Here is a 72,089-nt window from a genome sequence, read left to right on the forward strand (position 1 = left end):
TGTCTGGTGCAATTATAATTTCACCAGTAGCATTATTAGACCTACAGTAGCCTATATTAGCATGCTGATAGCAGCTATTTTTGATATTTATTTGAACCACATTAGTAGTGACTAGTGAACCTCTGTTGATAACTGCTTACAGTTACAGTATATAGGCCAACTTGTGGCTTGTGGCTGTTCGGAAATAGCCTACCCACAAGCACATCTTATATAGATGTCACATGTGCTCTTTTTGAACAATATGTAGACTGTAGAGGAGGGGCAATTTTCATTTTAAACTGTGGAAAGGTTTTTGTAAAATATGTTTGGCGACTGTGTTGCAACAGGGATAGGCCTAGCCCAAGATTTAGACTGTAGAGTTTTTTCGATTCTGACGCGTAGAGAGCAGACATCAGAATCGAAAAATACCTCTACGAGAGTCTAAATCTTAGGCTAGGATGGATAGGCCTATGTCACACAAACTAGGGTGAATCTGGTTGAAGCTATAATGAATGTAATGGGAATCGTCGTAGCAACAAAATAACCTACCTGGCCCCGACTGAGTCCACTTTGTTTGTTTTGAATTGTCGGAGAATCAGAGATAGTATCAGCTTAACTGTCACTATATGAACTGTAACTGCCAGCTCCTCCCCTAGAGACGAGCATGACAGGTGCTACAGTTACAGTAGTAGATATCTGAACGAAGGAGCAGGGAGTGGGACGCCAGCTGACATACTCGCTAAGTCCTCGAACAATTACAAGCAATAGGAGGTTCACTCACTAATACTGACGTGTAGTTTCAATTAATAATTATCGTTATTATTATTATTATATTGCCACGGTGTCGACTTTTACAGTCATACTTCATTAAAATGCACTGTCTAAAAACTTTACGGTCGACCCACGCGGGGATTCGCCAGCTGGTGCAGAACACAGTGAAGTCCAGCGGCCGGACGCAGCAACCTGTTGCATCGACGCTGCTCTGCCAACACAGAGGCTTACATCAAATGGATGACGACAAGTAGGTTACCTGGAGGCTGGGGATACTTTTCACTTAGGTCTGCAGTTTGATATAGTTGCTATCGGGTGTAGAAATCTATATCCATTTAAGTTTTTTGTGTTCTTAACTTCTTCCATAAATTAACCCCCTATTTGATCATACTACAGCGACAGGCAGCGTACACTCACAAAAGTGTCAAAAGTAGGCGATCTACAAGCTCGTGGATCTTCTACTTTTGTTGTTAAAAATTAAAAGCTTTTTTTTTTATTGTGATGATTTTAGAGCTAGGGTGAATTTGCGTGGGACAGTCCCTCGTTTCCAAGACTTTTCAGGCGTCCCACAAATTGAGACCCTGTCCCACATTGTGACTGGCAGGCATCAGTGTTCAAATGCCCTAATAGTTAGTAAAGCTCTCATTGTCTCTTCCTGCAAGATGTGTTTTTACTTTTTAAGGCTGTTAAAATAGCATAAAAATAAAGCATTTAAAACTAAATGTGAGACACCAGAGGAGTTTATAAATGATAGCCAATAGGCCTATGGTCGAATATGACATCAAGGCATTAATAGCAACTCAAGTAGTAAGTTGCTAGTCCGGTACTCCAGTATCGCTTGTGTGGGACAAGTGGGATGTCCCACACAAGCCATATATACTTCTGTCCCTCAAATGAACAGTTTGGATCTGGTCTATTTAGAGCAGAGCTATAGGCCTATTCTTCAACATTTTTCAGGCCAAGGAGTGAAATAGTGTTGCATTTAAAATTTGTTTTAAAGATTCTCCGCAACTTGAAGAGGGCCAAGCATAGTTTAGGGTCATATTTTACGGGGGCCAGTTTCGAGCAGCCGTCCGTAGGTGCCCTTTGGGCGCGGTTTTGAAGGAGTCAAGGGATTCGCATGTCTTAATGGGGCGGCGGCGGCTCAGGGGTAGAGTGCCTGGATGGTAACCGTTAAGGTTGCCAGTTCGAACCCGGGCTCCCCCAGAGTTACTGTCGAAGTGTCCTTGAGCAAGACACTGAACCCCTAATTGCTCCCGATGTGCTGGTTGGTGCCTTGCATGGTTTCCGCTGCCATCGGTGTATGAATGGGTGAATGTAATGCACAATCTCTGTAAAGCGCCTTGGATAAAGGCGCTATATAAATGCACCATTTACCATTTACCATTTTAATGACTGTTGGTAGGGCGTTCCACATTTTGGTGGCATAGGAGCGAAAATAATGTAGTCCCTTGTTTGTGCCGAATCAGGGTTGCACATGGTTTGTTGCACTCCCTCTGGTGTTGTGGGTGTGGACTTTGTTGACATAAAGGAAGCATTTAGACAGGTACATGGGTATCTTGTGCATCGAATCTTGTGGACTCTGTCGTCGACCCTAAGCCATTCCAGCCTCTCAAAGTGGGCAGGGGTGAGGTGGGTTCGGGGGGTGAGGCCAAGTAGGAGCTTGACCAGTTTGTTTTGGGAAGTCTGGAGCCTTGTTTTAAGGGCCTTTGAGGTGCTGTGGTACCAAGAGGTGGATGCATAGTCAAAGAAACCTTGTACGAGGGCTCTTGTTAGGGTCTTCAAGGTGTTTTTGTTGATCAGTGAGGAGATCCTGTAAAGGAATCTTGTTGTTTGGTTGACTTTTTGATTACATTGGTGGCCATTTTACCACCGGAAAGATTAGCCTCCAGGATGGAACCTATAGCTAATTTCATCTTTTCGTGTGATAATATTGTCACCCACTCTAACCAAGAAGCCATCTGCCTTGCTGAGATTACTATTTGATCCAAAGAGATTAATGGATTCAGTTTTTTCCCAGGTGTAAAGATAGTTTGTTATCAGCGAGCCAGCCAGGTGCAGATTCTACCGAGTGTAGAGCTGAAGGCCTGTTCTCATTCCAATGTTGTCTGCATGCTCATCATTTCTTTGTGTCATCACTTGTTTATTGTGTAGGGCAGCAGGCTACTGTGTCCTTCTGTGTGAGTTAATCTCTCTCCTGACTGGATGCAATTCTTATCCTGACCCGAAAATGTATATTCTCTTTACTTTACTAAAGAGCTGGATCGACAAGGAGACTCCTGATACTGAACAAACGCTACTATAGCCTACACTATATACACACACACACACACACACACACACACACACACACACACACACACACACACACACACACACACACACACACACCCCCCCTCAGTGACCATCGACTCCCAGGCTCTGCGTAAAAGGTCATCCCAGAGAGGGATGCTGAAAAGCACTTCTCGGTTGTTTGGATCTGCATCCTGAAAAGTAACAGTTTTGGACTGTGTATGAGATACATTTTGGATACATTACTGTGTATGAGATACATTTTGGATACATTACTGTGTATGAGATACATTTTTGATACATTACTGTGTATGAGATACATTTTTGACATGAGATACATTTTTCTTTTATAGAAAACAAAAAAGGGAAAGAAAAAAAAATACAAAGACAAAAAAGAGAAAGAAAACCCTCAACCCTCCCACCCATACTGCTCAGTGACACTGCATACTATAGAATAAAATAGTAAGATGAAATGCTCTGAAAAGAAAATGGCGTACAGTCAACCATATCAGTAGTATCCTGTCTATTAATCGTTTCTACTCAAGTAATGGACAAGGGGCAGCCAAACCTTATCAAATTGTCTCTCCCTTTTTCTCAGGAAATACCTTATTCTCTCAAGAGGAAGTGTACTAAGTAATTTCATTTAGCCAATTAATGCAGGAGCCTCCTCCTTTTTCCAGTGCATCAAAATTAGTTTTTTCTTGCTGTAATCAGACCATATGACCATATGAGAAGAGTTGTTTCTGTGCTCTCGTCAACATAGGCATGGAGTCTGACAAACCCAGAATAATTAGTACAGGATCGGGGTCAATATGAATATTCAAAATATCAGAGAGTGTGGATATATGAGGTTTCGATATACTCCTAGATAGGCCTACTATGTTTTATAATATCCATATGGTACAGACTGCTGCTAGTAGTATAATATAATCTCTTTGAATAGTGTATTTTATACCTTAGCACCATCACCTCCTCTGAATATTAGATGTTGGTATCTACTAGTGAGTATCTCGCGAGCAGCTTTAAGCATTAACACATTACTGATTGAAGCTGGGCGCTGACTCTTAGTGCTGACTTATGGCACATCCACTCACACATGTGCTCTTTTCGTTTGCATTCCTGGCACCAGCAAACAAATCAATCTGCGGTTTAATTAACCATGAGCACTGAGGAAACACACCCTTTACATGAGTCCCGCGTGAGGCAAATCAATCAATGAAAGGACATTACTGAGTGATTTCATTATACCGCTGGGCATGGCACCTAACGACTCTCAGTGTTGTGGGCATTCTGTTTTCTTTATGGTTTCAATTAGAGATGTCCCGATACTGTATTGGTATCGGAAAAGTATCGGATCGGCCCTTATTTGGTCATATCGGTATCTGCGAATATGCCAGTCTAACCAGTGTAACCACCGATCTGACACAGCTAGGGGTAAGGGGTTGACACTATGGCAGGTAAATAAAATGTCGGGGCATGTATGTGGAGTTTGCTTTCAGGTTGCCCAAACTGAAAGTGCACATTTGAGTGAGGAGTCTGCTATAAACACAACACCAGATATATAGCTAGATAGCTACAAACACCCGGTCGGTGGACTTCAAAATAAGATTGAAAAAATATTAAAATAATAATAATTATTATATATATATTATTCTCTGGTATCTGTATTCGGTATCGGTTAACCCATTCTGACCTGAGATCAGATTCATACGAGGTTTCCACTGGACACACACTGGTCTGATTATAACCCATTCTGACCTGAGATCAGATTCTAAAAAATGTAAGTTGCTCTTCGATTTTTCAAAAAATAGCAGACCTACAAGCTCATAGCGCGCCACTTGGTGGCGCGCTATGAGCTTGTAGATCTGCTATTTTTCAATAGCTAAAGCACGACATGATGCTAACACCAAAATGGGTTCACGCACAGAATGGTTTAACACAGAAATTGTGGTATCGGATACGAAAAAAGTCGGGATTGTTTGGGATCTTGTTTTAACCGTATTCTAATTAACTAAACAACACAATCAGTCTAATTAACTTATATCCGAGTTATGAGACAGCGTTTATGAGAGGTTCACGGTTCGCGCGCACACACACACACACACACACACACACACACACACACACACACACACACACACAGACACGCACACACACACACACACACAAACACACACACACAGACACGCATGCCGTGGCTTGACGTTTGTTCTATTTGTGTTGTGCCTTTACAGAAATACGCTGATATGTGGCGTTGAGGACCTGCTCTTCTACACCATCACGGAAGGAAAGGAGATGATCCCTCTGTCCCAGTTCATCACAGTGAGTCACCTCCATGTTCCCTCCATGTTCCCTCCACCTCCATGATCCCTCTGTCCCATTTCATCACACTGAGTCACCTCCATGTTCCCTCCACCTCCATGATCCCTCTGTCCCATTTCATCACACTGAGTCACCTCCATGTTCCCTCCACCTCCATGATCCCTCTGTCCCATTTCATCACACTGAGTCACCTCCATGCCTGCTGGAGTCACCTCCTGAGTCACCTCCATGCCGCACCCTGACATACTCACTGTACATACTACTCACTGTCCCAGTTCATCACAGTGATTCACCTCCATGCCTGCTGGAGCACCCTGACACCCTCACTGTACCCAAACACTATCTTACATCCTGCTGTAGCACCCTAGTGGCTCTGTAGACACACACTGTCACTCACTGTACCCTAAACACTAGCTTACATCTAGGGGGGGTGGACGACCTGTTTTCCAATTTGTCTCTGTCGGGCAGAAATATTTTTGTTTTTCCTTAAATTAACACCCTACTTGATCGTACTACATTTGTGTGACACATGTTTGCTACTTTTGTGTGACACTGTGTATAGTATGGCAGCCATACATTTATGAAATAGCATAACAAGTTGAAATATATAATGTATAATTGTATATACAAGGTTTCTGCCTAACACACAGATATATATATAAAAAAAAACATACAATGTTCCGCATTGCTGGTTCCTGCTGGTTGAAAGTTTAAACACAAGCGCCTAGTGTTGTAGGCATGACACCTCATGGGATCTGTGGCATCACCACCAGCACCGCACACATTAGGGTCATTCATGTAACTGCACTAATATAGTGAAGTAAGTAGCCTTGCCGAGCCATGACCATGAGGCCCATAGGGCAGGAGCCTATCTCCTGTTTCTGTAGCGTGAGGCAGCTTGATGTACAAGTACACCCCCTTGACATGACGCTAGTATGTCGCAGGGACTTACCCCCAATCCAACCCTTGATGCTGAGTGTCAAGCAGGGAGGCACTGGGTCCCATTTTTAGAGTCTTTGGTATGACCCGGCCGGGGATCGAACCCCGACCTCCCAGTCTCAGGGCGGACACTCTAACCACAAGGCTACTGAGCTGGTTAGTATGGTAGAGTAGCCTATGTTAATACAATATATTGAGGTGGTTGTATTTCGTCTCGCTGATCCCTAGACACAGGATCTGACACAGGCCTGCTCTATTAGCTTAATGGTAAACATTTCAGCACTACCGGGTTCAAATCTGGGGCAGAAGGAGAGTTTTGTGTCCCATTTCTTTACACAAAAGGTCTATTTATAGACCTGAGTAGCACCTGAACATCCCTCCTCCTCTTCTGCCCACCAAAACACAATATTAACCCATTGAGAGCTGAGGCCCATTCTACAAATGCCTTCTAAACAGTTTTCTCAAAATGTCAGTGATTCTCAAACCTTTTCAAGTCAAGGAGCCCCAAAATTATATGTATTTGGCTGCAGACCCCTATCTCAAAAATAATATTAATATGAATAAAATACTATTATTTTTAAAGATGTGCGCACATTTTCACGATCTTCAAAAATAGCAGATCTAAAAGTGTGCTACTGTGTGAGCTTGTATATGTGCTATTTTTGAATAGCCAAAGCATACAATAATGGTTAACAGTATATTGGTTATGATCTAAAATGACACTGATGCTTTCCCCGGTTTTAACGAGTTAAACCTATTATTACCTAACTACATTGCATTCATTCATTCATGAGTATCATTTCATAAAGACAGCTGGTCTGTTAATATACTGCAATGAATACATAAGTGAGTTGTGGTCCAGCAGTGTAAGACTTCAGGTGACTCAAGGGCAAGCAGTCGTTTCCCAGGGAGCAGAGCTGACAGGTGGGGGAGGAGGTTTATATTAAAAATAAATATATTTCAGGTATATTTGTTATGTACTTATCATGGTGCAGGAGGATGCTAAACGCACAGCAGTCTTGGTAGTGGTGCCAGCTCACGGCAGAAACATCTAAAGAGTTTAAGTCTTAAAAAGACAAAAGAGTGGCCGCACACACTGATAGCCAAAGTGACGATTATTTATTTGGATGCAGAGTAGAATAGAAACCAACAGGTACAACTGCCTTCTTCAGGGTATATGATATGTCAGGGTATATGATCATATACCCTGAAGAAGGCAGTTGTACCTGCCGAAACCGAAACGTTGGTTTCTATTCTACTCTGCATCCAAATAAAGAATCTGCACTTTGGCTATCACTCTTTTGTCTTTTTAAGACTTAAATGTTTAGATGTACTTATCATGGACCATAGAGTTATACTGAAGTCAGAGAAAGGCCGTTGCAGACAGCGTTTCTCCTTCAAAAAAGGTGGTTAGTTCATACTAAAAACGATCTACAAGCGCGACACCATCGTGTTTGGAATCCCCATGGATGACGACATTGGTAGCAATGGTAGGCACTATGTAGGTTTCTAAACTGTCCACCACAGCCCACCAAAGAGAGGCACAGGGTGAGTAGAGACAGACAGGAGCCTACAGTATCTCCTGTTTCTGTAGCGTGAGGCGGCTTGATGTATGTACCAGGACACCTCCTACTGTACTGTGCTGTATGTCACAGGGACTTACTAATCTATAACCTTTGATAACAAGCACTTAGCAGCACAGAGGCTTTGGGTCTCGTTTTTATAGCCTTTGGTATGGCCCGACCCGACCTCCCGCAGTCTCCGGGGCGTACACAATATGTTTGCATACTAGGGCTGCAACGATTCATCGATTAATCGTAATCGAATCGATTATTCAATTAGTTGTCAACTAATTTAGTACTCGATTAATCGAATCGGCAACTAATCACTAGAGTTTTTTGCAATTTATCATAGGTGATTTCCATGCACTTAACCATAGGTTTCCAGTGTTAAGTGTAACTAAACTAAAGAGGAGTGATCCAACCCTCTTCCCTTACAATCTGATGATAGTTGCACAGTAGCGACTGCAAAGCAAAATATGACATAACGATTATAGTATCAAGAACAAAACATATGGCTTGAATATTAATTTTTTAATTACCTAATTAATTAATTTTAATTTAGTTTGTCTTATTTGAATAGCAGCCTAATCAGCAGCTAATCAAATGGAAATTTGAATGAATTATATTTTTTGTTAGTTAGAACCTGTCTAAAATAACCTAAAATATATATTTTAAGGTGATAAATAAAAAAATAAGTGTCATAATCCGATTAATCGTTTAAATAATTGGCAGATGAATCAATTATGAAAATAATCGTTAGTTGCAGCCCTATTGCATACAAACAACACATCTGTCAGGTGGAAACCTCATATGTCCAAAACTGTTACTTTTCAAGATTCAAATAAAATGAAATAAAACAGGCCAACACGCATCACGTTTTGAGCTTGCAGATCTGCTACTTTTGATGCTTCCGTGTGATCGTATGATCAAGTTGGGTTAATCCAGGGCCATCTAATAGAAGAGTTAGGATATTGAGGGGGCAGAAACCCAGAGCCATCTAATAGAAGAGTTACGATATTGAGGGGGCAGAAACCCAGAGCCATCTAATAGAAGAGTTACGATATTGAGGGGGCAGAAACCGAGCGCTCGAGTGCTGTTCATGCAGCCTGGACTGAGACCAGCTGGAGTTGGAAATACATTGTTTTCAACGAGGGCGGCGCAAACAAGAGCTATTTTAGGCATGTGTGCAACATGACAACTTCCGGTCCAAGACTTGTCCCAGTTGGTTGTCCCCATTCTCAATAGAAGTCTGTGTAGGAGAGCCGCCATTGGACTGAAGCCCCATGAAGTGAACGCAGTTTGTGTAACTCTGTCTATATCTAAGGCTCTGGGTTAAATTAACCAATTTACGGGAAAAACACCAAAAGTTGAAATATGGAAAATAAGAGGTTTCTGCCCGACAGCAACGATATACCCAAAACACGGATGCCAGGGTTTAAGCGTGTTGAAACACAGATGCCAGGGTTTAGCGTGTTGAAACACGGATGCCAGGGTTTAAGCGTGTTGAAACACAGATGCCAGGGTTTAAGCGTGTTGAAACACAGATGCCAGGGTTTAAGCGTGTTGAAACACGGATGCCAGGATTTAGCGTGTTGAATGCCAGGGTTTAAGCGTGTTGAATGGGCACGTGTCTTTCTCTCAGCAGCACGTTCAGCCAAGGCCAACAGAACCCATAGTCTAAAGGTTCATTCAGCTACTGTGCCACGGCTGCTTCGCTTAAGCCATAGATAGATAGATAGATAGATAGATAGATAGATAGATAGATAGATAGATAGATAGATAGATAGATAGATAGATAGATAGATAGATAGATAGATAGATAGATAGATAGATAGATAGATAGATAGATAGATAGATAGATACTGTATTGATCCTGTGGGGGAAATTCAGGCACCAGAGATAGCAGTAAAAGTTAAGTTGGGGGACACATGCACTTTTAGATCCAGGGTGGTTAGATCCAGAGTTTTTATTTGTATTAATTTTACACATAACACTCAGATAATACTTTATTTAAACCGTTACTTATATAAAGCAAAAAACTAATCCTCAACTCGCACGTACATTAGATGTGAGTCTGGAGGAATCAAGCAGGCTGGACTGTCCGACTGAGAGCCTCGTTCCAATTCCTCACATTCCTGCCTGCTCTCTCACTCACTCCTCCTGCATGTCATGTCATGTCGCATATTAGATGCTGTATTTCTCATAATATGAGAGAGAACACGCCCACAGTGTCCCCAGCGGGACGCTGTGGGCGCGAACCCAGGACCTTCTAGCTGTGAGGCGACAGCGCTATACCAACATCTTAACCACTAAGCCAAAGGGAATTCCATATGGCTCAGGGGAGATATTAGTCCTTTTACGTCATCGGGCTATTGTAGCTCTGCTACAACAAGACCGAGAGACCCTTGAACACCCTTGCTTGCAATGTGTCTGCAATCTGCCTGCTGTGCCATAATTAACACCTTTTACATGCACACTCAAATTAACACAGCAGCACAGCAGGGCTATTAAGAGACTGAGTGCTATTTAAACATACTGAGATACTTAACAGGCCTACTGCAGTAAAGTAACTTGAACTAGAACAACCGGGGGTCCCTGGGTTAGGGAAGTTCCAACTTCCAGGGGGTCCCTGAGGCAGTTCCAGGGGGTCCTCTAGCTAAATTAATTAGTTATAGCAGAGAAAGCACACCTGTGTGAAGTGAGGGGCGCTCTTATCATCTTAAATCTATTAATCTAACTCTAATATATTAAAGTCTAACTCATGTTGCTATGATTACAGTAGGTACAGTATTATCAATGGTGTTTTTAAAACAAACATTGAACTAAAAAGAAACATTTAATCTGTATACATACTTAGCTAGCCCCTCAAAAATCTGTTTTAACACCCTATTTGATCTGACATTTTCAAATATTTTGGGAGAATCTTTGGGAAACATTGTGCAAGAGATCTTCTCTTGTGGGGTCCATGGAACAACACCCTCCCATTCATGACAGGAAGGTCCCATGATTGAATTACACGGTGTTGTAAATTCACCAATATTGCACATATATTTGTCTGTTAAAACAGTTTGAAAACAATGTATCACTGTGATGTTATGAGCACCTTTCTGTCAAACTCAACTCAGTGACAGACTAGTCATGCGTTTGTTTGTGTTCAACATACGTCTGGAAGCATGCACTCATTGTTAATCACTCAACATCCTACCACCTGTTTTCTAAACGGCACATATGCAGCACATGGAGACGTGTTACGTGTTGGCAGACTTGAGCACAACAAATCATCACTGCCACTGATATACAGACAGCTCATAACATAACAGTGGCTGTTATTACTTAACAGAGTATGTAATCCATCCGAGCATTACGTACAGGTGCAACTTTCTTGAATGTATCCTAAAATATATGGGTAATAAAATGATTGTGATGCTATATTAACACATTTTGCTGTGGACCCCCACCATGGCTTCATACGATCAGACAAGACGATGACTGAGCTGTCAAAGAAGCTTGGGTGTTGCAACTTAAATGCAGATAGAATCTAAGTTTCTTGCAGCTAGCATGTGAACTAAAAAAGTGAGCACTTCTTGCACCATTCTTGTTGTGTTCCGACATGTCTGTCTCAGCGCTATAAGGGGCCTCATGTGGCTCAGATGCCCCTGGAGATACTACAGTCCCACTCCGGAGTGAATAATGACCATCTTGTGACTCTGGCAACTCAGCTATTTTCATAGGGAGGTATATATCTAGGCCACAGGGGTGTGTGTGTGTGTGTGTGTGTGTGTGTGTGTGTGTGTGTGTGTGTGTGTGTGTGTGTGTGTGTGTGTGAACCCTTTGATTTAGTTTGTCATATTTTAGTCTACTAAATCTACAGTTGATTTTGTTGACTAAAATCAAATGTATTTTGGCAGGCATTGATGGCAGATTTTACACTTGGTTGCATGCTGAAAATAGCATGTCTTGCAGTTGCAGCGCGACACGTTGTGAGCTTGTAGATTCGAATGTAGATCAACTATACACCCAAGAAAACATGAAATAGTCTCTTAGTTCTACTGGATCTCTTCTCCACTAGTAGCTCCTTAACATTTTAGTCTAATTTTATTTGTTGAAGAAATTGACAATATATTTAGTCTTAGATTTAGTCAGCATGGCTTAGTTTTAATTTAGTTTGTCACACAAAAAAAAGCTAGTTGCTGACTATTTTTCGTCAGTTTTGGTTGACGAAATGAACACTGTTGATGATAAATATCCTATTGTGTCTTATGTTACGGAAATGCAAGGAATCCTGCCTATAATAACAGAGGCAGTGCTTCATTGTGGAAGGAGCTGGTTTGACAAGAGCTCACTGGAACTTAGAATATCTGTGACCATGAGGTTAGGATTCATTCCATGCATGGCCGAGTCGAGGGGTCTGAGACATACCAGAGATTATAAAAATGATACCCAACGCCTCCTTGGCATTGGCACGCAGCATCGAGGGTTGTATTCGGGGACATAATACTAGTGTCATGTGGGCAGGGGGTTTACTTGTACATCATGTCCAGGCCGTGTAATCTAGTACTCTTGTAAAAAATAAGAATCAACTTTGTCATACACGGGTTCGAATTTCTTTTCTGTGCTCAGAAGAAAAAGAGAGGGAGGTGGGCGCCCGGTGGCCTAGTCTAGTGGTCCAGGTGCATGCCATAGGCCCTCTTGCCTGACAGTGCGTTGCGTGTTCGAGTCCTGTTCATGACGACCTTTGCTGCATATTGTCTCTCCCCTTCTCTCAATCAATCGATCTTCACTTGAAACTACCAATAAAAGCAGAAAAGCCAAAAACAAATCTTAAAAAAGGGGAGGGAGGGAAAGGAGAATATAGGAAAGAAAGTGTTAAAAAAAACACATCAAATATATAATAAATAATCAAATAACGATGAATGAATGAATGTCAGGTATACAACTACAAAGATATGTAAATGCCATGTATGTAAGATATTACTGTATGAGCAGTACATGTCAAAGACACACGACATACTAGCGTCATGTCCAGGGAGTGTACTTTGTACTACGAGCTGCCTCTCACGCTACAGAAACAAGAGACGCTACTGTATCTTCTGTCCAGGCCTATGGCTCTGTTACGTCGCTTCCTAAGGCTACTTACTTATTTAGTTACATAATAATGGAGTGTTTAGTGTTCTCAGTGTGTCCAGTGGCACAGTAACATACATATCACAGTACATTTCAGAAAGCAAACATTCATCACCACCACTGTGTTGAGCATGAGCTCACTCACTTATCGCTTATTAGAGTAAAGCCTTTGTAAAGAACCAACAGGCCAGTGTGGAGGCTCTCCTGGAATAGAAACCGTCTTGATAACTTACAGCAGTGGTTCCCAAAGTGGGGTCCGGGGACCCCCAGGGGTACTTGAGAGAGTTCCAGGGGGGACCCAGCTAAATGATAATTTACAACCAAATGGACTCTTATGGGTCTGTAACTCTGAGAGTGTACAAATGGTTCCATTTGTACACTCTGAGTTAAATTAACAGTGGTTTTACAATATAAATTGGGGTACCAGAGATAGAAATGCCATTAAATCATGGCTCCGTAGCATAATGCGTGTGAAACTGGGGGGTCCTTGAAATTAATATGTTTCTGAATCACTGCTGGAGCCGTAAAAATCCTCCCTTATCGGGGTCACTGGCATATGTTTTCAAATGGGGGGTCCGTGGCCTAATAAATGTTGATTTGGGGGTCCTTGACACAAAAAAGTTTGGGAACCACTGACTTACAGCATCAGCACAGCAGGCTGGCTTATACACTCCAGTTAACAGTAACTTACACTGACTATTGAATGAGGCATGTGCGACTGTGATTTGCAAAAAAACATTTTCAGTCTTTTTTTTGCTTTAAGCCCTGCTATCTATGAAATCTATGAAAAAAGTTTAATCTGCAACACAATTTGATTACAACATGTAGGCATAGGTTGGAGAAAACTGTACACACACATTTAAAGTGTTACATAATATTCCACACATTATCCACATAATAATACACAATGATAAATCAGATTACTCTAAACAAACCCTCATACTGTTGGTATGTTCCCCACACCCCACAGCTGATAGTTGCTCCCTACAATGGAGTATCAATCAAGCATCATCATCTCATTTACATACACATCCCAAAATAATATAATTCTCTGCAACATACACAATAAATAATAATTCAAACTTTAGCCGTTCAGTCTCAGTGGCAGGCTGAACTGACACAAACCTTAATCCAGTCATTTTCCGCATGTCGGACTATTGGCGGGACAGAAAAGCGCATGGACCCCATGGTGGGTCCCTGCTTCATCTCTCTCAATTCAAAGGGCTTTATTGGCATGAGAAAACATACGTTTACATTGCCAAAGCAGAAAGAACAATACAACAATACAGCAATACAATCAAAACAAAAATGATGTACATTTGAAGGTCAGAATCTTCAATAGATCAAATTCTATATGTACCAAGGTCACTCGATGCAGGTATAGTGCAGGAATATACACAATGATTAGTCTTTAGGGTGGTTGTGTTCCATTTGATATCCTTCTCCTATCACAGCAACGCACAAATGTTGCTGCTGTGTTTGCACATTGTTGTACTTCGCCCAGCAGAATGCCCAGCCGAATGCACTCATTCCTTCAGTGCATTGTGCTTACACATGTTGCGACCGGTCGCAACATGTGTAAGCACAATGCACTGAAGTCCTTCAGCGCCCCCCCTCCCCCCCATCTCAGCAGCCTGGGCCCCACTACCTCAAATACCTTCTAGTCATGTCTGACCTTGTTTGTTAACTGTGTGTGTGTGTGTGTGTGTGTGTGTGTGTGTGTGTGTGTGTGTGTGTGTGTGTGTGTGTGTGTGCGCTTGTGTGTGTGTGTGTGTGTGTGTGTGTGTGTGTGTGTGTGTAAACATGGCCTCGCTCTCACCCCTCCGCAGGCTTTGAAAAAGACGGGTCTGTCGCCCTCCGACCCCCGCCTGCGTCACACCATCACGCAGATGCGCGGGTCGACACGTGACAGCTCTGGACCAGTCATCATCGACCACGAGCTCTTCAGGAAGTGAGAACTTTACTTTGTTTTGTTGTTCAATCCACACACTGCTCTCTCACTCGACAGACAGACAGACAGACAGACAGACAGACAGTCACGTTCTGGTGATCAAACCCATGGTTGGGTGTTTTATTTTAATAAAGGTGAACAGAGACAGATAACTCCAAACTAACATGATGAACTGACACCAAACAATGACTCGACAAGGACTGACTGGGGAACAAGACTAATATACACATGAGGGCTGATTACTCATGAGAAACACCTGGGGAAGACAACAAGAACCAAAACAACTAGAACAAGAACATAGGAATACAACATCTAGATGGGCAAAGTCTGTGACCGTGACACAGACACACAGACAGACAGACAGACACACACACATTAACTAAATCCAGTTGATGGCACAATGGTGGCATCAACTGGACTGAAGCCCCCAGAGTTGGCTTCAGCGTTGCGTGAGCGCTGCTTCTTCCGAAAGCCCACGTACGTGAAACCTTCTGAAGGTTTCGCGTGTGTGAGTGAGCCGGGAGGTTAGGCAAGGTTAAGGGGTATGTTGTCGGTTGTGCACACTCAGCCAGAGTGTGTGTGTGTGTGTGTGTGTGTGTGTGTGTGTGTGTGTGTGTGCGTGCGTGACTTATTTCAGCCAGATGAGGATTGACAGAGGCAGCAGTTTTATGACAGCTGCTACAGCCAGAATGCATGTATGCACAGAAGGTTGGCTGCGTGTGGGCGCAGGGGACAGGTGGCACTCAGGTTGGACTTGTATTAAACCACTCGGCTTATCGACTTGCATCAACAAGTGGCTCCCTATAGTGGTAATGGTCAAACATGGGTTAATGAATACACTCTGGGTTACTGGGTTACTCCGCTGACCTCACGTCTCGTTACTAGGTGACATGGTCATTCTGTCCGCTCTGCCTTAGAACCTATGTAATGTTGCTGTAGTGTGTTTTTGGTTTTTTTGGGTAAATTAATGCACTACTACTTACGGCATCACACAAAAGCATCAAAAGTAACAGATCCACTACTCTTGTAGATCTGCTAATGTTATGCAAAATACCCACAGATACCATGGACCCAACAATGATTACATGGAGGGAATGTCCGCACACGATATGTTTGCTCCCCATCCTCTCTTCATTTTACATTGTTGTTTGGTTAAAATACATTTTGAGTCGTCCAAGTAACAGTTTAGGATAGAATGAGGTTTCCAACCCGACAATACGCCTAGATAATTCTATTGTACCCGTCTAAGACGAGACCTAAACCTAACTGTAACTTACATACAGTAAGTTAGAGTTCTGTCTAAGACGAGACCTAAACCTAACTCTAACTTACATACAGTAAGTTAGAGTTCTGTCTATGACGAGACCTAAACCTAACTCAACATCTCTTACATACAGTACAGTAACATCCAGCATTTTTACCATTGCTGTATAACTTTTCATATGTTTAGTGTAATTGTTTTTGCCTACTTTGATTATTATTTCATTACAATGTTTTGCACAATTTGCACAATGTCCCAGCAACATTTCACTGCTGCAAATCAAACCGTCTTGATTCTTGACTCTCCTCAGATCCCACACTTGTTTTCTCAGAATGGAAACCTTCAACCTTCTGTTGAAGTTAAAAGTGGATAGTTGAAAGAGGCAACTGGGTCAGGGCAACTGACATGCACATCAGCTACTATGGAACAATTTTGAATCCCAAAATAGTGATAGTGATAGTTAAAGCTGATCATCCAAAAACTCGGGCAAACCGATGTATCGGTCTGTCTCTACTCTGCATGCTCTTATAGTAGCTCACTTAGTCACTTGTGTTCTTAAATTCGTTCTTGTGTTCTTAAATTCGTTAGGTGAAACAGTTTTCCCTTTGCAAAGTAGAATGCTCAAGAGATCTCTATAAATATCTATGTACAGTACCTTAGAGAAAACTAACTCATTTTACTTGTTTTCTTTTGTTGAAAAAGAAAATGAATAAAACAACCTCTCTCCACAATTCCCAGAAGTCACACTCGCATCACCTTTGGTTAGTGAGTAGTTGTGAGCTATGCCCAGCTGGGTCAGAATGTGAAGTTGCCACAGCTATATTTAATACTTATAGGACATTGGAAAGGAATTCTTGAAGAGGTTGAGGCGAACAAATATCGGATTTGTCACGTATATATATACATATATATCGTTGTTGTCTGGCAGAAACCTAGTATTTCCACATACATTTATTTCCCTCCTCTGCCGTAGGCATAGAAGAATGTCACACAGAAGTAGCAGGAATAGCCACACTACGAGCTCACAATGCGTCGCTTTGTGGCACATTGTATGCTTGTAGACGAGCTATTTTCAATATTTCTGAAACATTGTGAAAGTGAAAGTATAGTTAAGTCTGCCTGTGGGTTTTATATATTGAATACATATACATTGAACCCTTGCAGGGTATTAGCAAGTGCTTGTGCCTATACAATAGCTACATTGGCTCCATTGGAATGCGGCTTCGTATTGTAAGATAAAGGTTTATAACATGAGACTCGTACATGAAACACTCAGAGGTGAGAGGTGATAATATTTAGTGTGTTCGTTTTATAGACTACACACAGATAAGAGGCCAGTCTGGTCATACAGTAGGACCAGGCTGTACTCTGAACAATAAATACCCAGCCTGTGTGCCGGGATATCTTGTTTCCATAATATTGGGATTGCCAGAACATACAGGTATCATACATGTGAGACAAAGGCTGAACGAGATAACAAGATCTTATCTAGTGTTGGCTCACACAACGTTCACTAAAATAATTATAATATAATATTTTAGTGCAAGTGAAGGGTGGGTTTATTTTCTTCACATAATGTGAAAAAGTAAACCCACCCTTCACTTTCATCTAAGTTTGCAGTCGTGTAAATAATTCCTACTGTAACTCTATTTGGTTGAAGCATATATCCAGCTACAGCTATACAGTATTTGCTTAGCAGAAATATAAACACAAAAATAGCAGCATCAACTTTATTTTGTCGTGTGTTTACAGGTTTAAAGAAGTGGGTGGAATATTTTTTTTGGTGCAAAACTCCATTGTTTTTCATTGTATTTAAAAAAAATACAATAAAATATAAAATAATAAAATATTTTAATATATTTTAAAATATATTTTAAAGATAATTAAAATATATTTTCTTGAATGGAAATGCCACACACCTTCCTTTCACAACTTTTCCTAGGTGTGGTTACAGACTCGACGATTGTGGAAGAGGCGTGAAGACTACTGTAGCACTGACATGTGCATTCTGGGGTTGGGTTCTATCCAAATATGACACTTGTGACTGTCATTTTTTTGCATTCCAAGATTGTGGAAGAGTTGTTTGAGAGACTAAAGCCCCAATACATGCGTCTTCTCACGTCCAAATATTCGTTCGTAAAGGGAGGTGATAGAACTACAAATTGACATCATTCAGAACTCAGAAGTCACTGAACTTTGTCTCAGAGTCAGAACCCCCCTACCCCCCTGGAACCCCCCTACCCCCCACTCACCCACCCTCCCATGGAGCCCTGGCGGAACCACTGATCCACAGAATACAATAGTTGGGGATTAGATTCATGTTGTCACCGATGAAGTCACCTGTCTCTATATTGTCTATTGTTTATTTCGGATCCCCATTAGTCCTCACTACAGTGAAGACTGCTCTTCCTGGGGTCCAAACACTCATACAATCAAATTAAAACATAATACACTGTAATTGTATTATGTTTTAATTTGATTGTATGAGATCACGCACGCACGCACACACACACACACACATAGTATAGTAATTGTGGCCTAAAAAGGTCCCATTGTGTCTCCTATAGGTGTGTGGGTGACAACATCATGCTGCTGACCAAGGCCTTCAGAAAGAAGTTTATCATCCCAGAGTTCCAGGACTTCAGCCAGAGCATCAACAAGATTCACAGCTCTGCAAAGCAGAATAAAGAAGGCCATGTGAGTGCTCACCACTACTGTATATATACTGTATATTCTTTAAGATGATGGTTTATCATCTTAAAAAAATGGGTCCCCTTACCTGAGAAAAAGTTTGGGAAAACACAATAGGACCATATCCACTTCTTTGTGTGGCATGTTATTATTACAAATACTTCTGAAAATGTCAACATAAAAAAGGTTGATCTAAATTTAGCTTGTCGTTCAGTTATTTCCCCACGTCGCTGGCACTACACAGGACACTAAGCGCTGTATTCCATCACATTACGGTATATTATGGTCCTATTCGATCACATTACGGTATATGGTCCTATTCGATCACATTACGGTATATTATGTTCCTATTCCATCACATTACGGTATATTATGGTCCTATTCGATCACATTACTGTATATGGTCCTATTCGATCACATTACGGTATATGGTCCTATTCGATCACATTACGGTATATGGTCCTATTCGATCACATTACGGTATATGGTCCTATTCGATCACATTACGGTATATGGTCCTATTCGATCACATTACGGTATATGGTCCTATTCGATCACATTACGGTATATGGTCCTATTCGATCACATTACGGTATATGGTCCTATTCGATCACATTACGGTATATGGTCCTATTCGATCACATTACGGTATATGGTCCTATTCGATCACATTACGGTATATGGTCCTATTCGATCACATTACGGTATATGTTCCTATTCGATCACATTACGGTATATGTTCTATAATTATGCTGTATTCGATCACATTACGGTACATGTTCCTTGAGTATATAAAGGTCATCATGTGTGCTGTGGGTCTCGTGTCTTTCTGTAGGTAGCAGATTACATTCCTCAGCTGGCTAAATTCAGCCCTGACCTGTGGGGGGTGTCGTTATGCACCGTGGACGCTCAGAGGTAACACTTCTTACTCCACAGGCCACATGTGCACACACAGCGTTTTAGGAGCCAAGATCCATCAGCCATTTGGATATCATGTCCATATCAGCGTCATTAGCACACATTTAACAACGCTTATAGGGTTGGGATCCAGGTTTTAAGTTAACCAATTCGTTCTTAACGGTCCGATTCCTTAACAGTTCCCTTTACCGGCTCCTACAGTATACATGTAGGTCGTTCCAAATGGACCCTCACACGTCTGTAACTCAGAGAAACTTGCGGGTCCATTTGTACACTCTCAGATTTATGGTGGTCCTTTAAATGACAGAATTTGAGAACTACAATACCAGTATTGTAGTTGCGTAGTAGACGTGAAGTACACATATAGGCACATACCATTCTCTGACAGTATGATAAACCGGTTCTGGAACCGGTTCCCAACCCTATGTCAGCCACAGCCAGGAGGATCTAATGTTGACATTGTGGAGCAGTTCTCTACAAAAGTTTAACTGTTTTCTGTTGAAGCCTCCAGGGCACTCTGCCCAAGAATGCACTGAATGCTCCAGTATCTTTACCATAGAGGTGCATGATGGCAGGAAGGCACTGGCAATCAAAACAACTAAAATAAAAGGCTTTCTGTGCAACCTTGTGATACTTTTGAAATTGTTCACCATTTCCTTAAAGGACGACTTATTATCTCATAATCTTATTTTATGGTTGGGGTTGGGGATAGCGGTGTAAGAAAGGGTTACAAATGAACCCCATGGGACATTAATTGAACTGGGCAATAAGAACAAATCCACCTTAAGGGTCCTAAGAAAGCAGCTTACAAGAACATGCAACGTGGGTGCTGAAGGGAAGCCTCTCCCAAAGTCATCCTGTAACAATCCTCTCTGCTCTCCATGTGGGGTGGTGGTTGTAACAATCCTCTCTGCTCTCCATGTGGGGTGGTGGTTGTAACAATCCTCTCTGCTCTCCATGTGGGGTGGTGGTTGTAACAATCCTCTCTGCTCTCCATGTGGGGTGGTGGTTGTAACAATCCTCTCTGCTCTCCATGTGGGGTGGTGGTTGTGACAATCCTCTCTGCTCTCCATGTGGGGTGGTGGTTGTAACAATCCTCTCTGCTCTCCATGTGGGGTGGTGGTTGTAACAATCCTCTCTGCTCTCCATGTGGGGTGGTGGTTGTAACAATCCTCTCTGCTCTCCATGTGGGGTGGTGGTTGCAGACATTCTGTCATCCTGTAACAATCCTCTCTGCTCTCCATGTGGGGTGGTGGTTGTGACAATCCTCTCTGCTCTCCATGTGGGGTGGTGGTTGTAACAATCCTCTCTGCTCTCCATGTGGGGTGGTGGTTGTAACAATCCTCTCTGCTCTCCATGTGGGGTGGTGGTTGTAACAATCCTCTCTGCTCTCCATGTGGGGTGGTGGTTGTGACAATCCTCTCTGCTCTCCATGTGGGGTGGTGGTTGTAACAATCCTCTCTGCTCTCCATGTGGGGTGGTGGTTGTAACAATCCTCTCTGCTCTCCATGTGGGGTGGTGGTTGTAACAATCCTCTCTGCTCTCCATGTGGGGTGGTGGTTGTAACAATCCTCTCTGCTCTCCATGTGGGGTGGTGGTTGTAACAATCCTCTCTGCTCTCCATGTGGGGTGGTGGTTGTGACAATCCTCTCTGCTCTCCATGTGGGGTGGTGGTTGTAACAATCCTCTCTGCTCTCCATGTGGGGTGGTGGTTGCAGACATTCTGTCATCCTGTAACAATCCTCTCTGCTCTCCATGTGGGGTGGTGGTTGTGACAATCCTCTCTGCTCTCCATGTGGGGTGGTGGTTGTAACAATCCTCTCTGCTCTCCATGTGGGGTGGTGGTTGTGACAATCCTCTCTGCTCTCCATGTGGGGTGGTGGTTGTAACAATCCTCTCTGCTCTCCATGTGGGGTGGTGGTTGTAACAATCCTCTCTGCTCTCCATGTGGGGTGGTGGTTGTGACAATCCTCTCTGCTCTCCATGTGGGGTGGTGGTTGTAACAATCCTCTCTGCTCTCCATGTGGGGTGGTGGTTGTAACAATCCTCTCTGCTCTCTCTGTGGTGGTTGCAGACATTCTGTGGGCGACACCAGGATCCCGTTCTGTCTGCAGTCGTGTGTGAAGCCTCTGGAGTACGCCATCGCTGTGCACGACCACGGCACAGATCTGGTGCATCAGTACGTTGGCAAGGAGCCCAGTGGACTGAGGTTCAATAAGCTGTCTCTGGATGAGGAGGGTGAGTCAGTGGACTGAGGTTCAATAAGCTGTCTCTGGATGAGGAGGGTGAGTCAGTGGACTGAGGTTCAATAAGCTGTCTCTGGATGAGGAGGGTGAGTCAGTGGACTGAGGTTCAATAAGCTGTCTCTGGATGAGGAGGGTGAGTCAGTGGACTGAGGTTCAATAAGCTGTCTCTGGATGAGGAGGGTGAGTCAGTGGACTGAGGTTCAATAAGCTGTCTCTGGATGAGGATGGTAAGGAGCCCAGGACTGTTAACTTTAATAATAAGCTATCCCTGGATGAGGATTTGAGGAGGGTGATCTATGAGGACTTTAACTTTAACAATAAGCTATCTTTGGATGAGGAGGGTGAGCTGAGGACTTTAACAGAAATTCAACGATTGTGATTTAGTCCAATGCAGAATAATCTTAAAAGGTTCTGAGACTGCCTACCTGAAGCTCTGAATGACATCATATTGCATATTGTTTGTAGACAGCCGAAATGAACAAACTCCACCTGTTCTGGCATAGTACTGTGTGCCTTGGGCTTCTCTTTTTCACATACAGTACACAAATTAAAACCTGGGAACTGACCAGTACTGTACAACCAGTCTCATACTGTTGGCCACTGAGCAGCTCTACTGGAGCAGTTTAGCTAGGGGTTCAATGCCTTGTTAAAGTGTACTGTAGCATATACTTGGTGATAAAGAATATGTTGGACCAGTACTGCTGTCAGAAGTAGTCGTATGGTGGAAGGGATTTGCATTGAAATCATAAAGAACCCAAGACACTGTAAATTATGCTTAAGATATTATTATTGAAGGAAACAAAATAAAACAAACAACAATGCAGATATAAATCAGAGTAATTCAACCCAAAAGTAGACTCAATTGTTCATAAGTAGACTCAATTTTTCATAGTTTGTCCAAAGCCATTTCAAGGTCAGAGGGGTAATGTGAGGCAGTGTTTGAGAGTGTATTGATGTGCACCTCACTGACTGAGACAACAGTGCTGTGCTTTATACTACTAGGGTGTGGTGGTGATTGCTGATTCCAAACTGGTGTGACTGAGTGAGTGAGTGAGTGATGGGTGTGAGGAGCTGTGAACTGATGCAGATGGTACCGTGACCATACAAATACAGACGTACAATTATTATAAACCCGAGTTACAGTACTTCAGCAGTGTTGGGGGAGGGGGAGTGGGCACTGGGGAGTGGTGGACATTCACTTCCCTGCCTGTGCCCGGGGATCAAACCCGGAACTTTTCGGAAGGGGGACAGAGACAGACAGAAACAGACAGAGACAGACAGAGACAGGGACATATACAGAAACAGAGAGGGACAGAGACAGACAGAAACAGACAGAGACAGGGACATATACAGAAACAGAGAGGGACAGAGACAGACAGAAACAGACAGAGACAGGGACATATACAGAAACAGAGAGGGACAGAGACAGACAGAAACAGACAGAGACAGGGATCATATACAGAGACAGAGAGAGACAGAGACATATACAGAGACAGAGAGAGACAGAGACAGGGACATATACAGAAACAGAGAGGGACAGAGACAGACAGAAACAGACAGAGACAGGGACATATACAGAGACAGACAGAGACAGGGATCATATACAGAGACAGAGAGGGACAGAGACAGACAGAAACAGACAGAGACAGGGACATATACAGAGACAGACAGAGACAGAGACAGACAAACAGGGACAGAGAGAGACAGAGACAGACAAACAGGAACAGAGAGAGACACAGTTTCGCCCATTACTGGGTACTGGAACCTAAACACGCTGATGGGTGGTCAGCGCTGGACAAGCTGATAATAACACAGCAGCATGGCAGCACCTTATCAGCTTGTATAAGATATAACATACAATATGTAGGTGTAGTATATAGTATATAGGTGTGGCAAACCCTCTAATTACCCTGTTGCACAACAGCCAGTCCAGTCGGGGACAATAATGTACAGCCCAAGGTGTTATTAATCTTGTCTGTACAGTTAATGATTGTGTTCCCAGATTGAGAAATGTTGTTTTTCATTATGCACTACTGATTATAGATGCTGGCAACACAGTGCAGCTACTATAGTGCAAGGAATGAACTACAGTAACCACTTCACACCCTATAGGCCTACTTGAATGACCAGGGTTCAATTCTAGATCCACTAGTCTATACCAAACCTCCTTGGCTAAGAATAGCAACAAGCTCACAACGCAATGGCATTGGTTAGAGTGTCCGCCCTGAGACTGGGAGGTAGGGGTTCGATCCCCGGCCGGGTCATACCAAAGACTCTAAAAAATGGGACCCAGTGCCTCCCTGCTTGACACTCAGCATCAAGGGTTGGATTGGGGGGTAAGTCCCTGCGACATACTAGCGTCATGTCCAGGGGGTGTACTTGTACATCAAGCTGCCTCACGCTACAGAAACAGGAGAAAGGCTCCTGCCCCTATGGGCCTCATGGCTCGGCAAAGCTACTTACTTACTACTTACTTCACAACGCAATGTGTTGTTGTGAGCTTGTAGATCGGATATTTTGGAGGATACTTGGCCGCATATGAATACCCCCAGAATATGGACTCCTGTGTTCCAATGACTAACATAGAGCAAGAGGCATCAGATTACTAGGGTTAGTACAGCATATATCGGGTGCTATTCCACATTCATTTGACCTTTCTTTGTTATTCCATATTCACCAGTGGAACAAACATGCATCCATGCATTGAGTCCAGTATTCCCAGCAAGCAAATTAACAAAATGTACAATGCCTATAATGGCCAATAAGTGCATATCATAAGTTATGTCTTGCCAAGTCATAACCTAGTACCTAGCATACATTATGGTATGCATTCATGCAATGTAAATCACAAAATGATGTCATTTGTTATTCATGTTATGACTACAGAATTTAATCAGAGATTCCATCATCTTTCTGCAGACAAACCACACAACCCCATGGTGAATGCTGGAGCCATAGTCATCACTTCTCTCATAAAGGTAAAATCACCAACGTTCTATTTTAAATAGTTGATCTACAATTTTACAAGCAAGGTAAGATACAGTGATACATGAAAACCAAAAATGTGTATACTTATCATTACTTAAGACCATTTTCGAAGCATTAAATGTTTTGAGTGGTGCAAAAACTCCAAGGAACAGCAATGTCCTTGTTCACCTATGTGAACCCATTCTGAACGGGCACCCATTTTGGTGTTAGCATCGTGTTATGCTTTAGCTATTTAAAAATAGCAGATCTACAAGCTCATATCGCGCCACCGAGTGGCGCGATACGAGCTTGTAGGTCTGCTATTTTTTGAAAAATCGAAGAACGACTGACATTTTTTAGAATCTGATCTCAGGTCAGAATGGGTTCATCAGACCAGTGTGTGTCCGGTGGAAACCTCGTATGAATCTGATCTCAGGTCAGAATGGGTTAATGAGCACCAGTATATGACTATTAGTACCAGTAGGGGCGCTGTTGTGCGAGAGGGAGTGAGGGATAGTGCTGCACTGTTGCCTGCTAATGAGAGAGAGAGAGGGGGGGGGGGGGGGGGGGAGTTGCACCACTCAGTTCACACGGGTGTGATTTCTTTTTACATTTTGTAAAAATGAGTGATACAGTGCTTCAAAGAAAAGGAAAGGGAAAGCACAGCAACCTAATCCAATCCCAGGGACAAAACCCTGTCTCTCTGCCCCCTCGGAGGAGCCTCATGCCTATAGGCAGAAAAATACTTTTCACACTTATCTCAATATATATTTTTTTATAATAATAATAAAAAAAGAAGTGCATCTCTGAGAACTCAACAATACAAATAGTTAAACGTCATGTTTAACCTATTCTGAACGGGCACCCATTTTGGTGTTGGCATCATGTCATGCTTTAGCTATTGAAAAATAGCAGATCTACAAGCTCATATCGCGCCACCGAGTGGCGCGATATGAGCTTGTAGGTCTGCTATTTTTGAAAAATCGAAGAACGACTGACATTTCTAGAATCTGATCTCAGGTCAGAATGGGTTGATCAGACCAGTGTGTGTGTCCGGCGGAAACCTCGTTATGAATCTGATCTCAGGTCAGAATGGATTAAAGGCTTGTATTGCCCCGTGCCCGGTGAACTGTCCCTCTGCCAGCTGACGCCATAAGATAGGCCTGTTATCTTATGTAGGTCAGGTTCAACGTGTGCGTGTGTGTGCGTGTATGTGTGTGTTTGTTTGTGTGTGTGTGTGTGTGTGTGTGTGGGGGGGGGGGGGTCAAGACACCCACAACAGGGGCGTATGTTTGTCTGGGCCAATAACGGCTCCTACAGAGGAAGGTGTGTGACTGATAAACCGGCTTGGCATGTACGTTGTTATGCTGTGAGAGAGAGGGTGGGGGGGGGGGGGTTATCATCCATTCACCCACGTGTGTGTGTGTGTGTGTGCGTGCGTGCGCGTGTGCGTGCGTGCGTGCGTTGATGTTGATAGCAAACAGGGAATTAATGTTTATTTGCATCCAGAGTAGGAGAAAGATGACCTCACGGTTGTGCCAACAGAATGTAAAAGTTCAGCCAAGTCTTTTTGATAAAAAAAAACAGTTGGCATGTCAGAGAGAGCAACGCAGAGAAGCCAAGACGCTTCTCATTGGAATCTTTAACAAGACCAAAACCCTATTTAAAACATGCTCTTTGAACCTTGAAACATCAGTAGACCTCTCAATGATTGCACTGTGAGAGTCGTTTTGGATTTTATAATTATTTATAATACTCTTTTATAATAGTTTGTATTGGTCTCCTATACCACAGCCGTGGTAGGAGCAGATGTTGAATTATTGGCTCAGGAATATGGCCGTTATTAGCCCAAGGAGTGTTTTTATGCAAAACTAATGCTTGGAATGGACTTGTGAAAACACCCTAGTTTGACATGTCACATGCTACTTAAAGCAAAAGGACATCTTGAAATGATTTGCCTTATATTGGATGTCTATGGTGGCCATACTGTACAGGTCATTTTCAACACTTTCCCCTCAGACAATTCCAGGCAACTTTTTGTATGTTATTCAGGACATAATGTATAGATACAAAATCAGCTGAGTTTGTTTTTTTTGCAATTAGTTGGAGGTTGACCCCTTTTTTCCCATATAATGCCTGTACTATTATTAATTGAACAATCGAGAAGTAGTTTTTTATTGTTTATTTTTAATGCATATCCATCGACCACTTTGACCTGCATGCTCCGTTTGCATAACAGAGTCGTGCGAAAAATGACCTCACGGCATCATCATATTCCGTCTTACATCATCATCTCCTCCAGTTTCAAATAGTCTGTGAGGTCGTTAAAGGGAGGGCACACTACGTACGGTACGAGAGCCACATTTAGTCACTTTACTACTTGTCAACTCCAAGAAATCCAAGAAGACCTGATGGCTCTGGGACATGGGTCACCTCACAGGCAGCCAACTTGCCACTACAACATGGACAGACACGCAGGCACGCATGCACGCACGCACGCATGCAGGCAGGCAGGCACGCACGCACGCACGCACACAGGCACGCACGCATGCATGCATGCATGCACGCAGGCAGGCAGGCTGGCAGGCAGCCAAAGCAGACATGTCACACAGAATAAGTGTCATGCATGCCATTAGTGTCAGAATACCCCAACACTGCCATCTATAGGGCCTGTATGACCGTTACTTAACTTCAAAACACAGCCAATGTTATTTATTATATTAATAATAAATATATAATACCATATATATGTTGTTTTCTTTTTTCTCAGCCTCAGACAAATAAAGCTGCGAGGTTTGACTATGTAAGTACCTAAATGGTTTTGTATTGTGACGTCTTATTATGCTTATATTTTGGTGGTATGCCGTTTCAACAGATATGTGTTTGTGTTGGTAGATAATGGAGTATTTGAACGCCATGGCTGGTGGAGAATTTGTGGGCTTCAACAACGCAGTGTGAGTGTTATGCTAAAGTACAATAGTGCACACACAACACAATGATTCTACAGCACCATTCACCACCTAATCAAAACAAAGAATTCAGCTGCTCTGTTTTCCAGGAGCGCTAGCAAACTCAGTGGCTATAGGCTAGCTAGTTTCTTGGGACATTTGTGGTCGTAGTGACTACATCCGTATTTATTAATTTTTTCAGCGATTTTCTTAGTTTTAAGGGTAACTGTTGTATAATTGCAATATTACACTTGAGGGTGTGGTTTAACGTGATTATTGCCACTTCAGTGGAAATAATCACGTTAAACCACACTCTTTTTTTATTGCTTAAAGGGACACTTCACCCTTTTTGCAAAAAAATATATGTTAATGACGTTTAGAAGCTTTAGAACACTTTCCTGGAGATCTTTATGTGTGTAATATGTGGTTTTAGATATTTTAGATTGTAGCAGTGAGCCTGTTGTCTCTGATGTCATGGACACTGGGCTCACTTCCTTCCTGGACTACATGTTGTCTCAGTAAGACAGCTCTCCCCCTATCCACAAGGAGGAGCAGTGCACCAAAGAATTATGGGAATTGTAGTCCAGGAAGGTAGTGAGACCAGTGTCCATGACATCAGAGACAACAGGCTCACTGCTACAATCTAAAATAACTAAAACCACATATTACACAAATACCCCCAGGAAAGTGATCTAAAGCTTCTAAACGTCATTAACATATATTTTTTTTGCAAAAAGGGTGAAGTGTCCCTTTAAGTAAGGGCACAGAAGCACCAGCGTCACGTTAACTTCATCCTATGGGAGTGAGGGGAGGGGGTGGAGAATCCGGTTGCTGCGCTTCAATGTGCCACTTTCAAGGCGTCTGAAGCGTGTAGTTCAACATTCGTGAATTAAAGAAGCAATGTGGTCGACCCCATTTAGCTGTCATTTTACTTGTAGTTTTCTTTCAGTAATAAGCTAAACACTTCAGAACACCAGAAGTGTACTGCATGCCCACTGTCAACCAGCAAGACAACAACATGGGTTACCAAATACCACATCATGTCCCACAAGATATGGAATCATCCTATAATTGTCAAACCTCGCGTTCAATTTGAACCAATACGGGATGCCCGTAACCCCTATTACTAACTCTACCACAAAAATAACACACACACACACGTACAGTACCGGCATGAGTTAATTACTGTATCAAAGACTTGATTTGACTGTCAGTGGGAATTAATAAAGGTATGTTGGTGAATGACAGCATAGATATAGCAACTGTCCCTTAAGGTCAGAACACCGCACCCCTTATTTCTCCTCATAGAAACCATAACGACATGCAACATAGACTTGTGCGTTGGCTGTAACACTTCTGGACGTAGAGGTCACCATACATTTACCCTAAAATCATACCTATGTCCCTAATAATATTGACATAAATGAAATTGACCCAATATTGACTCAATTCATATATTTGGCTGCAGTGAAAACAGTCTTATTGTGCTGAGCTTGTGTCATAATTAATTATGAAACATTATTCTCTCCCGTTTCATCTAACAGATTCCAGTCAGAGAAGGAGACAGGGGATCGGAACTATGCCATTGGTTATTATCTCAAAGAGAAAAAGGTGAGTGGAACAAATACACGATACAATGGCAATATAACTTTTACAGACAACTGGCAACATACCGTATGCGCCTTCTGCACAGACTTTTAGGAGTTCAGTTAAGTTCTTGTTTATATTATTATTATGTGGAGACTCTCTGACATGAAAGAGCTCCTCTCTTCACCTGTGCTCTGTTTGTTCTGCCCAAACATGCTTAGGTGAGCCTAATTCAACCTGCCCGTGAAACACACAAACAGACCACAAATACAGAGCACAGTAGATGGCACTATCTCACCACGCATTTAACCTTCCAAATACCAAAATATACAGTTTGTTGCCCAAAACAAAAATACAATTTACAATATGCATTTTCTGAAAAATAAGCAAAATAAAATATTACAGCATAGCCATAACTGGGGGTTGAATTGAATAGAACTGTATACAGAGCTGCAGACTTGACTGACAAACCTCAGCCTCATCTGCCAACTGACTGCAACATGGACATGTTTATTGTTTAGCATATCGTTGCTGGGCAGAAACCAGTATTCTAACTTGTTGTTTTGTTTCCGCAAACGAACGAACGCCCTACTTGATCACACTACAGCAGTGGTTCCCAAACCTTTTCATGTCAAGGACCCTTAACCCTCTAAGACCCAGCGTTGCTTTTTAGCAACAATTTTTTTTTTTTTAATTTTTTTTTTCTGTTCTTTTTTCACCTAAACGTCATCAGTGACGATGCCAATTTCAATGCCATTGGTCATGATATTTGCATATAAATACCCCCCACAGAGGCTGAAATTCACACAAATAAAAAATGTCTGGACTCTGTGCGATTTTGAACATTTTTTTAACCTAATGTAAATTATGAATTTATTATATTATATAATTATTATATAATTATTATAAATTTTCCATCAAACTTTATTTTTTTATTTTTTTTAACATATGTTTTAGTGTCAGTCCTAGTAGTACAAAGTAGTAGTAAGGTTGAAATCTATTTTTTGCAAGTAGAAATTAATGCGGGTGTTAGAGGGTTAAATCGATTTAATTCATTAGCCCGCGTACCCCCATTTGAAAAGGTATGCCAGGGATTTGTATTACGGTTCTAGCAGTGATTCTCAACCATTTTAATTCCAAGCACCCCCAGTTGGACCCTGCATTAGGCCACTCTTTAATGGCACTTCTATCTCGGGGACCCCCTATTTATATCGTAAAATCAATGTTAAGTGACCCAGTTACAGACCCATACGGGTCCATTTGGTTCCAAACTATCATTTAGCTGGGGACCCCCTGGAACTCCCTCAAGGACCCCTGGGGGTCCCCGGACCCCACTTTGGGAACCACTGTACTACAGCATCACACCAAAACATCTGAAAGCTCCAGCGTGTAGATTCTGTTGGGACTTGATTTGAATCCTGAAAAATAACTTTTTGGACTTTTTGTAAAGTTTTGGACTTTTTTCTACCCGACAGAGACAATATAATGTAGCCTACATGTTTAGCCGGAATTACAGTGGGGGTTGTGTTGTGGAAAAACACAGGCACGTTAGTGCATAATGTTTAGGGTAGCTGTATAGACCACTTCAGGGGCCTGTTTCACGAAACTTGGATTAACTAATCCAGGATTTAGGCCAAAACCAGGCTTTTTAAATCCTGATCTTTACAGCCTGGTTTATTCCGTTCCACTAAAGCCAAGCGAGGCTCAGAATTGGTGGATTTGGCGAGCCGGGATCAGCAAGCCTGGCTTAATAGACAGTCTGGCTTTTTGTCTCTAGACCCCTTATGTGGATCACAGATTTACTGATCCTTCTTCTTCATGGGGTATTAAGGCAGTTTGCATCCTTAATAGTTGCATTACAGCCCCCTTCTGTATATCTCATTATCTTTACTAATCTATTCAAGACTTACTGATACAAGGACTTAAGCTTCTAAAATAAATACTGCTGCTGTAATTAAAGAGAGAACATACTCTCAATAGTGGATAGACTGAATGATTAACTACCCCAAAAATATAGTTTACATTTTACCACTACTATTAACTTAAAACAGAATTCTTAATATTGTAAGCATAATGATATTGTCGCATTGTGATATTTGGCCATAACTCCCTCCTCTGAGGGAGCTACCTTTGGGGAAGGGGGTTGTTATCCAGACAGGGCCGGGTCATGGGTTCATGTAGCATGCCAAAGTTTGTGCTATTGCCATTGAGAATGCATTGGGCGTTTAAGTTAAATAACTCAGAAACTATAAAACATTTCAAAGTAAAAAGTTCCAGCATGTGTCTCCACAGTAAGCTGAATTTTACAAAGTGTGAATGGAGTTTCTAGGTGAAAGTGATTTTTTTAAGTGCCACTATCTGCCTATAAATGTCTCAAATTTGAAAGCACTATATTTCTAAAACTATGAAACATTTCAAAGATTCCTTTTCAGGCACACATGTCCACCGTAGGATGAACCTAAATAGGTTTGAATGGGGTTTCTAGGTGTAAGTATGTAGGACTAGTAGTGGGTGAAACGTTACAATGGTAATATGTTGTAAAACAATGAGTAATGGTAATATTTAGTGGTTTTCACTTTTACAAAAAAATAATAATAATAATATAATATAATATAATAATTATTCTTAACCGTGCACTTGTACGACAGCAAACCTATTCATGGGGAAAAAGCAGCTGATCTACAAGCTCACAAGCTGTCATGATGTTGTGCAGCCTATATATTTTGGTTATTTGATTTTATATAGTGCTTAAATTAGTCCTTTAATGCAGACCGATACAAATAAGGCAACATAAACCCATAATAATTGAATAACTCTGGAAAACATCATTGGTTTGTGATCAGTTTGACTGCTTAATGAACAGTAAAGACATCAGGATTAGGTTAAACCTGGCTGTTAGCCTGGTCCGGAGCAGGCTAAGTCCAAAGCATTAGTTTCCATGGTAACTTATGTAGCATCACTTTCATGAAACCGAATCAAGCCTCAACATATCCAGGTTAACTGGTTAAATTAATCTGGCAAGATCAACCAGCTTTCATGAAACCGGTTAAGCACTGATCCAGGATATATTAAGCCAGGATATGTGTTAAAGCCCGGCTTAATCTCTAATCCAAGTTTCGTGAAATAGGCCCCAGGTTATTCAGGTCTGTTAATGTTTACAATCTCATTTGGCGGTAAAGCACATTAGCGTTGATGTCCACTGATTGATTTATAGACCGTATAATGTTTGCGTCAATAAACAGGCTATCACAATAACTATAAGGTTAATGATTAATATGTTTACCCAGACGTAGATTTACAATGGGGGGTTTATATCAGGTTATCATAATACAGGAAACCATAAAGGTTAATGTTTAATATAATGTGTATCCAGACTGTGTTGTGGAAAAGCACAGGCACGTGTTTAGGACAGATTTATAGAGCGGAAAGTTTACTTCAGTTCAACTTTAAGTTAGTATAGTTTTTGGAGCATATTTAAGTTTGAAACCGGAGACTTGGGGCATTTAAGCAATTTATATATATATATATATATATATATATATATATATATATATATATGCCACCACACCACTGTTTCTATTGTTCATAATCCAACAGATTAACAGTAGACATGGGCATGCAAACATAACAGAGCAGTGTGCAACACCTCATAACAGCTGAAATAATTAATAAAACACTTGTCAGACGCAGAGGAAGTCAAGAGGGCCCGCAGAACAGAGCACAACAACGTAGACAGACCAACAACCACATAATGTACTTGATAGATATTCTGAGTGGTAAATGGAGGCTGGCTGTTGTTGTACAGTATGTGCACTCCTACATCTGCATGCCTATAAGAGCATGTGAGGCACCGTCCACAGATCAGCCATAGTTTGATAGTCAAGGTTTATTCAGTGACATTTGGTGGAATGAGGATGAACGATGGTTTAAGATGATTTTGAGTCAGGCGTAATCAGACACAATAAGAAACACAGGCATAGGCAGTCTAACAAATATAATATTCAGAGGGGCATTCTGGATTAGGAAAGGGCAGATTTATAGTAATGCATATCTGTGTATACACTATACAGGCACGAAGGAGTTGTCTCAGTGAGGGACAAATGTTTGTCTGCTGCTTAGTTAAGAGTCCCCAGGTGTGCTGATTGTTGGCCCCGCCCACACCACCAACAAGGCCACTACTCCACCCCACTCTTAGCTAGAGTGGTGGGGGTTTCTACAGTACTGTATGCCACTGTTCAGCCATAATAAGAGACACCAGACCCTGACTGACGGAGTCACGGAGGCCTATGAAGACTCAACCAAAATTATGTACACACAAGATGTAAACAAAGTACCGCTACAACCTTTAACCTCAACTTCGCTTGGATTTCAAAACACAGTAGTCTGGACCTACTGTATATACAGTACATTTAAACAATAACATGTGAAACAATAACAGTCAATATCTGCAATATGATTATAAACTGTGGTCTTTTGCAGTGCTTCCCAGAGAATGCAGACATGATGGCAGCTTTGGACTGCTACTTTCAGGTGACTATCTATCTATCTATCTGTCTGTCTGTCAGTCATATCACTGGTTTAACATGTGTTTTTTGTTTTTGTTTTTTTATTCTTTATTTACCCAGGGAAGTAGCTGAGCACAGGTGCTCATTTTCAGCAACGCCCTGCACATAGAGACACACACACACACACACACACACACACACACACACACACACACACACACACACACACATTAAAACCTGGGAGCTGACCAGTACAACCACAGTCTGATACTGTTGTACTGACCAGTACAAACCACAGTCTGATACTGTTGTACTGACCAGTACAACCACAGTCTGATACTGTTGTACTGACCAGTACAACCACAGTCTGATACTGTTGTACTGACCAGTACAACCACAGTCTGATACTGTTGTACTGACCAGTACAACCACAGTCTGATACTGTTGTACTGACCAGTACAACCACAGTCTGATACTGTTGTACTGACCAGTACAACCACAGTCTGATACTGTTGTACTGACCAGTACAACCACAGTCTGATACTGTTGTACTGACCAGTACAAACCACAGTCTGATACTGTTGTACTGACCAGTACAACCACAGTCTGATACTGTTGTACTGACCAGTACAAACCACAGTCTGATACTGTTGTACTGACCAGTACAAACCACAGTCTGATACTGTTGTACTGACCAGTACAAACCACAGTCTGATACTGTTGTACTGACCAGTACAACCACAGTCTGATACTGTTGTACTGACCTGTACAACCACAGTCTGATACTGTTGTACTGACCAGTACAACAACAGTCTGATACTGTTGTACTGACCAGTACAAACCACAGTCTGATACTGTTGTACTGACCAGTACAACCACAGTCTGATACTGTTGTACTGACCAGTACAACCACAGTCTTATACTGTTGTACTGACCAGTACAACCACAGTCTGATACTGTTGTACTGACCAGTACAAACCACAGTCTGATACTGTTGTACTGACCAGTACAACCACAGTCTGATACTTTTGTACTGACCAGTACAAACCACAGTCTGATACTGTTGTACTGACCAGTACAAACCACAGTCTTATACTGTTGTACTGACCAGTACAACCACAGTCTGATACTGTTGTACTGACCAGTACAACCACAGTCTGATACTGTTGTACTGACCAGTACAACCACAGTCTGATACTGTTGTACTGACCAGTACAACCACAGTCTGATACTGTTGTACTGACCAGTACAACCACAGTCTGATACTGTTGTACTGACCAGTACAACCACAGTCTGATACTGTTGTACTGACCAGTACAACCACAGTCTGATACTGTTGTACTGACCAGTACAACCACAGTCTGATACTGTTGTACTGACCAGTACAACCACAGTCTGATACTGTTGTACTGACCAGTACAACCACAGTCTGATACTGTTGTACTGACCAGTACAACCACAGTCTGATACTGTTGGCCACTAAGCAGCTCCAGGGGGAGCCGTTGGGGGTTCAGTGCCTTGCTCAAGGGCACTTCAGCGGTGTTGGGTGAGTGATGACAATCACTTCCTGCCCGTCCGGGGAATGGAACCGTCAACCTTTCGGCAACAAGGACGCTCCTCTAACCCTTAGGCCACCGCTGCCCCACCGCTGTGTCACTCTGTAATAGTTATATTGTATCGTTTCCATTCCAGCTGTGTGTCATCGAGGTGTAATAGTTATATTGTATCGTTTCCATTCCAGCTGTGTGCCATCGAGGTGTAATAGTTATATTGTATCGTGTCCATTCCAGCTGTGTGTCATCGAGGTGTAATAGTTATATTGTATCGTTTCCATTCCAGCTGTGTGCCATCGAGGTGTAATAGTTATATTGTATCGTTTCCATTCCAGCTGTGTGCCATCGAGGTGTAATAGTTATATTGTATCTTGTCCATTCCAGCTGTGTGCCATCGAGGTGTAATAGTTTTATTGTATCTTGTCCATTCCAGCTGTGTGCCATCGAGGTGTAATAGTTATATTGTATCGTGTCCATTCCAGCTGTGTGCCATCGAGGTGTAATAGTTTTATTGTATCTTGTCCATTCCAGCTGTGTGCCATCGAGGTGTAATAGTTATATTGTATCGTTTCCATTCCAGCTGTGTGCCATCGAGGTGTAATAGTTATATTGTATCTTGTCCATTCCAGCTGTGTGCCATCGAGGTGTAATAGTTTTATTGTATCTTGTCCATTCCAGCTGTGTGCCATCGAGGTGTAATAGTTATATTGTATCGTGTCCATTCCAGCTGTGAGCCATCGAGGTGTAATAGTTTTATTGTATCTTGTCCATTCCAGCTGTGTGCCATCGAGGTGTAATAGTTATATTGTATCGTTTCCATTCCAGCTGTGTGTCATCGAGGAGTAATAGTTATATTGTATCGTTTCCATTCCAGCTGTGTGTCATCGAGGTGTAATAGTTATATTGTATCGTGTCCATTCCAGCTGTGTGCCATCGAGGTGTAATAGTTATATTGTATCGTTTCCATTCCAGCTGTGTGCCATCGAGGTGTAATAGTTATATTGTATCGTTTCCATCGTTTCCATTCCAGCTGTGTGCCATCGAGGTGTAATAGTTATATTGTATCGTTTCCATTCCAGCTGTGTGCCATCGAGGTGTAATAGTTATATTGTATCGTTTCCATTCCAGCTGTGTGCCATCGAGGTGTAATAGTTTTATTGTATCGTTTCCATTCCAGCTGTGTGCCATCGAGGTGTAATAGTTATATTGTATCGTTTCCATTCCAGCTGTGTGCCATCGAGGTGACGTGTGAGTCAGGCAGTGTCATGGCCGCCACGCTGGCCAACGGGGGCATCTGTCCAATCACAGGGGAGCGTGTGCTGAGCGCGGAGGCGGTGCGCGACACGCTGAGTCTGATGCACTCGTGTGGAATGTACGACTTCTCTGGAGAGTTCGCCTTTCATGTACGTACACTACAGGATCATGGTCCATTTATACTGAATGTACGACTTCTCTGGAGAGTTCGCCTTTCATGTACGTACAGTACAGGATCATGGTCCATTTATACTGAATGTACGACTTCTCTGGAGAGTTCGCCTTTCATGTACGTACACTACAGGATCATGGTCCATTTATACTGAATGTACGACTTCTCTGGAGAGTTCGCCTTTCATGTACGTACAGTACAGGATCATGGTCCATTTATACTGAATGTACGACTTCTCTGGAGAGTTCGCCTTTCATGTACGTACAGTACAGGATCATGATCCATTTATGCTGCCTTTCATGTACGTACAGGAGAAATTTAAAAAGTTTGATAACCACTGTAATGTTATTGACTCATGGTTGTCACAATTATTACATAATCGTAATTATTTGAGATAATCACAATTATTTTGTCATAGTCGTCATAATCGTGACTGTAGGCTGAAATTGGATGCTTACACTAGCTATTTCCACTATTCTTTTAAAGTATAAGTGTCCTTATGGCTTATGCACACCTACAATGGACAATTGTATGGACAACCAGGCCTGATGAAGGTCTGACCACCCAAACGTTGCTCAATCAAATCTAAACTCAAGTGAAGATTATTTTTCTCTACTTCAAGTATAACATTTTTAAAATGCCAGTAATTTCTTGGTACAACATAAATTTGAGTTATTTGTCAAATTTCCCCTGTACACTATTTCTTATTACGAAGCCTAAATGACAAACAGAAATGTAATTTCTAATTTCCAAAAAAAACACAATTAAATGGCGTGACAAAGCGTTGCCTGTTCTGTTCCGTGTCCTTCAGGTGGGCCTGCCAGCCAAGTCCGGAGTTTCCGGAGCGGTTCTGCTGGTGGTGCCCAACGTGATGGGCATGATGTGCTGGTCCCCTGCCCTGGACCGGGTGGGGAACAGTGTCAGAGGCATCCATTTCTGCGAGGTACCGTATCTATCTAGTATCTATTCTGGCCCATTTAGACCTGAGATCAGATTTAAAAAAAAATGTCTTCTACAGCCTGACAGTTTTCTGAAAAAGCTATGTTTCTATGTCAGTCTTTCTTCGATTTTTCAAAAATAGCAGACCTACAAGCTCGTAGCGCGCCACTCGGTGGCGCGCTATGAGCTTGTAGATCTGCTATTTTTCAATAGCTAAAGCATAACATGATGCCAACACCAAAAGGGGTTCCCGCCCAAAATGGGCTAGTATCTATTCTGGCTGCGTCCACTAAAAAAGCTGAAAGGCATCACTTTAGTGTGTGAATAAAATGTTGGTATGTATGGTAGAGTATATGTGACCAGATTTGACTGAGAAACTGCCATCGTGCACATTCCAGCTTTTCACCAGAGGAGAAAAACTTTTTTGTTTTTCTTTTTCTAAATTAGTTAATAGCACAGGCAGTCTCTTCACATACTAGAGCATGTCTGAAATAAGTGTTAGAGCTGAAATCGACATGTAAATATGAAATAAATGCTTAAACATGTAGCTAGGTGTAATGTTAGAGACCACAGAAGTGAACCTTTCAAGCCTCTTTTCTCAACTTGCTGTTTTCTGCCAGACATTACAAAAACAAAAATTCAAAAAAATCAAATGGCAGTTTCTCAGTCAAATTTGGTCACATATGTTAATACAATATAATGTATCCACATACAGTATGATGTATGATGTGGAAGCACTATAAAAGCGCATTAACAAGTTGTGATTGTTTTAGGAGCTGGTGTCTCACTTCAACTTCCACAATTATGACAACCTGAGACACTTCACCAAGAAACATGATCCTAGAAGGCCTGCTGAGGACCAGGTAACTGTGTTACATTAAAATGATGTATCATTGATTGTCTCCACCAGGCCGAAGGCATGGGGGGAGAGTATGTTTTGCACTCCGTCCGTCCGTCCGTCCGTGTGTGTCCGTGTGTCCTTGAGCAGCTAATCTCGGCCACCGTTAACCCGGTCGATGCCAAATTTTGCACACACGCTCCCTGGATGCCAACGATGAACATCTGCTCCAAAATTTTCAGAACGGCCTGTTATAGCGCCACCAGGAGGCCGCTTTGTGCAAAACAAGTTTTTGCACAGTACACCTACAGATTTTGTCCAAACATCGCGCAAATTGGTACACAGTCTCTCTAGAGCCATTCAACGAAAGAACAGAAGGGCACTTTTTCTAGTTAAACTATGTTACACTATCCAAACACTAAAACGATGTTCCATTAACCTAACTATGTTAGTTAGTGTAACTATGTTAGTTAGTTAGTTAGTGTAACTATGTTACACTAACCCTGAGGCCCAGGTAACTATGTTACACTAACCCTGAGGCCCAGGTAACTATGTTACACTAAGCTAACCCTAATCTCTGTCGTCAGGGGCATTCAAAACGTGCACACATTGTTGTTAGTGGGAATGGAAACATAGGCGCACCGCCTGAACAGGAGGGCCTAAGAAGACACAGGGTCTTTATCACCCTGAAGGGATTTATTTACTATTATAAATGTTCCTGCTTACTACATGGCTACTTAACAAAGCCATTACTATCAGAATAAAGACCTTGAGCTGGGAAAAAAACAGTACAGTACAGTACAGTGAAATGAATTGAGAAACTATACTATAGGTGGTAGTAAATAACACATACTGTAGGCCTGCAATATCCACTGATAGGACTTACAACACAGGAAAAACATCAGAGAACATTCTAGCTCTGAACTACATTCTGTACAATTACAGTTGTTAAACAAGATGAGGAGAGGCTATGCACGTTTGTGTTAAAAAAAAGAAGAAGAAAAAAACGCTTTCTTTTGTTCTAGATGGTCTGATCACAGAGTCCAGAACACATCCCCTGTATGGGGAAACAATAAGGTTTTGTTTTTCCAACTTAGAAGGTGGATTGTATCTTTATCTGGGTCGGAAGTTGTGAAAAGAAAGTGCTTCACGCCTTGTGATTAGACCTCCATTACATCAGTAGCTCCCAACCTTTCTCCTTGGAGCCTCCATTCTTACACCTGACAAGGCCTCACGGCCCCCCTATGATCTTTGGGACCCCCACCCAAACAGGACTTGTCTTTTAGACTATAGTTTAGTCTTGTCTTTTAGACTACGTCCCGGGACTACAAATGCGTTGTGAGGTTGTATAGTTACAGTAAGCTATTTTAGCTACTTTAAAATGTTGGACTATCTCCAAACACACATGGCCTCAAAGACCCTGTGGTCTTTCACGCCAGACAAACAAACCAGGATCAAATCCATGATTATAATAATTATGATTTGTCTTTTGTCCCATTAGAACAAGTCAGTGATCAACCTGATGTTTGCAGCCTACAATGGAGATGTCTCTGCTCTGAGGAGGTGAGTGAACATATAACCTATAGATAACCTTTTTTATGCTTGGAGTTGCCCAAACTGCAAGTGCACATTTGAGTGAGGAGTCTGCTATAAACACAACACGAGATATATATATAGCTAGATAGCTATAAACACAACACGAGATATATATCTAGATAGCTATAAACACAACATGAGATCACGACACTGGTATCGGTATTCGGTACAGGTATCGGCTAACACAGAAATTGAGGTATCGGGATCGGATCGGAAGCGGGGAAATCCCTAATTAATACTAACACACTAATTAGATTCCTTTACTTCTATAATTACAATGTTATTCAGCCTCCATCCATCACTGTGGTTAACCTTTGCTTTGTCCCTGCCTGGTGGATGATAAAGGTTTGCCCTTTCAGATGTCAACATGGAGGAGAAGGACTATGACTCTCGCTCTGCCCTGCATGTCGCTGCTGCAGAAGGTAAACACTTCATCACCATTACCCATGATTCATTCTTCACTTACACCGGCCTCATATTCAACACACTTCACCCATTCTGACCATTCGAAAAATGTCTTCACCCAAAAATGTCTTCACCCATTCTGACCTGAGATCAGATTCTAAAAATGTCTTCTACATCCTGACACTTTTCTGAAAAAGCCATGTTTCTATGTCAGTCGTTCTTCGATTTTTCAAAAATAGCAGACCTACAAGCTCATAGCGCGCCACCGACTATGAGCTTGTAGATCTGCTATTTTTCAATAGCTAAAGCATAATATTTGGCACATTGGCACTCTCAGGGTTCCCACAGTCATTAGTTGCCTGGAAAAAAAAGTTTTCCAGGCCTGGAAAAGGTTTGGAATGAATCAAATGTTTTGAAAAATGGATATAGCCTATATTGTTTTTGGCTATTCAGTATTTTAGCTGTGACGTGAGCGCCCCCTCCTGAGATACTTCCGGGTCCTACTTTTGTGTCGCTTTTGTGTCCCCATAGAGTTATACTGTGACGCTCCGTCAGACTAAATCTGAGACGAAAACAACCACGAAAGTCTCATTTTACCGCTTTCCTCGCAACAACAAAGCTGTGCTGCTCTCCCAAATCTGGCTGTGACAGGCCGTCTGCCCCACATGGAATACTATCGCCATTTTATTTTATTGTGTCAACTAAATCCTCATTAATGCAAACTAGATTCAACATACTCAAGCCTGCACACATTCTACAATATGCCCCCGAAATATTTTACCAAGCACCTTCAATAATAATGATAATAATAGTCTTTATTGTCTCCACATCATATATTTTTGTTGTCATGGACACTTGTACAAAACATTAATAATTCTACTGGAGTTGGAAGCATTAAGACCCATTTTAACCCTCAATGGCTTCCTTTCTGAAAAATAACGTCATTGTAAAAAGATTCACGCGTTTAGATATTCTATTTACAATGGGATGCGGACGGGAGCTGGTGCCACTTGGACCCGGACGTAACGTAGCACTACAAAATGACGTCGGACTTAAATACTGAAGTGATTTTGTTCATAAAATACATGTCCCAAAATATAACATTACGTGAAATATATATAAGATTTTAATTTAGTGCTCTGCTGCACGGGCTGTGGGTGTGCAGCCTAATCTATACATCAAAGAATCTACTTTTTCATGTGACACCTTTGCTGGAGTCAGTCTTATAGCCAGGCAGGCATCGATAGCACACTGGTGTAAAGAGCCTCAGTACTGCACCATATACGCTTGGAAATGAGGTCAAATACTTTGGGAAAGCTATGGAATCGTTTAGTGTTTAGGACCCTGCACTATTGAAATAATTTTCCGTTTATTGCAGGTCATCTGGAGACAGTCATATTCCTCACAGAAGTCTCTAAAATCAATCCCAACATGAAAGACAGGTAAGCATTCAAATTCAAAATTCAAATAATATTAGAATTTTGAATTTGAATATTATTCAAATAGCTTTGTCAGTAAATCTGCGCTGTGCAGTGTACGAGTGTGTGTGTGTGTGTGTGTGTGTGTGTGTGGCGTAGATCGGTCATTTTCAAATAGTCAAAGTTGTTAGTTAATGTATGTTTTGTAATAACAATTCAAATCTACAATGTAACTAGTGAAGTTTTCTAATACAGTACACAAGTGTAGTGGAGTAAAAAAAAAAGTACAATGTTTGACACTGAGATGTAGTGGAGAAAAGTAAAAGTATTTAAAAAGAAATGGAAATACTACATTAAATAAATACTAGTAAAGTACATTTTCACTACGGTGTGTCTGTGTGTAGATGGGGCAACACTCCTCTGGACGACGCCATGCAGTTTGGTCACGACGCGGTGGCCACCGTCCTCAGAGAGTACCAGCGCATGTACCGCCCCCCTGGCGGTAACCCTGCCCAGGACCCCCAGGACTCCCGGGGCAGCGGGGACCCCCGGGGCAGCCCCGGGGACCCCCAGTCTGACAGCGAGGACAGTGCAGGTCATCACAAGTCCATAAAGGACTCCTTGAAGGTTTAGGAACTATGCGGTAGGACGATAATGTCATGGTTGTCATGGGAACGAAACTTGTTGTGTGTAGTCGTTTCATAAGCAGTGGTTTCCAACCCTCTTCCTTGGAGACCCCCCCCCCCCCCCCCCCCCCCAAACACAAACACACACACACACACTCTTGCAGTTTTTGAGTGGTGCAACCACTCCAAGGAACAGCAATGTCCGTGTTCACCTATGTGCCTATGTGTAGGTTAATGAGCACCAGTATATGACTATGGGGTACCAGTAGGGGCGCTGTTTCCAGAAACAGAGAGAGGGATAGTTCTGCACTGCTGCCTGCTAATGAGAGAGAGAGAGGTGGGGGGGGGAGTTGCACCACCATTTTTTTTACACCTTAGACTTGCGTAGCCAGACAGACAACTATCCCACAATCTCTGAATGCTATAGAGTCTGGAACTACACCTTTGCTTTAGTGTGACACAGCATGGGGATATTAAGACATAACGTGGGATAAGACACTGTGAATTCATATTTCCACTTAGCTTCTCTAAACACCGTTGAGGTATTTAATAAACCGTTGACGTATTTAATAAACCGTTGACGTATTTAATAAGTCCTGCCGTATGTTCTCCTCTGGTCCTTAATTGGTAAGGATGTGTTGATGTCTTAGATTTAGGAAAAGTGGATTCAATGCGAGCTGGTGCCGCAGCACAGCACTTTATCAGATGGTAAAAATCAACCTGTCGCTTTATGTGTGAAGGGAGAGGTGCTGGATTTTACTCTCTCTGACTGTAAGCAAGAAACGTACGATTTGGACGGCTTACACGGTAAGGGAAGTTTGGCGAGGCCGCACCCGTCAAAGACGTTGCCAATTTGATGTAAATAGTTTGTCCTCCAGGCGTGTATTTATTTCTAAAGGCCAATGTAATATATTATTTGTTGTTTGTGTCAATCATGTCTCTTGTTTGATTCTGAAACTGGTTCCGGCAGTAGAAATGTTTTCTGTTTTGCTGCACCAATGATCCTACCTCACCAAAATGAGAGAACGACTCAAGAATGTAGAATAATGACATTGAATGTGTTTCTCCAGCTTGGTCCCATTCTAGATTAGGGCTGCAACCGTCCTGTTTGTCACGTTCATTCTTTGTGAATCAACGTGGGAAAAAAGGTCTATCTTGATTATTTTTGTAATCAAATAAATTAATAGCAGATCTACAAGCTAGCTCGTATTATTAAGGGTCCATTCTTGGTTCCATTTGTACACTCGGAGTAGCTTGTAGATCTGCTATCGTTTATCATATTAAAATCAATTATTTGTATTTCATTTAAATTGATGAACCGTTCGTTGCACCCCTATTCTAGATGTATATCTCCTGTTGAGAGCTTGTGATTGTGATGATTGGAGAGCTTTTTGCCTCAGAAATTGCTATCTTCCCTTTGATGTGAAAACATGTATTTCATTTATCTTTGTTTGCATTATAAAAACTGCAATAATTACCATTACTGTGCTGTATGGCTGCAACCATCCACCATCTTCTGAATCACTTCTTAGATTCATTGAATAATCCACAAAATGCGATTTCTTTGGGGTACACTTTTACATTTTGTATATATCAAGGAATCTACTTCTTTTTTCTTTGGTGATTGGTTTCTGATGTGTGGACTGTGGACAAATAGGGAAAATAAGATAATCTATTTATTATTGATTAAATGGATTAGTTTGATTAACGGTTGCACTCCTATGCAGGATAGTTTTAGTACAACACTTGTTTATTTTTGTCCTTATCCGTTTTGATATGTAGCCTACTGTACTTCATGCCACTTAGTCAGTACACGACTGCTTAAAAGGAGTTCATTCACCCCCCAAAAAAAAAACTTGCCTATCAAATATACACCCCATTAAGCCTTGTAAGTTTTATTATTAATATTCTTTCATTCCTAAACCAATAATTTGATGACTGTTAGTCTCCGGGTAGGTCTCCTGTTGAGTCTCTTATCGACCAATGACACTGGCATCATATTATTGGCTTATGAATGCGACTAAGCTAAAACCTCTTCATGGAGTGTGTAATTGATAGAAAACAAATCATTTTTTGGGGTGAACTACTCCATTAATGAAACCTTTCCTTGTTTGTTTTCTCTCTCATAATGTAAAATATCTTGCTGTAAATAAAGATAAAAAGGGAAATGAAAACTTTTAAGTTTCTTTTTTTAATTAAACAATCGATATGAACGTGAGAAATACAGTATGGCTTTGCCTGCAAATACAGTAGCAAGTATATTAATAATGCATATACAGTAAGGTCAGAACGTAAAGCTAAAACATGAACATGGCATTCATGTTCCCATCAAGACAAATCTTGTTTTTGTACAATCTTAGACATGATATCTAATAGTCTGCCCACTATCACCAGATAGTGGGCGTGGACATTACAGAATAGATATACAAAATCACAGTTATATAATAGGAAACAAGAATATCTGGTGATGTCATCAATTAGTAATTAGCAATTCTCAGCACCTGAGCTGTATCGTTTTGGAGCTCTTTAAGAGCAACGTTCTTTGTCTGTGAAAATCATACATCACTGACGAAGGTCTGAGGACCCAAACGTTTGCTTTTTAATTGCACTTTGAGCACAGAGCACTTTATGAGCATGATAAAATAAAATTAAATATATTTTCTTAAGTCTCAGTCTAAGGAGTTTTACTTCTACATTTCTATACGGTGAGCGAGTCTTCTCCTGTCAAAGTTTCCCTTATGTTTTTGAGACCACCGCTACCGTAGTCAAGTTTGGAAAAAAAGGATGAAGAAAGGCAGTTTCCTCAGTGCTTCCAGTGAAGTCCAGAGCCCTGTCACCCCCTCTAATGCACAGTGAAGTCCAGAGCCCTCTCACCCAAAGGCACCGCTAGTGAAACCCACGTCTCGTGGGCCAAGAGTTCAACGCTTTTAGGTAGTTTCAGCATAAGGATACCTTTGATAACCAATCTGATATAGCACTGACGAAGGTCTGAGGACCCAAACGTTTGCTTTTTAACCCATTCTGACCTGAGATCAGATTCATACAAGGTTTCCACTGGACACACGATTTTTCAAAAATAGCAGACCTACAAGCTCGTAGCGCGCCACTCGGTGGCGCGATATGAGCTTGTAGATCTGCTATTTTTCAATAGCTAAAGCATGACATGATGCTAACACCAAAATGGGTGCCCGGTCAGAATGGGTTAATTGCACTTTAAGCATAGAGCACTTTATGAGCATGATAAAATAAAATAAAAGATATTTTCTTAAGTCTAAGGAGTTTTACTTCTAGTTTCTATACGGTGAGCGAGTCTTCTGCTGTCAAAGTTTCCCTTATGTTTTTGACCGTAGTAAAGTTTGGGGAAAAAAAGGACGAAGAAAGGCGCAACACTTTTCTCAGTGCTAACCCGATCTGTGATCATATAAACATTACATTTCAATAAAGAAAAATCCATAATTTGATTAATGAAATTATCTCTTTAAACACCTAAAATCCAAATCTGATCCACTCAGATTAAAACCCATTTTGGGGACGGGAACCCCTTTTGGTGTTAGTATTATGTTATGCTTTAAGCTATTGAAAAATAGCAGACCTACAAGCTCATAGCTACGAGCTTGTAGGTCTGCTATTTTTTGAAAAATCAAAGAACGACTGACATAGAAACATAGCTTTTTCAGAAAACCGTCAGAAAGCTTTGAACTCTTTGAAGCCCACTAGCTGGGGGGGTTCATTCATTAATTCACTTCAACCCCGGAGGCTCCTCCATGCCAGAGTGCGTGAGCAGCTCCCCGTCCCATAGTCCGAACGCCGGGCACAGCGGCTCCCTGAAGCTGGCCTTGATGGTGTGGACGACCCTGAGGCTCTGGACGTCCACCAGCGCCACGGCGCCGGCCTCGTAGTCCAGCAGGATGCCCACGCGGTCCGGCTTCCCCACCAGCGTCACGGGGACCACCTTGTTCTTGGTCATGGCGAACCACCCAGGGCGCTGCGCGTAGCCGAACACCCAGGAGGAGGCGTTGGTGCCCACGCAGTCCTCGCGCGCCATCAGGGCCTCGGCCACGCCCAGCCGGAACTCCCGGGACTTCTTGACGGTCACCTCCCAGTAGTGACGGCCGCCGCCCACGGTCTGGTCGGCGAACACCACGGCCCAGTCGCGGAAGCGCTCGGGGTTGTGCTGCACCTTGCTGGGGTCCAGGCCCAGCATGCGGTAGATCACACCTGGAGGAGGGATTGATCGGGGCAGGGTGGGGTGGGTTCCCCAATTAATGTTCCTCAAGGGCCATATTTTGACTTAGGGTACCAGGCTGGTAACCTGACGCTGCCAGATCCAAGAAGCTTGCTACACAAATTTGTTTCACAGCTTATTGGGATCTGGGATCTCGGAAGCAAATTCGATGACGGGGCTGTTGCTTTTTTTCAAGATACTTGGTAGATGATTGGATGGGACCGTCTGTCTATCACCGTGTGGGCGTGCAAACGCAACCAATCATATTGACGTGTCTATATAGCTTCACATCCGGTTTCGCACATATCCCACCCTTAGCTCACGCGGCTGATTGGTTCGGTACGGAACGGATCGGTGTTAGCTGAACTCCCTGAGAGATCCCAGATGGAATCTGTGTTGGGGAACATGGTTACCCAATACCGCCCCCATCTGGCAGCGTCAGGTTACCAGGCTGGGGGCCCGGAGTCCGCACGGGCGAGGTCGATGTCTTGCCCTGAACAAACTCAAACTCAAAACTAACCTAAAACTAAATAATTCCTTTCCTCAAAAACACAAATGAACATAGTTTGAACCCTTCAACACCTTGATAGTAGAATCCTCCTGACCCTTGACCCCCACTGCACCCCTCCTTCCTCTGTAAAAATACCTTATGATTCTACTGAGCTGTATTCCAATATGTTTGTACTGCATCGTATGTACAGTATTACTGATGAATTGAGTACAAGTGGACCACAAAGGTAACATCCGAGTTGGCTCTGCTGCTTTTTTTTTTGTCTACACCAAAGCATGTAGACCTAATGGTTCCCACCAAAATATGTATGCTGGGGTGAGAGTTTTCACGATAATATGGAAATATTATTAACAACACACACACACACACACACACACACACACACACACACACACACACACACACACACACACACACACACACACACACACACACACACACACACACACACACACACACACACACACACACACACACCTGTGTCCTTCTTGTACAGGTCCAGACTGCTGTGTGCCGTCTGCTCATCCAGACGGAATTGCAACTCTGTTGGTCAAAAGAAAGTTCATATTTACTGTACATCACATAATAATAACCAGTAAGACGTTTTGCCATAACCATTCCCTTTGCCATAAATCAGGTAGCTTTAAGGTACGGCCATGACAGCAATGGTAGGAAAAAAAATATATAATATTAATCATATTCGTATAATTATTCGGTTTTCGGGCCAACTGTTTCCTATATTCGGTATTCGGTTTGTGACAAACATAAACATAAACACAGACGTGTCTATACAGCATGTGACAAACATAAACACAGACGTGTCTATGCAACATGTGAAACAAAAAAAACAAAACAAAAAACAGAAGAGGCTATTGGAGAACCTGATTTGGATAGGGACACATGATCTGATGCAGGACAATGTCACTATGACAGAAAGAGACAAGACGTCAGCATGTGTCAAACGTAAACACAGACGTGTCTATGCAGCATGTGACAAACATAAACACAGACATAGAAAAAAAAGAGAACACCTCGTCATGCAAATTGGCGATAAGTTGATAACTTGCTTCTTACATGCTTCTTGTCTCCTAACACGTCTCATATTATTTTCCATTGACAATGAAAGGAGAAATTAGGCCGTCAAATATGACGTAAATTCGTGGCAACAAAAACATTAAATGCCATTGACAATGAAGGGGAAATGTACGTCATACTGTATGTAGACGAGCAAATCGGCTATAAACCAATCACACATTCAGTCTCATTTCAGTTGTTCATGAGATGATGTATAATGATAAGCCCCTCATTTCACACGGGTGTGATTTTTAATATATGAATTCGGTGACGGACGCTCATTTGATACCATTTGGACCACTGGTGGTCCTCGGACCCAATGTTGAGAACCATCTCTTTGTGGATGTCATGGCTGAACATCGACAGTCTGGCATCTAATGTTTACTGTTTCTCAATACCAGAATCCAATTGGCAGCTGATACACAAACTCACACTTTCTGTGACTTTGGCCAAAATAAATTAAAGTTTTTATTGATCCATGTGGGGAACAAATCTATTTATTATCTATCCATCTATCTATTTCCATTTAAAGTACTGTAAACACACAAGGCTTTAGCGTGCTAATTTTCAGTCCCCTAACAACACACAAAAATACACGTACAGTCTAGACACCATAAATAATAATAACAAGCTAAAAACAAAGATTCTATCTATCTATCTATAGATTGATTAAATACAATTATGTATTTATTGTGGCAATAGCCAAATCTGATCGTATACGTGTGCCCAAATTAATCATCACTTGCAGTCACTCACTGAGGGCTAAACTTTGCACTACATTGCACTTGGGTTATTGTACAGTATGGTTATTTATTTGTATGCCAGTGGTGAAGCTTTAAACTGAATTTCGTTGTTTCATGCAAGCAATGACAAATAAAGATCTATCTATCTATCTATTCAGTTTACACACATAACTTATGACCTCAATGCAAATAAGCTATGAGCTTTTTTTTGTCTTATCCTTTTGACAGAAGTACGTTGTAAAAAATAACGTCAATCAATGTAGATATAACATGGTAAAGGCTTGCAACATGTAAAGAAATACACAGCTGTCTCTGTCTATGTTGCGACCTCTACTTTGCATCGAACCATGACAACAACATAACGGTCACAACTCACTCACTCACAACATTAACAAAACAATCATTCTCTCACCATTCCCCGTGGTTCTGGAGATATACCACCGCCTGGCCTGCAGCGGGTTGATCCGTGCATCATGTCTGCTGGTGAGGGAACAGGCAGATCTCCCTGACTGTCGACAGAAATGTGCCAACAGGCTGACGGGCATCGCCATCTTTACTGCTGCTGCATTGTTGTTGTTGTTGTTAAACGTTCTTTCTTCTCCTTCTTCGCATGAAGAGCTTACTCGCCGTGTTCTGGCGCCACCTAGCGTCCCGGAGAGTGCACTGCCTAAGAATGTGTTGTATACCGAATCAGCACCACGGATAGCGACCCCAAATTTGTCTGATTTGATCGATCATCATCATCATCATCATCATCATCATCATCATCAGTACAGTTGAGGGGCACGACCTCATGTTTACTGTAGCTGAGATACAGATCACAACAATCAACAGACATTCATAATTAAACATATAGTCATAGGACTACAGCAATATTAAAATAGGCTACATGAATCAGAAGACAGAAAAAAAAGTAATTTAATTATTGATTGATTTGTTATTCACAGTTTGCAGACGCTACAGAGGTAGAGTTAAGAATGCTGAAGAGATATCACAAAAAGCCCCTGAGTCTGCTTGGGTTTCCATTGTGGTCCTGTGTGTTTAATTCATCAAGGACGCTGTCAGGATGTTATAGGGTTATGAATGATGGGTTGATCTATTTGGAGAAGTGTCACCATAGCTTTCTGTCAAATGTCACAGATGAGTTGTCACAGTGCAGGTGGAACATTGGCTTGTCTTATTCATTGAGTCTCAACCTTTGGATTGAAATGTCATGGCCAGTGCAATCTTTTTCTTTTTCAGTTACAAAAAAGGAAAGCAAGAACATGTCCTCTGGGAGCACCACCTCCCCTTTCTTATAGTCCACTTCCTCTGGCCTATGTAAAATCTGAATCCCCCACCCCCATTTCCCCTCACTGTATAATGTATCTTTTCCCTTTTTTGCTTCCTATAATGATGAATTCCTGTTCTGTTCTTTAGCTACATAGAAATGTCTATTTGTATGTCTCTAAATGTTTGTATGTCTCTAAATGTTTTGATGAATTGAACAATGTGGACCCTGTTGTAAACAAGTGTAATGCTTAATTGGGTCGTCCACTCACAGTTAACAGTCTTTGTATTGAGTTTGTGCTTAACCCATTCTGAACGGGCACCCATTTTGGTGTCAGCATCATGTTATGCTTTAGCTATTGAAAAATAGCAGATCTACAAGCTCATATCGCGCCACCGAGTGGCGCGATACGAGCTTGTAGGTCTGCTATTTTTGAAAAATCGAAGAACAACTGACATTTTTAGAAGCTGATCTCAGGTCAGAATGGGTTAATCAGACCAGTGTGTGTCCCAGTGGAAACCTCGTATGAATCTGATCTCAGGTCAGAATGGGTTAAAATGTACTGTAAATTCTACAAACTGTTAATACATATTTCAATCAATCACTCAAAACTCCCCGGGTGCTTTTGTGTGTTATTCCTACTAACAACAACATAGCATGTAAATGGTAAATGGTGCATTTATATAGTGCTTTTATCCAAGGTGCTTTACATATAGCCTGGTTAATAAACCAGACCGAATCAACTTTACATAGACACATTCACACACTGCACATCCATACATGGATGGAGAGAGGAACCATGCAAGACACCAGGGGCTGTATTTTGCGTGTCTTAAGTACCAGGTCTTATTACCTAACTTGAGTAAACTAACGACCTGGAGGCGTGATCAATGCCATTCTGGCCAACGAGCATTGATCACGCCTCCAGGTCTTTAGTTTACTCAAGTTAGGTAATAAGACCTGGTACTTAAGACATGCAAAATACAGCCCCAGGAGTTTAGAGTCTTGCTCAAGGACACTTCGACACTAAATAAAATGTCTGTGTTTCCGAGGCTACTTCAGCACTAACTCTGGGGAAGCGGCTGCTCTCCCTCCTGTGTATGATCTGGCTTCGCACAAAAGTTGCAGATCTACAAGCAGCTATTTTTGGCTACACCGCCAGAATATGGTGGCTGGGTTTCAAGTGGTTAATATCATAGATATTAAAAAGGGTTAATATACATACAGAGCAACTATCAGTAGCAGCTAGTCAGACTATGGCCTCATGCAAAATTCTAATTTATTTATTTAATCTAATTTTGACAGTGAACCATTTGGTGTCAGTTATATTGATTGATTGATTGATTGATTGATTGATTAATTGATTGATTGATTGCCAAAACTAGATGACCACATATTTGTTAAGGGGGTGGAAGAGACAAAGACAAAAATATAATCAATAATAAATAAACATTCATACATTTCAACATATGCCTACTAGACAAGAAAAAACCACAACAACATGGGAACTGTAAATGGAAGCTGTTATAACTCAATTCATGTATTGTTATAAATTATAATAATTAGATCCTGACTTATATAATAATAATAATTATTTAATAATTATTAAACACACACCCACACACCCAACAACAACAACAACAAACTGGTTCTAAATGTTCTCCTTTGACAAACAACATTGATTCTAAATGTTAATTCTAATATGAGAAATAAGGTAAAAATAAACATGAAATAAACATGGGGCGAGATAGCCGTGCTTTGGGGCGAGATATACACGCTGTGGGGCGAGTTATCCACGCTGTGGACACACTTTTCGCGGGGGCGAGTTGGCAAAGGGGCGAGATGACCTGTTACCCCCACGAATACACACACACACACACACACACACACATGCACGCGCTTTCGCATGCACAAGCAAGCCGCGGGGATTCACACAATCACATGCCTGCACAGTGTGTGCAGTTTGCGGGTTAAATCGCCATGAATGGAGACACACACTTCGGTGCCGGTGGGGGAGTCGGGAGACGAGACGTGATCGAGGGTCTCGGTCCATTCATTTAACCCGGGCGGTGGTCGACTTCTTCATGCTGGCTGGGTTCTGCTGCTGTGCTGTGATTGGTACTAGTGGACGGTACCACAGTGTTGTAGACAATACGTCCGCTACGGTGCACACACAGCTCGGCTCACGATCCACCGAACAGAACGGAACGGAACACCCATCTGGAGGACTGGTTCTATCACCCATAGGCACCGGACCGAGAGAAACCAGGTCCCCAACTACTGATAAGCAGCGGACCGCGAGGCAATTAAGGCGTGATCCGGAAAACAGTCAGAAACAGAAGAACTCTTTCTAAACGACTTGAGGATTCATAATTCATGTCAAGTCAACACAGGTTTCTGTGTCTTCCGCATGGGATTTAATTTCTGCTGTTCTACATGGCAACAGGAATTTCAGTAGGATATGCTTTATAGTGGACTGATTCATAATTATAGGCTACTGTAGGCTACAGTAGGTTTCGTTAATTAATTGTTTTAGACATAGGCCTAATTGCCTTATACTGCTGCCTGCTGTTAAAATCGAATGACAAAACTAACTCGTTTTCTTTTTCATATTTTCGCCACAAAATCACAAATATGTATGATTTTAATCGACTTTACAGAACCAGTCGACGTCTTCTTCGTGTGAATTGTAGAATCTGATTTATTGTTTTGCCTTATTGAGCAGCTATGTGAGAGTTATGGACATGTGGATATGTGTGTGTATGCAGTCACAGTGACAGTGTGTATAGAAAGACAGTGCGTGCAGCGAGCGTGCGTGGCCGGATATAATGCCACAGGTGCACATGATTTGATTTGATCTATCACACACACACAAAAAAAAGCTCCATCCAATTTATGAATACTTTATAAGTTTTAGTCAATGTAGGCTAATACGTCATTATAGCAGTACATTATCATCATGGACAGTTTGTTTTCTGCGTTGGATTAAATTCGTCTGGACTTTTATTCGGGATTATATTGGCGGTTTTGTACAACCCAATACAAGATGACAATGAACCTGAAAGTGGAACCTGAAGGTAGGTGTCACGAGACAAGTCGTCTATAACCACATTTAATTGAGATGATCACAATTCCTTCTGCGTGTATAATCGAATCGTGGTAATCATTCATTTCCATGTTGTTTCATGTGTAGGCTACATTGACAGTCATTTTCCCAAAATAGCGGAAAATATAGCAGATCTACAAGCTGTGTAGATGTGAGCATTTAGAATAGGCCCTTCTAGATCAACAATTTCCACTATTGGAAAATAAACAAATGAATTAAAAAAAGTATTAAGTATATCGTTACTTAATGTCAGTCATTTGTCATATCTGCTTTGTGCATTTTCTGTTTTGCAAAGCCCAAAAGGTTATCAGAAATGTACATTTTATTCATAGGTTAAAAATCACACCTGTGTGAACTGAGTGGTGCAATCCCCCCCCCCCCCCCCCCACACACACACACCTCTCTCTCTCTCTCTCTCTCTCTCTCTCTCTCTCATTAGCAGGCAACAGTGCAGCACTATCCCTCTCTCTGTTTCTGGCACAACAGCGCCCCTACTGGTACTCATAGTCATATACTGGTGCTCATTAACCAACACATATAGGCACATAGGTGAACCAACACATAGGTAGGTGAACACGGACATTGCTGTTCCTTGGAGTGGTTGCACCACTCAAAAAATACACAATTAAACCGTCGATCACAATAATTTGCATAATAACTATTAATCGCCACGTATAAAACAACACAGTGTCCTGACTGCGACATCGCCGCTCCTCCTATACCATGACAGGCATGACGGAGCCGCCGCCGCCGCCGCCGCCCCCCGTGGAGGTGTTCGCGCACGGCTCCACGCTGCACGGCATCTCCCACATCTTCACCTACGAGCGCGTGTGCGTGAAGCGCGTGCTGTGGGTGGTGTTCTTCCTGGGCTCGCTCACCTTCCTGCTGCTGGTGACCGTGGACCGCGTCAGCCTCTACCTGCAGTACCCGCACGTCACGCGCCTCGACGAGGTGGCGGCGCCCTCCATGGTGTTCCCCGCCGTCACCTTCTGCAACCTCAACGCCTTCCGCTTCGGCCGCGTGACGCGCAACGACCTGTACCACGCCGGGGAGCTGCTGGCCCTGCTCAACCAGAGGTATGAGCCCCCCAATATGTCCATGTTGTTATAGCGATATGCCGGGGAGCTGCTGGCCCTGCTCAACCAGAGGTATGAGCACCCCAATATGTCCATGTTGTTATAGCGATATGTCGTGATATAGCAATCCTCTGCTTTTCCTTCAGGGGTCTCCCCAAGCGAGTCATCTGTATCCATCGCATCCTCTCCTCTGCCTCCTCTTCTCTCACACCAACTAACTCCATGTCCTCTGTCTGTCTCCTCTTCTCTCACACCAACTAACTCCATGTCCTCTGTCTCCTCTTCTCTCACCAACTAACTCCATGTCCTCTGTCTGTCTCCTCTTCACTCACACCAACTAACTCCATGTCCTCTGCCTCCTCTTCTCTCACACCAACTAACTCCATGTCCTCTGTCTGTCTCCTCTTCTCTCACACCAACTAACTCCATGTCCTCGTGTCTGTCTCCTCTTCACTCACACCAACTAACTCCATGTCCTCTGTCTGTCTCCTCTTCTCTCACACCAACTAACTCCATGTCCTCTGTCTGTATCCATTTCTCTCACACCAACTAACTCCATGTCCTCTGTCTGTCTCCTCTTCTCTCACACCAACTAACTCCATGTCCTCTGTCTGCCTCCTCTTCTCTCACACCAACTAACTCCATGTCCTCGTGTCTGCCTCCTCTTCTCTCACACCAACTAACTCCATGTCCTCTGTCTCCTCTTCTCTCACACCAACTAACTCCATGTCCTCTGTCTGTCTCCTCTTCTCTCACACCAACTAACTCCATGTCCTCTGTCTGTCTCCTCTTCTCTCACACCAACTAACTCCATGTCCTCTGTCTCCTCTTCTCTCACACCAACTAACTCCATGTCCTCTGTCTGTCTCCTCTTCTCTCACACCAACTAACTCCATGTCCTCTGTCTGTCTCCTCTTCTCTCACACCAACTAACTCCATGTCCTCTGTCTGCCTCCTCTTCTCTCACACCAACTAACTCCATGTCCTCTGTCTGCCTCCTCTTCTCTCACACCAACTAACTCCATGTCCTCTGTCTGTCTCCTCTTCTCTCACACCAACTAACTCCATGTCCTCTGTCTGTCTCCTCTTCTCTCACACCAACTAACTCCATGTCCTCTGTCTGTCTCCTCTTCTCTCACACCAACTAACTCCATGTCCTCTGCCTCCTCTTCTCTCACACCAACTAACTCCATGTCCTCTGTCTGCCTCCTCTTCTCTCACACCAACTAACTCCATGTCCTCTGTCTGCCTCCTCTTCTCTCACACCAACTAACTCCATGTCCTCTGTCTGTCTCCTCTTCACTCACACCAACTAACTCCATGTCCTCTGTCTGTCTCCTCTTCTCTCACACCAACTAACTCCATGTCCTCTGTCTGTCTCCTCTTCTCTCACACCAACTAACTCCATGTCCTCTGTCTCCTCTTCTCTCACCAACTAACTCCATGTCCTCTGTCTGCCTCCTCTTCTCTCACACCAACTAACTCCATGTCCTCTGTCTGTCTCCTCTTCTCTCACACCAACTAACTCCATGTCCTCGTGTCTGTCTCCTCTTCACTCACACCAACTAACTCCATGTCCTCTGTCTGTCTCCTCTTCTCTCACACCAACTAACTCCATGTCCTCTGTCTGTATCCATTTCTCTCACACCAACTAACTCCATGTCCTCTGTCTGTCTCCTCTTCTCTCACACCAACTAACTCCATGTCCTCTGTCTGCCTCCTCTTCTCTCACACCAACTAACTCCATGTCCTCGTGTCTGCCTCCTCTTCTCTCACACCAACTAACTCCATGTCCTCTGTCTCCTCTTCTCTCACACCAACTAACTCCATGTCCTCTGTCTGTCTCCTCTTCTCTCACACCAACTAACTCCATGTCCTCTGTCTGTCTCCTCTTCTCTCACACCAACTAACTCCATGTCCTCTGTCTCCTCTTCTCTCACACCAACTAACTCCATGTCCTCTGTCTGTCTCCTCTTCTCTCACACCAACTAACTCCATGTCCTCTGTCTGTCTCCTCTTCTCTCACACCAACTAACTCCATGTCCTCTGTCTGTCTCCTCTTCTCTCACACCAACTAACTCCATGTCCTCTGTCTCCTCTTCTCTCACACCAACTAACTCCATGTCCTCTGTCTGTCTCCTCTTCTCTCACACCAACTAACTCCATGTCCTCTGTCTGTCTCCTCTTCTCTCACACCAACTAACTCCATGTCCTCTGTCTGCCTCCTCTTCTCTCACACCAACTAACTCCATGTCCTCTGTCTGCCTCCTCTTCTCTCACACCAACTAACTCCATGTCCTCTGTCTGTCTCCTCTTCTCTCACACCAACTAACTCCATGTCCTCTGTCTGTCTCCTCTTCTCTCACACCAACTAACTCCATGTCCTCTGTCTGTCTCCTCTTCTCTCACACCAACTAACTCCATGTCCTCTGCCTCCTCTTCTCTCACACCAACTAACTCCATGTCCTCTGTCTGCCTCCTCTTCTCTCACACCAACTAACTCCATGTCCTCTGTCTGCCTCCTCTTCTCTCACACCAACTAACTCCATGTCCTCTGTCTGTCTCCTCTTCACTCACACCAACTAACTCCATGTCCTCTGTCTGTCTCCTCTTCTCTCACACCAACTAACTCCATGTCCTCTGTCTGTCTCCTCTTCTCTCACACCAACTAACTCCATGTCCTCTGTCTGTCTCCTCTTCTCTCACACCAACTAACTCCATGTCCTCTGTCTGTCTCCTCTTCTCTCACACCAACTAACTCCATGTCCTCTGCCTCCTCTTCTCTCACACCAACTAACTCCATGTCCTCTGTCTGTCTCCTCTTCTCTCACACCAACTAACTCCATGTCCTCTGTCTGTCTCCTCTTCTCTCACACCAACTAACTCCATGTCCTCTGTCTGTCTCCTCTTCTCTCACACCAACTAACTCCATGTCCTCTGTCTGTCTCCTCTTCTCTCACACCAACTAACTCCATGTCCTCTGTCTGTCTCCTCTTCTCTCACACCAACTAACTCCATGTCCTCTGCCTCCTCTTCTCTCACACCAACTAACTCCATGTCCTCTGTCTGTCTCCTCTTCTCTCAGACCAACTAACTCCATGTCCTCTGTCTGTCTCCTCTTCTCTCACACCAACTAACTCCATGTCCTCTGCCTCCTCTTCTCTCACACCAACTAACTCCATGTCCTCTGTCTGTCTCCTCTTCTCTCACACCAACTAACTCCATGTCCTCTGTCTGTCTCCTCTCCTCTCACACCAACTAACTCCATGTCCTCTGACTGTCTCCTCTTCTCTCACACCAACTAACTCCATGTCCTCTGTCTGTCTCCTCTCCTCTCACACCAACTAACTCCATGTCCTCTGACTGTCTCTTCTCTCACACCAACTAACTCCATGTCCTCTGTCTGTCTCCTCTACTCTCACACCAACTAACTCCATGTCCTCTGTCTGTCTCCTCTTCTCTCACACCAACTAACTCCATGTCCTCTGTCTGCCTCCTCTACTCTCACACCAACTAACTCCATGTCCTCTGTCTGCCTCCTCTACTCTCACACCAACTAACTCCATGTCCTCTGTCTGTCTCCTCTACTCTCACACCAACTAACTCCATGTCCTCTGTCTGCCTCCTCTACTCTCACACCAACTAACTCCATGTCCTCTGTCTGCCTCCTCTACTCTCACACCAACTAACTCCATGTCCTCTGTCTGTCTCCTCTTCTCTCACACCAACTAACTCCATGTCCTCGTGTCTGTCTCCTCTCCTCTCACACCAACTAACTCCATGTCCTCTGTCTCCTCTTCTCTCACACCAACTAACTCCATGTCCTCTGTCTGTCTCCTCTTCTCTCACACCAACTAACTCCATGTCCTCTGTCTCTCACAGCGACAGTAATGCACTGATGCATTACTCATGTCTGGCCATCATCTTGGATGAGGTTCAAAACAGAGCTGCTCTGTAATTAAAATCTGTTAAAATCTGTAATTAACATCTGATTCATTTATGCCATCACAAAGTATGTCTTCGTTTGACAGGAAGTAATTAAGATTAAATTTTTAGGGACTTTTTTGAGATAAGAATACATCCACATGTATTCACTTTTCTATTGAACATACAACAAGTATATCCATATCCATATGACCACGGATATGTCCAAAACGACGACAAACAAACAGCACAGCTGCAATATTGGTTTGTGTCCTCTTTGTCTGTGTCAAGTCTTAGTTTAAAAAACTATCCACTGTTGACATGTTAGGGCCGATTCATACTCCTATTTTACCGCTGTTTCGGCGCTGTAGTGTAGTTGTCAGAAATGTTCAGTTGCACCCAGGGGGGCAGTCAGCCAGATATTTCGTGAAGCCTCATTTGAAATCGGTAGTTCATATAATGGCCTGTTGTGGCGCTGGACTGGACCCAAAAAGCCCCATAGCTCCATAGAGGCCCATGTATTTTGGCCCAACTTCACCTAGACTGTATTACCTTAATAAACATGGTCATGAATACTTTCTTCTTCCAGTCACTAGTTTAAAGTCTCATTTCTAATGTCATAATATTCTTTTTGGAAAATGATGGTCCCATTAATTAAAATAATGACCATAAAGTCGCGTATGTTCTGAGGGGCGTGGCTACCGTTACTGTCTATGATCGGGATTCCCCTCCCACTCAAGAGTCTTCTCCTCCCACTCGAGTCAAAATAAAAACCAACGGAGAAGAAGGGGGGAAGTCCCGCCTCGTTGTCTGGGCCAGCCAATGGCCAGCTGGTCCAAAACGGAGCCAGCCAATGGCCAGCTGGTCCAAAACGGATCTAGAAAGATGGCGATTTACAGTGCATTAGAATGCAAGAGATTTCAGGCTTCATTTTACGTTCATGTTAGACCCGGGGAACGCTTTGTCCATATTTTTTACAGTCTATGGTTGCACAGAAGAGCCGTCTTTAGGACTTTTAGTCGGTAGTATGAATCGGCCCTTAGGAGCAACTTTCTGTCAATAAACTCTGTTCGAGTAGGGGAAACCCTCGTTGTAAATCCCTCAACGGTCCTGCGTACTGTACGTACACTAGCTGTTTCAAATTTGCACATTACAGTATACAGTAATGAAGGACGCGGAGTAATTAAAAATGAGTGCTTTCAAGTGGGTGTAGCTACGGTAGTGGAAGGAGTGTAGCCAGGCTAAGGGAGCAGCATTGACTGGTAGCTAGAGGTGGAACAGTGGAGTGAGTGGGTTTGTTTTTCGCCTATATAATCATAATTATGTCAGAGAACAGGGGTGCTCAGGTTGGAACGTGGTTTATCCCCTTTTGGGGCGGGAACCCCTTTTGGTGTTAGCATCATGTCATGCTTTAGCTATTGAAAAATTATTTCAAAAAAGTATTTGAAAAAATATTTTTGAAAAATCGAAGAACAACTGACGTAGAAACATAGCTTTTTCAGAAAACTGTCAGGATGTAGAAGACACTTTTAGAATCTGATCTCAGGTCAGAATGGCTTATAGACGGAGCTTGACCTGGCAGACGGGGTGATTGTTCAAAGCGAGTGGAAAAGCTCTTTCTGGTGTTTCGCAGCAACAACGTTGAGACCTTGTATCTCTGCATTGCAACGTTTCCCCCCCTTAAATTAACAACCTTCATCATACAAGAGTGATGCACTAGAGTAGTGAAATAGCTGATCTACAAGGCATCGCGTTGTGAAGCTTGTAGATCTGCGATTTCACTGTTTATTAAACCTTTTTTTAAACTAGTAAGACGCCCTGAGGGCGAGGTCGCGTGCACGCACCCGCCTGGGTGACGGCAGACTGCTGGGCGAGGGCTGGCGCTTTGGCATGGGGGGGGGGGGGGGCAGATTAGCATAAGGAATTAATTCTGTACTGGCCATATATGGATTGTGTCTTGAGTGTACAGAGTTTGATGAGGTCAGATCAACATTATGCAATGTCAGAACAGGTCAGCTCCATATATGGAGATCTAAGGGTGGCAGCGGGGGCAGTGTCTTGCGTGCACAGGGTTTCATGAGGGCCCAGGTAGGGCCCAGCTCCATATATGGAGATCTAAGGTTTTGAGGTTTGAGGTTAGATGTAGAGTTGCTGGGCGGCTCCATATATGCAGATCTAGGTGATGATGATCCAGTCTTCTCCATGTATGGCTATCCAGGGTTTGGATGAGGTCAGTGTTGTGATCTTCATAATATATGGAAACGGCCATTATAATTACGTGTCACAAGGCGTGATGTCACAAGGCGTGACCATATATGGAGGCGTGACACGAGGCATGACACGAGGCGTGATGCGACAAGGAAAAGTGCTGAACGTATACAAGGTTTGATGCGGTGATGATGGGGGTCCATATAATAGTAATCCTCCTAGCTCTGCCTGCATAGGCACCTCCCCCCCCCCCTCCCCCCTGCAGGGAGGAGAGGGGGGTCCCCACGGCGTGCTCAGCCCAGCTCACCATCCTCTGCCTGGAGGAGGAGGAGGCTATACTCAAAATGTTTTACTTCAGTAAAAGTAAAACGTAAGTAAGTAAGTAAGCCTCGCAAAAGCAAAAAAAAAAACAATCAGCAGTAGGGCATGAGAGAGTAGAGGAGCTATTTGCGGTAATAGGACCCATCAGACTACAGCCTGATTAACACTTTTTCAGTGATTAACGCAGTGCATTGGGTTCCCTCAAGATGCACTGGTGAGACACACACACACACGCACGCACGCACGCACGCACGCACGCACGCACGCACGCGCACGCACGCACGCACTAATCTGGGGTCTTGGACGTAGAATATGTGTGATGATAATAGACCGAAAGGGACCATGACTACATGTTGATCCCTTTGGTGTTGCAATGCTTCCACCAGTGTCCTCTGAGGCAGTGGATCAGTGGATCAGTGGATCAGTGGACCAGGCCCGTCTCCTCCATTTTGTGTGGTAAATTTAAAGGCACATCAGACACAAGAAGGAAGGGGGGGGGGGGGTTGCAGGATGTAGGACTGGCTTAAGAAATTCTCACTCCCAAGATATGGCAAACGGGTGATAACTTGCGACGGATTTGACCAAACGTCAAATGTTTGACTCTTCGGGGGTACCGCCGAGTCACATGGACTAGGGAGGCTATGTGAGTTAGGATGCTGTCCCTATGGGGACCTTGTAACTCCAACGGTTTGGCACGACAGCTGACTCGCTTGACGGTTCGCTCGGCAATGCCTTTCGTGACTCAAGACCTTTCGTGACTGAGCGTCGGCTGTTATCCGGATGTCATGTTCTTCAGTATAGGAATATAGTGCACAGTGCACACGCCATAGTGCTCTGCTGTAGTAAATATCAGCCTGGGCACCATTTCATTTCGGTATATGATCCGGGCTGGAGCCGGATGATATGCTTACGTCATGTTGTAGGCAATGGTTTGCCTACAACAAACAGGAAGAACAGGCGGCGACAACTTCCTTTTCCCTCTCAATATAAGCCCTCGCTTACGAGAGCTTTTATTGAGAGGGAAAAGGAAGTTGCCGCCGCCTGTTCGTCCTGTCTGGCGACTACAAAACAATACTACAACATGACGTAACCACATCATCCGGCCCCAGCCCGGATCATACAGACTTTTGAAACAGAGACCAGGCTTTCCTCCGAGGCGGTGGAAAGCCTGGTGATGCGAGGTTAAGTAAATATAGTGCACAGTGCACACGCCATAGTGCTCTGCTGTAGTAAATATAGTGCACAGTGCACACGCCATAGTGCTCTGCTGTAGTAAATATAGTGCACAGTGCACACGCCATAGTGCTCTGCTGTAGTAAATATAGTGCACAGTGCACACGCCATAGTGCTCTGCTGTAGTAAATATAGTGCACAGTGCACACGCCATAGTGCTCTGCTGTAGTAAATAGAACAGAAGCAGTGACTGAAGTTTCAGTCACTGATTCTGTGGCAGTCGACTGGCAGAGAGAAAGAGAGAGAGAGAGAGAGACAGAGAGAGAGAGAGAGAGAGAGAGAGAGAGAGAGACCCTCTCATATTATGCTCTTGGGCCCCAACCAAAAAAAGAAATAAAACTTCCTCTTCACCTCCATTGTAGCGGAAAATCATTGGTCTGGGACTTTGTTGATTGTGTGCATCAGCTTTGCTCTATAGTGTGCATTGTGTTATTGGATTATATTTCATAAGTGTCTTCTTGGCAGGTTTGGCCCACCCTACTGACAGCTGGGAGGTTAGGCCCACCCTACTGACAGCTGGGAGGTTTGGCCCACCCTACTGACAGCTGGGAGGTTAGGCCCACCCTACTGACAGCTGGGAGGTTTGGCCCACCCTACTGACAGCTGGGAGGTTTGGCCCACCCTACTGACAGCTGGGAGGTTTGGCCCACCCTACTGACAGCTGGGAGGTTTGGCCCACCCTACTGACAGCTGGGAGGTTAGGCCCACCCTACTGACAGCTGGGAGGTTAGGCCCACCCTACTGACAGCTGGGAGGTTTGGCCCACCCTACTGACAGCTGGGAGGTTAGGCCCACCCTACTGACAGCTGGGAGGTTTGGCCCACCCTACTGACAGCTGGGAGGTTTGGCCCACCCTACTGACAGCTGGGAGGTTTGGCCCACCCTACTGACAGCTGGGAGGTTTGGCCCACCCTACTGACAGCTGGGAGGTTTGGCCCACCCTACTGACAGCTGGGAGGTTTGGCCCACCCTACTGACAGCTGGGAGGTTTGGCCCACCCTACTGACAGCTGGGAGGTTTGGCCCACCCTACTGACAGCTGGGAGGTTTGGCCCACCCTACTGACAGCTGGGAGGTTTGGCCCACCCTACTGACAGCTGGGAGGTTTGGCCCACCCTACTGACAGCTGGGAGGTTAGGCCCACCCTACTGACAGCTGGGAGGTTTGGCCCACCCTACTGACAGCTGGGAGGTTTGGCCCACCCTACTGACAGCTGGGAGGTTTGGCCCACCCTACTGACAGCTGGGAGGTTTGGCCCACCCTACTGACAGCTGGGAGGTTAGGCCCACCCTACTGACAGCTGGGAGGTTTGGCCCACCCTACTGACAGCTGGGAGGTTTGGCCCACCCTACTGACAGCTGGGAGGTTTGGCCCACCCTACTGACAGCTGGGAGGTTTGGCCCACCCTACTGACAGCTGGGAGGTTTGGCCCACCCTACTGACAGCTGGGAGGTTAGGCCCACCCTACTGACAGCTGGGAGGTTTGGCCCACCCTACTGACAGCTGGGAGGTTTGGCCCACCCTACTGACAGCTGGGAGGTTTGGCCCACCCTACTGACAGCTGGGAGGTTTGGCCCACCCTACTGACAGCTGGGAGGTTTGGCCCACCCTACTGACAGCTGGGAGGTTTGGCCCACCCTACTGACAGCTGGGAGGTTTGGCCCACCCTACTGACAGCTGGGAGGTTTGGCCCACCCTACTGACAGCTGGGAGGTTTGGCCCACCCTACTGACAGCTGGGAGGTTTGGCCCACCCTACTGACAGCTGGGAGGTTAGGCCCACCCTACTGACAGCTGGGAGGTTTGGCCCACCCTACTGACAGCTGGGAGGTTTGGCCCACCCTACTGACAGCTGGGAGGTTTGGCCCACCCTACTGACAGCTGGGAGGTTTGGCCCACCCTACTGACAGCTGGGAGGTTTGGCCCACCCTACTGACAGCTGGGAGGTTAGGCCCACCCTACTGACAGCTGGGAGGTTTGGCCCACCCTACTGACAGCTGGGAGGTTTGGCCCACCCTACTGACAGCTGGGAGGTTTGGCCCACCCTACTGACAGCTGGGAGGTTTGGCCCACCCTACTGACAGCTGGGAGGTTTGGCCCACCCTACTGACAGCTGGGAGGTTTGGCCCACCCTACTGACAGCTGGGAGGTTTGGCCCACCCTACTGACAGCTGGGAGGTTTGGCCCACCCTACTGACAGCTGGGAGGTTAGGCCCACCCTACTGACAGCTGGGAGGTTTGGCCCACCCTACTGACAGCTGGGAGGTTTGGCCCACCCTACTGACAGCTGGGAGGTTTGGCCCACCCTACTGACAGCTGGGAGGTTTGGCCCACCCTACTGACAGCTGGGAGGTTTGGCCCACCCTACTGACAGCTGGGAGCCCACCTCAATTACAGTGCATATAAGCTATGTCCCCTTTTAATGTACATTAAGGCAACCGCAGGAAAGAGTGCATCTCAGTCACCACTGTGGCGGCTAGCGGTCCTTCTCATCATACTTTATGCTAAAATGTATTTATGATGTAAATATTGAAGCTGAGCCATGGTTGATTTAATGCTCGGGGGAAGCTTTCACTTTGATGAGTCTGACACCAAACCAAGATGCATCATCGTCTACCCTGAGTGTTCAGCCCAGTTCACAGCTAAAATTTAACCTGCTTTAATATAAAGCCTGATACATTAAGATGAAGGTCATTCGTTGTGGAGGAGGGAAGAATAAACAAAGATTTAAACTGCTTTAACCGAGATAAGATTCTAAAAATGTCTGTTTGAAAATGACAGTTTTCTGAAAAAGCTACGTTTCTATGTCAGTCGTTCTTCGATTTTTCAAAAATAGCAGACCTACAAGCTCGTAGCGCGCCACTCGGTGGCGCGCTATGAGCTTGTAGATCTGATAACATAATGCTAACACCAAAAGGGTTAAAGATAACTTAAAACTTCCCATAAAATGGGGCAGGCAAAATAAGGACACAGTACACACGCTGACATGAAATGACGATCTGACATTAAAGGAACTGAACCAACTGGGGTATATAAATAGACAAAGACTAACTAGACACAGGTGAACTCAAAATACAATCAATCACAGGATAGGCTAACAGGACAAAGAGGACACAGGTGAAAACACTGACACGTCACAAGGTAGGTGAGACAAGGTAGGGAACAGCAACTAGGCAGACAGGAAACACTATTTCCATACTACAAAATAAGATACACAAAACCAAACAGAGTAACAGAAAACCCAACAGAACAGGAAGACAAGGCAAAATACTGAACATACAGAGAATAACAGAATAAGTCTGAAGGACTGCAGTATTCGTAAACAAAGTACAAAGGCAAGAATAGTAACAACAACTTCCTTTCTTGACTTAAGCAAATTACAGGACATAAATCAACCACATAACCATTAAGGTCAAGCCAAATATTAGTCCAGTGGTTAGTCAAGTTCAAAGGCAGAGGAGCGAGGCGTGACAGATACATTAAGATGAAGGTCGTTGCGTGTGGGGGAGGGAAGAATAAACTAAGAGAAAATGTGTGGGTGAATTTCACATCAGACTCATATGGTTCATGCTTTTATTCTGTGAAAGCAAATCCCGTACGTTCAGATTTGATGCTAAAGTATGATGCGCACAAGCATAGTTTGATTGATCGATTCAATACGTTATTGACGTTTTTAAATGTCGTCCAATGTCTGATTCACGTCTGATTTATCATTATTTATATCCGAATGTGTTATGAATAGGTTATGAGGTATCATATCTGAGGTTATTAGAAAGCCTTCCTGCAAAATCAATTGCAATAGTGTCAAACCTCCAAATATTTGTCAAAACAAAACAAAGTAAAACTAGAAAAAGTGCCCTTCCGGGCACAGGTCTCCACCAGGTTATCCACAGATCCGTGCAGTTAGAGGTAAAAACACTTTTCGGCCAGTTATAGCGCCACCTTGAGGCTGAGTTGAAATTGTTCATGTGGCATTTCGTCCTCGGCCTAGTGGGAATGTGGGTGCACAATTTCACGGAAATCACGCGATGTGTTCATGATTTGCAGCATTTTGTTTGAAACTGAGCACTCCTGTGAACTTTGGAAGCCAATCTTAACCAATCAGGATGGAGTCTGATAAATCTGAAAGACCCGTTTCGTTGAATGGCTCTAGAGAGACTGTGTACCAATTTGCGTGATGTTTGGACAAAATCTGTAGGTGTACTGTGCAAAAACTTGTTTTGCACAAAGCGGCCTCCTGGTGGCGCTATAACAGGCCGTTCTGGAAAGTTTGGGGCAGAGGTTCATGGTTGGCATCCAGGGAGTGTGTGTGCAAAATATGGCATCGACCGGGTTAACGGTGGCCGAGATTAGCTGTTCACGGACACACGGACACACGGACACACGGACGGACACACGGACGGACGGAGTGCAAAACATACTCTCCCCACATGCCTTCGGCCTGGTGGAGACAACAACAATCTGTTGCATGTTTTTGATGTACATGAGGAAAAAAGTGTATATTTCAGTCGACACATTTTAGAGTTGAACATATTATGTCTCTTAGCCTATCATGTCTTGTTGCAGGAGACCACAATGTCTCTGTTCTAATCTCGAATAGCTATTATGAAACTAGGTTGATCACATGAACGCCACACAATTGGCCTAGTAGTTGAAATGTAGTAGTCTAATTAATGGCCTGCAGCTGGGTGACTGTCAGTGATTGTGAGAGTAACAACTTAAGTAAACTTTATATTATGGTGTGTGTGAGTGAGTTACTGAAAGCATTATCCCCAGAGAGCCACCTTTATTGAAATAGTTCCAGGCATAATTGTAAAATCAATGGTAATTTAACTCTGAGAGTAGCTATATACAAATGGAACCAACCCAAAAAAGTTTGGTTTCATTTGTACACTCTTTGAGTTTCCGAACTGTCTATCATTTAGCTGGTGGAGGTGCTATGTCATCTCATTGGAAATGTGTGTGGAGTGGAATTAATTGGCCTTTCCCAGTTGACTAGTTGTCTTTTGTGAAACAGCTTTCTGTTTCAGAGTGAAACGTCAAAATAAAATGCCTATATTTGTTTCAATGAATCAATCAGATATCAATCAATCAATCAATCAATCAATCAATCAATCTCACCCCAGGTATGAGATCAGGGACGTCCACCTGGTGGAGGAGAGCGTCCTGGAGGCCCTGAAGGTCAAGGCCGACTTCCACAACTTCAAGCCCCGCCCCTTCAACATGATGGAGTTCTACGACCGCACGGGCCACGACATCCAGGACATGCTGCTGGCCTGCCACTTCAGAGGAGCCGAGTGCCGCCCCGACCACTTCAAAGTGGTCAGTCCCCTTTTAACCCTCTTATTTATGTACTATAATGACATCCAGGACATGCTGCTGGCCTGCCACTTCAGAGGAGCCGAGTGCCGCCCCGACCACTTCAAAGTGGTCAGTCCCCTTTTAAACATCTTATTTATGTACTATAATGACATCCAGGACATGCTGCTGGCCTGCCACTTCAGAGCTAAGCAGAGTGTCGCCCCGACCACTTCAAAGTGGTCAGTCCCCTTTTAACCTCTTATTTATGTACTATAAGGAGCAGTGATTCTCAACCAGTGGTTCTCAACCCACAGAGGGGTCCCTCAAATTATTTTGGGGTGCCCCCCAAATGATTAGCTTGTTTTCTCACTCAGTTTTCTCACTGTAAGTCGGATGGGTGGGTCGATGGATGGATGGATGGATGGATGGATGGATGCGAGGTCTCATCTGTGAGGGTTGAGGCGGTATGTAAAGGGGCTTAAGCTTCCTTCTGTACATGTATGTAACATGTGGCATAATGGCATGCTGCCTGGGATCTGGCCTTCATACATACTGTATACCGTACATATTGTAACATATAACATATGTACTGCATCCATGGCCTGGGAGCAGCTTACATGTGTCAACACAGCAGCTGGCCGATGGTTGGCAGCACCGCGAGGGGTTAACTCCGCTGGGAACCACACATGTGTTCTCCTGACCTAAAGGCTCTTCTGCAGAACTCAGTCAAACCCACAGTGTTCTTTTTAACCCACAGGGAGCACAAATGAAGCCAAATCAGGGATGCACGTTTTTTAACCAACCGAGCATATATAGCCAGCAGTGTTCAAGAGGTTAAATATTAACCCAATTAGACCTGAGGACGATTCTATAAATGCCTTCTATAAATCACGAAAAACCCTATGTTTCTATGTCAGTGGTTCTCAAACTATTTCATGTCAAAGATCCCCAGAATTATCTGTATTCATCATCTGAAAATATGTTGTTCCAGGGACACCCCTCAGAAAGCAAAGATTTTAGTTAAAAACGTCCACTCTGAAAGAATATAATATTCAAAGATTTGCACTATACATTTTCACGATTTTTCAAAAAATAGCAGACCTACAAGCTCGTACGTATCGCGGCACTCTGTGCCGCACTATGAGCTTGTAGATCTGCTATTTTTCAATAGCTAAAGTATAACATAATGCTTGAAACACCAACAGGGGTTCCCACCCAAAATGGTTTCAGTTGATTAAACGCCTCCTAAAACAAAATGGACTCATAACATGTGTATTATTTAGTTGCATTTTGTACACTGGGTTTTGACAGTGATGTACAGTATTATATATATATGTATATATATATATATATATATATATATATATATATATATATATATATAGTATATATACAGTATATATATCTCCCTCATGGCTGCTTAAAGATTGATGTGATAGTGCCATGGTTTTGACAGGAAGAGGAAGTAAAGATTGATGTGATAGTGCCATGGTTTTGACAGGAAGAGGAAGTATAGATTGATGTGATAGTGCCATGGTTTTGACAGGAAGAGGAAGTAAAGATTGATGTGATAGTGCCATGGTTTTGACAGGAAGAGGAAGTAAAGATTGATGTGATAGTGCCATGGTTTTGACAGGAAGAGGAAGTAAAGATTGATGTGATAGTGCCATGGTTTTGACAGGAAGAGGAAGTAAAGATTGATGTGATAGTGCCATGGTTTTGACAGGAAGAGGAAGTAAAGATTGATGTGATAGTGCCATGGTTTTGACAGGAAGAGGAAGTATAGATTGATGTGATAGTGCCATGGTTTTGACAGGAAGAGGAAGTAAAGATTGATGTGATAGTGCCATGGTTTTGACAGGAAGAGGAAGTAAAGATTGATGTGATAGTGCCATGGTTTTGACAGGAAGAGGAAGTATAGATTGATGTGATAGTGCCATGGTTTTGACAGGAAGAGGAAGTATAGATTGACGTGATAGTGCCATGGTTTTGACAGGAAGAGGAAGTATAGATTGATGTGATAGTGCCATGGTTTTGACAGGAAGAGGAAGTATAGATTGACGTGATAGTGCCATGGTTTTGACAGGAAGAGGAAGTATAGATTGATGTGATAGTTCCATGGTTTTGACAGGAAGAGGAAGTATAGATTGATGTGATAGTTCCATGGTTTTGACAGGAAGAGGAAGTAAAGATTGATGTGATAGTTCCATGGTTTTGACAGGAAGAGGAAGTATACAGTTTCTAGCAGGCTGAAACCTCTTATCTCCATTATTTGAACTTGGTATACGTAGTGTTTCTTTCTCATACATCAACGCCTTTATTCCATCACACACACACACACACACACGCACACGCACACACACACACACACACACACGCACACGCACACACACACACACACACACACACACACACACACACACACACACACACACACACACACACACACACACACACACACACACACACAATACACAATAGCATATAAGTCCCGACGTCGCTCCCACCACCCCTGGGTCACGGAGTCATTTCTTTAACCCATTTAGGCCTGACGTTGAAATTAAAAAAAAATATATTTCTTTCTGAAAAACCTCATGTGGTTCTCAATATCTCATGTCAAAAATGATATGTAATATGCCGCCGACCCCCATCTGAAAATATGTTGTTCCAGGGACCCCCCCCCCCCCCCCCCAGAAGCAAAGATTTAAGTTAAAAAACTGAAACTGTGAAAGAATATATATTCGAAGAGTTGAGGCACATTTTCACGATTTCTCTAAAATAGCTAGACCTACTTGCTCATAGCACTCGGTGCCGCGCTATGAGCTTTAGATTTGCTTTAGATTATAAATACTTGATGTCAGAATTGTATAGACTGATCTTTTATCATGTTTTTGTAAGACATGAATTCTCTTTGTAGTGACAGAAATATCATGCTCAATGAGCCTATAGTGAAATGAAAAGTGTCAAAATGGATCAATCAACATAAAAGCAGAAGTTTGTTTCTGTTGTGGTTCCATAAGCGTCCATTTGCCAAGCTGCGGTCTCTGTTTAAGATCCATCAGAAAACCTGGTTTGGGAGCTTGACTTTACTCAGTTAGACGCTGGAGTTTATTCATTATTTAGTTTAGTTTATTTCATATTTCTCTGCATTGGGTTGAAGGTAGAACTGCAAAGCTGGCTTCCTCTGACATTTATAATAAATGAGTTAATGTTGTGGCGGCACTGGCAAGGAATCAAAGGAATGTTTTAAAATGGATACCGCGGCATCGATTACACTACTGTAGCCACCAGGCCCGGCGCCACGGGGGTGCCAGAGGGTGCCCAGCACCCTCAGTTCCAAATTCTGCACCCTCACTTTTATGTACATACAGCATAGTTTTACTATATAAAAATTAGATGTGCACCCTCGCCATTTTCAAATGCCCCCTCAGTCATTTCATCCTGGAGCCGAGCCTGGTAGCCACTGTATGTGTGACTGATTGTGAGTTTTGCAGCAGTGGTGCTTTAGTGGTGCAACTGATGTCTTGTCTTGTCTTGTCTTGTCTTGTCTTGTCTTGTCTTGTCTTGTCTTGTCTTGTCTTGTCTTGTCTTGTCTTGTCTTGTCTTGTCTTGTCTTGTCTTGGCGAAGACATCAGGCAGCCCTGCCTGATGTCTTCGCCAAGAACACCCGCTGTTTTGAACGGCAACTGCTTTTACTGGAAGGATGTGATTTGTAAAAGAAAACAGAGGTGGTTGTATATGGTTACATAAGACTCCATCACTACTACTCTCAAGATGTAGTGATGGCGTGACATTTCCTCCCAGGGGTCATCAGTATGTCCGTACAAGGACAAATATGTCCGTACAAGGACAAATATGTCCGTACAAGGACAAATATGTCCGTACAAGGACAAATATGTCCGTACAAGGACAAATATGTCCGTACAAGGACAAATATGTCCGTACAAGGACAAATATGTCCGTGGCAAAGTCTTGTCCATGGGACATTTAGATTTTATTTTTTACACACCATTATGTTTATTTAGTTTTTTTTCCAGCATATGCACTGAAGCATATTAGGAGTCCAAATGCTTTATTTGCAAGGAGCCCCTTAACTCTGAGAGTGTACAAATGGAACACTCTCAGAGTTGCAGACCTGTTATGGTCATTCAGGGGCTCTTTATGATAATTATTACTGTCCACTCATTTTGTATGTCCGTGGCAAAAACATAATTTTGATAATAAGAATCTCCACC

At 43.2% G+C, this 72,089-nt stretch overlaps 3 protein-coding genes across 4 annotated transcripts in view; 2 read left to right on the forward strand and 1 right to left on the reverse strand.

The window, feature by feature from the left end:
• Positions 1-679: 679 nt before the first annotated feature.
• On the forward strand, positions 680-45,677 carry LOC310862294 (glutaminase kidney isoform, mitochondrial-like). Its single transcript, XM_083770122.1, has 18 exons — positions 680-1,000; positions 5,277-5,364; positions 14,819-14,940; positions 18,769-18,898; positions 19,728-19,807; positions 21,885-22,048; positions 24,976-25,034; positions 27,794-27,826; positions 27,919-27,977; positions 29,516-29,582; positions 34,038-34,088; positions 36,843-37,019; positions 37,854-37,985; positions 38,755-38,844; positions 40,321-40,382; positions 40,761-40,837; positions 42,199-42,262; positions 42,643-45,677. Exons 1-18 carry the CDS (start codon positions 852-854, stop codon positions 42,869-42,871), a joined length of 1,833 nt encoding a protein of 610 aa, XP_083626248.1. The 5' UTR covers positions 680-851; the 3' UTR covers positions 42,872-45,677.
• Positions 44,627-49,983, reverse strand: spryd4 (SPRY domain containing 4). 2 transcript variants are annotated; one of them, XR_014569548.1, is made up of 4 exons: positions 49,830-49,983; positions 48,078-48,143; positions 46,077-47,082; positions 44,627-45,885 (listed from the first exon to the last, which is right to left on the reverse strand). XR_014569548.1 is itself a non-coding variant. In XM_083770129.1 (3 exons), the coding sequence occupies exons 1-3, from the start codon at positions 49,966-49,968 to the stop codon at positions 46,604-46,606; spliced, it is 684 nt and encodes a 227-aa protein (XP_083626255.1). In that variant the 5' UTR covers positions 49,969-49,983; the 3' UTR covers positions 44,627-46,603. The 2 variants fall into 2 exon arrangements, 1 of the variants encoding a protein (XP_083626255.1); XM_083770129.1 differs by having other exon boundaries at positions 44,627-47,082.
• Positions 49,984-54,525: 4,542 nt separating this feature from the next.
• LOC310862148 (acid-sensing ion channel 1-like) overlaps positions 54,526-72,089 on the forward strand; it is a gene marked incomplete at both ends in the record, with an annotated part of 165,661 nt that continues 148,097 nt past the window's right edge. The window contains 2 exons of the mRNA XM_083769883.1: positions 54,526-54,869; positions 67,680-67,875. Coding sequence (XP_083626009.1) covers positions 54,526-54,869; positions 67,680-67,875 — 540 coding nt within the window. The remainder of the gene's footprint in view (positions 54,870-67,679; positions 67,876-72,089) is intronic.

This window comes from Protomyctophum parallelum (genome assembly GCF_964188405.1).
Source record: "Protomyctophum parallelum genome assembly, chromosome: 7".
In the NCBI taxonomy this organism is placed as follows: domain Eukaryota; kingdom Metazoa; phylum Chordata; class Actinopteri; order Myctophiformes; family Myctophidae; genus Protomyctophum; species Protomyctophum parallelum.

What these genes read in the sequence shown, in the direction of transcription:
- LOC310862294 (XM_083770122.1), top strand. Translation starts at nt 852, where the DNA reads ATGCACTGTCTAAAAACTTTACGGTCGACCCACGCGGGGATTCGCCAG. An exon ending in TGCACCGTGGACGCTCAGAG is followed by an intron (nt 19,808 to 21,884) that starts GTAACACTTCTT and finishes TGGTGGTTGCAG; the next exon opens with ACATTCTGTGGGCGACACCA. An exon ending in GAAGGCCTGCTGAGGACCAG is followed by an intron (nt 38,845 to 40,320) that starts GTAACTGTGTTA and finishes TTGTCCCATTAG; the next exon opens with AACAAGTCAGTGATCAACCT.
- spryd4 (XM_083770129.1), bottom strand. Translation starts at nt 49,968, where the DNA reads ATGGCGATGCCCGTCAGCCTGTTGGCACATTTCTGTCGACAGTCAGGG. An exon ending in CTCCAGAACCACGGGGAATG is followed by an intron (nt 48,144 to 49,829) that starts GTGAGAGAATGA and finishes TTTGACCAACAG; the next exon opens with AGTTGCAATTCCGTCTGGAT. An exon ending in CCTGTACAAGAAGGACACAG is followed by an intron (nt 47,083 to 48,077) that starts GTGTGTGTGTGT and finishes TCCCTCCTCCAG; the next exon opens with GTGTGATCTACCGCATGCTG.